General features: G+C 37.1%; 3 protein-coding genes and 2 non-coding genes across 5 annotated transcripts in view; 1 reads left to right on the forward strand and 4 right to left on the reverse strand.

The window, feature by feature from the left end:
* Positions 1-10,147: 10,147 nt before the first annotated feature.
* On the reverse strand, positions 10,148-29,180 carry RpS16 (ribosomal protein S16). The gene is made up of 5 exons (XM_083126241.1): positions 29,075-29,180; positions 28,932-28,979; positions 18,595-18,726; positions 15,436-15,550; positions 10,148-10,348 (listed from the first exon to the last, which is right to left on the reverse strand). The coding sequence occupies exons 1-5, from the start codon at positions 29,093-29,095 to the stop codon at positions 10,203-10,205; spliced, it is 462 nt and encodes a 153-aa protein (XP_082982367.1). The 5' UTR covers positions 29,096-29,180; the 3' UTR covers positions 10,148-10,202.
* Positions 11,345-11,431, reverse strand: LOC145979751 (small nucleolar RNA SNORD70). The gene has a single exon (XR_014440816.1). It is a non-coding gene; the product is annotated as a small nucleolar RNA SNORD70 (small nucleolar RNA).
* LOC145979759 (small nucleolar RNA SNORD70) lies at positions 14,280-14,367 on the reverse strand. The gene has a single exon (XR_014440817.1). It is a non-coding gene; the product is annotated as a small nucleolar RNA SNORD70 (small nucleolar RNA).
* A 1,294-nt stretch (positions 29,181-30,474) lies between the features above and the next one.
* Ts (Thymidylate synthase) lies at positions 30,475-44,261 on the forward strand. Its single transcript, XM_083126250.1, has 5 exons — positions 30,475-30,590; positions 35,886-36,331; positions 36,862-37,041; positions 40,975-41,321; positions 43,881-44,261. The coding sequence occupies exons 2-5, from the start codon at positions 35,926-35,928 to the stop codon at positions 44,088-44,090; spliced, it is 1,143 nt and encodes a 380-aa protein (XP_082982376.1). The 5' UTR covers positions 30,475-30,590; positions 35,886-35,925; the 3' UTR covers positions 44,091-44,261.
* Positions 44,262-50,951: 6,690 nt separating this feature from the next.
* The window catches only part of LOC146004967 (protein ILRUN), a 54,145-nt gene continuing 33,007 nt past the window's right edge, over positions 50,952-72,089 (reverse strand). Inside the window, exons 4-5 of the mRNA XM_083144047.1 lie at positions 63,390-63,559; positions 50,952-54,972 (exon numbers count right to left, since the gene is read on the reverse strand). Of these exons, the coding sequence (XP_083000173.1) occupies positions 54,928-54,972; positions 63,390-63,559 (215 nt within the window). The 3' untranslated portion in view covers positions 50,952-54,927. The remainder of the gene's footprint in view (positions 54,973-63,389; positions 63,560-72,089) is intronic.

Below are 72,089 nucleotides of genomic sequence, written 5' to 3' on the forward strand. Positions count from 1 at the left end.
TATTTTTTAATTAGGGGCCATTTTTGGCAACACTGCATGCTTGGCATCTTGCGCATGTGCGTTAGTTACCGACATGCCTTGCACATAAACAGACGTCATTTGCATGTTGTGAAATGCTTGATGTGGTTGTGGTGGACAATGGAAGTGTGCAGGTGATTGAAAATCCCGGCAAGTGTGAGATACGATCAGTGATCAGGTTTTTGACCGCGAAAAATTTGTAAGTGGCAAACATTTATTGCCAGTTCCTCTACAACCCCGCAAAAAAAAAAAAAAAAAAAAAAAAAACAATCCAAGGAATGGCACCACACATCATCCCCCCCACACAGGTGAGGTTCAGGCAAGAGACCTCCACCAAGAAACTCATGCTCACAGTCTTCTGGGACAGGTTCGGGGTGCTTCTGATTGAGTTTCTGCCGAATGGACAAGTTAATGCAGCAGTGTATTGCAACACACTCAAGAAACGTCGCCGAGCAATACAGAATGAACGACGAGGAATGTTGTCTTCCGGTATCAGGGGCGGCGCCAGAAATTTTCGACCGGTTGGGCAGAAGCTCCATAGTGATAGATTAGGGTGGGCAGTATAAATGTAAGACCATGTATGTGTACGTAAGACGTATGTATCCTGTATCCCCCTCTCTCTTACACTCCCGATTTTCCTCTTACTTCTTTTCCCTTTCCTTGTTTTCCTCTTTATTCTTTTCTAATCTATTCTCACATCTTGTTCCATTTCCTTTCGCTTTGTCTCTGATGGACATAATTATTTCAAGGACGTGTTTACACATGCGCAGCCATACCCCAGCCATACATTCTAATCACATTCTTTCATGCATGTTAATACAGTGAAATAAATGTGAATTAGGTTTAAGCTTGTGTTGCAAATACAAGGCACATACTTGATTTTATGTATTCGGCGACAATGATAGAAAGTGCGATGGTAGACAATCCTGAAGTTTCTCGTAATTTAAATGCATGTTCCTGATCATAGTATTTTCATCGAATAAGTTTTTGACTGAAAGAGTTTTCTTACTCCTTGGGGGTTACTTTTCTTAGCTTACAAGGTTTGTACAACTGACAAATCTATCTGAATGTTTGTAGTAGCAGCGATTGGGTGCCAACATTTGAGGGGCAAGGACAATATACGCAGGGGTGCCCATCCCCCCCAAGGCCAATGGCGCATCCCCACAAAAATCATGTCCATGTCATCCGCCCCCCTCCCACCAAATCATATCATTTGCACCCTGAAACTATATCGTAATCTCTACACCGAAAGTAACTTTTTCCTTAGCTTTTTGTTACAAATGATGCATCTGCTTTAAAATAAGCAGTATACCAACACTAAGCACTATATTTTAAAAAGTGATGTTACTCATGAATATTGAGAATATCGCTCATGTCTTGTAATGCAGGTATAGCATAAAAATTCACATCCGCCTCAGTAAAGCACCAAACACGCATTGTTGTAACAAACACATTATTGCGAGCGAAGCAAGCAGAACATTTTTACATCCATTTCTTTGCAGGCTTTCAAGAATAGTAATTTAACAGGGTGTCAATACTTTCTTAGGATCCCGGGATATTTAGTCTTTTCCAACTTCTGTTTTGGCACGTTTGGGGTCAAAAACATGTGGATACCATATCGCTGGCTAAATACAGTCTCCAAAATTTAATGTTCAAACTCTCTCTTCACTACAGAAATCCCTTGGAAATCTAAGATTTAACACATTATCAAGAGCTTCCTATCTCCCCCTTTAAATGTAATACTCAATCCTACCACAAAAATGTACATGCCAATTTTAGACTTACTGTTGATATTGAAGACTGGATATTGCCTCCTCCAAAAAAATAATTCTCAGTCTCCACACCAGAATTTCTGCAACATTCTAAGACAATATTAATACGCAATAATTGGATACCTTAATGCTCAATGCCCCTCTAACTAAAATACCCGCCATAATCTAAGACTTGGAGTTGAATACTGTCCCCGCCAACGTTTAATTCAGAATTCCCCCCAGAACCCACGTATCAATTAAGGCCTAAGATATAAGAGTTGGATGTTTTTCTCCCCCCTTGCACCTTCAATAATGACCTAAACGCTTTCTTTTCTTCATCTAATGGATTAAATATGGTGAATTTAAGGTGTAAAATTTTTAACTGTATTTTGGAAAAATATAAAATTGTAATATAAATGTTCAATTTTACATTATTTGAAGGGAAAAAATCCCCCAAAGAATCTCAATGGCGCAGCCTGCACCTTATTCCCCCCCTGTGGGCATCCCTGAATATACGTTTTCTTGGTAGAAAAGGCTTAGCATAAAGAGGCCATAGTGCAGGGGCAAAAAGTGGCGGGGGAACTGCATTCCCCACTTCTTGCTCCTCCTAATCGCCGCCACTGAATATTTGGATTAAAATGAACGTCTTATTAGGAATGATTTAAACACACACGGAAAACAAATTATTTGTTCATTGTCCATTAAATATCCCTAGGCTTATGAAAGGCTATTTTGACAAAATATCACTCGTCATAAGTAATAAACAAGTAAGATTGAGAAATCTGTTCAGAATTTAAGAGATTACTAAGTTGCTATTTGTTTTCGGAACTGCCATGTTACTAATGCGGGAGAAGCAATACACTATGGTTACATGAACATATTTTTTGAGCTAACAAAATGATTTAGGATACAAGGAATTCATCGAAGTTGATCATCTTAACAGTAATACGTCATCTATTTTTCATTGGGTTGTATGGTGTGACCATTTCGAACACACTAGAATGTCAACCTCTATCCTGTGCAGCATACCCTGGAAATTTTATTAGGGCAACGAGTCCCTGCCGCCTTTAACCACTGTCAAAGTAATCATTTATGAGGGTTTGTATTTTGAGTGTCAGCGTGTGTTTGTTTTCGCCCCTTCGTTACTTTCTTCTAATCACCATTGAACCTTATAACGTCGTCATTATTAAAATTAGCAGACAAATGACTTACAATAAAACAAATCAACCAGAACTTACTCTTCCAAAAATGGAGTTTCATTAGTTTATACCTCTTAGAAAGTTGAGGTGGTAATTTCAATCACACAGCGTTTCATTAGTGGATCAAGGCAGCTAATTCCGTGAACAATGACATTGTTTTCCGAAAGTCTCAAATATATTTCTCAGGCAATCACCCTCTTAAAATAGACGCATCTTCTGTGGTGATAAAATGCCACGTTTGGTGCGAGTTTTTTCTGTACATTTTTCCCTCATGGCAATGCTGTCGCATTATAATGCAGAGGTCCTGTGTTTGAATCCCCCCTCCTCTGGTGGAAACACAATGCACACTGGTTCGAACTACACGTTAAACTGTAGGTTTAGTCCCGATTACCTATCTGAGCATGAAAGTGGGCTTAGAAACAATCTAACAAAATCGTCTTCTATATACCTCGTGACATAACTTTTTTTCTTTACTTCCGCTGCATCTACAGATTCTGTTGACATTTTCGGTTGATTCATGAGACAAAATTTATGTGTGGAATGAGGATTTCTAAATAGGATAAGCCACTCATTATCAATTAAATAATTCTGTAGCTTTTTCAATATATAACTGATTTATTAAAATTAATTCACTTCGGTATTGTAGTGATTGTTGTTATTCCTTCTTATTAGTATAACGAATATAAAGTTGATATTTCGTATACCATATTGATATTTGAAGATGACAGGTATATAAAAATTGTAATGAAAAAAGGGACACTTCTGGAATTTCAATGCAGAGCTAATTAAAATTATATTATACTCTATAGTAGGCATGTCCAACTTCAATCAAGCAGTGATCTACTTTTTATTGTCACAACAGGCAGTGAGCTACTATTAATCGTTAATCTTTGCAAAAATTTGTACCTACTCAGCCATTATACTCTATGTGATCAAAAGTATCCGGACACCCCAAAATGTGTGTTTATCATAGAGGGCAACACAGTACTGCCATCTCCGCGTGGAACACATAGTCAGTGAACTCAGTAGTCTGCAGACAGTGTGAGACAGCGGTATGGGATGGTCTGAGGAACTCACTGACTTTCAAAGTGGTCAGTTGGTTGGGTGCCACTTGTGTAGGAAGTCTGTGTGTGAGATTTCCACCCTCCTAAACATCCCTCTGTCCATTGTTTCCAATGTTATAGTGAAGGGATGTGTACAACCCCAAAGCATGCAGGCCAACATCCCATGTTGACCTCCAGAGACCATCGAGTGTTGAACAGGGTCGTACAGCATTATCATCAATCATCCATCGCCACCATCACACAGGAATTCCGAACTGCATCAGGATCTACTCCAAGCACCATTACTGTTTGGCGCAAGGTGCGGCAACTTGGTTTCCATGGCTGAGCAGCTGCCCATAAGTAAAACATCACACAGACAAATGCCAAACGCCGCCTCTGGTGGTGCAAGGAGCGTCGAAACTGGACCATAGAACAGTAGAAAACCTTTGTGTGGAGGGATGAATCACAGTACACAATGTGGCTATCCGATGGTAGGGTGTGGGTGTGGTGAATGACATCTAACAGCCTGTATAGTGCCAACAGTGAAATTCGGAGGTGGCGGGGTTACAGTGTGGTCATGTTTCTACTGGAGGGGGCTTGGCCTCCTTGTTGCTTTACATGGCAATGTCACGGCACAAGCTTATGTTGATATTTTAACAGCTTTCATGCTGCCTACCATCGAAGACCAGTTCAGGAATGACCATTGTGTCTTTCAACACGACCGAGCACCCGTCCAAACTGCAGGGCTTGTGGGGGAGTGGTTTGACGACAACAACGTCCCACTAATGGACTGGCTTGCACAGAGTCCTGATTTGAATCCCATAGAACATCTCTGGGATGTTTTGGACTGCCGACTTCGTGCTAGAACACACCGATCCACATCAATACCTCTTCTCATTTTGGCACTCTGCGAGGAATGGGCTGCCATTCCTCAGGAAACCTTCCGGCACCTGATTGAAAGTATGCCTGTGAGAGTGAATGCTGTTATCAAGCTAAGGGTGGGCCAACACTGTATTGACTGCCAGTGTTCCCAATGGAGGGTTGCCCAAACTTGTACTTTATTTTCAGGTGGGTGTCCGGATACTTCTGATCACATAAGTACATTATAGAAGTTGAATTCAAATAACGTGTATTCGTATAATTACAATAGATAACTGCGATCGACCAACAAACACCACGCGATCGACACGTTGGACATGCCTGCTCTATAGCATACTTAAACCCGAAGGTTTATGGCTGCTGCAACAAAAGCCTACCATCTGTCTCTATCCTGGGTAAGATCAATCCAATCTTTCCCATCATTACAGATTTATTTTAGGTTGATCTCAACGTTATCCCTCCATCCTCGTCTTAGCCTTCCTACTGGTCCCTTACCATCAGGTTTCCCAACAAGAATCCTGTAAAATATTATTTCCTCTGTCATTCATGTCACATGGCCTGCCCATCTAAGTAAGTCTTCTTGATTGAATTATTCTAATATTAATTAAAATGTCGAAATAATTTATTGTGTTGCTGGAGGAAGTAACGCCAAGATGATGTTTAGATTTGTTTATTTGGAGATTATTTTAACCATAGCCAGGCCGGAATATATATACGTATGTGGAGGCCCGGAGCTGCAGTCCTCAAGTTCAACCTAAATTCTGATCTAATCTTGATCATACCTTGCATAATTTTGAGCCTCCTAAGCCTACTAGCTGCTTTTAATCATGGAAGTATTTATTTGATCACAGTTTTTGTTTCAATAGCTCTAGTAATTACTTTCACTTTCTGACAAAATAGGCTTTTTATGGGTTCATAATATGTGAACATTTCTAGCATAGATAATATTCACAAGTAAAATGTACGTGTTATGAACACCAGGTTACACTTAAATATTTAATCATTCATATATCCCCGAGTATATGTACTTATTGAATTTGATTGGGTGGGCAATCTGGTGGGCACAGGAATTTTGGGGTGGGCGCTTGCCCACCCCTGTCCGGTATCATGTTGCTGCACAACAATGCATGGTCACACACTGCAGTTGCCACAGTCACTCATTGACTCATTTGACTGGGAGTGGATGGACCACCCTCCGTACAGTCTGGATCTCACCCCTAGCCATTATCACCTATTCCCCACTTGAAGACTTTCCTCGCTGGGAAGTGATTCAACAGTGCCCATGAAGCCAAGCGATTAAACAGCGCCAATGAAGACAAACGGACCGGGACAGATTGGCTGGCTGACTTGGCAGCAGATTTCTTTGATGAGGGTCTACAAAAGCTCATCTGCCACTACGATAAGTGTCTTGACAACTATGGGAACTACGTTGAGAAGTAGCTGAATGTACGTATGAACAGCCACAGAGGTAATTAAATTTCTTCCTTTGCATGTTTTAGTTTTATTTAAAAATGGCCCCCAATTAAAAAATAAACTTCTTATATTTTTTTTATTTTTAATACAATAAATAAAACTGGTCAGAGTTGTCAAAAGTTTAATACACTTTTTAAAGAAAATGTTTTGTTCTCTATTTTTGTTAGAAAATAATAGGCAAAAGAAATACAATTATACAAAAGTTTACTAGGTAATTGTTCCTGTTCATTTTTATTATTGTAAGAATACAATATAATTATGAAACAAACAATTTTACATAACTTTGATGCAAAGGTTTTAGAGAGAACAAAATTATGATACTAAAAGGTATTTACAATTGTAGTATAATTTCTATGTTTACTACTCCAGTTGTTTTTTTTTAAAAAAATCATCTCTATACCCAACATCCACTTCATTGCCATCAAGATTTCCATTTGCACATTCCACGTATTAAAAAACACTGTGCTCACGGCAGACATAGAGAGAACAGTGGATGCGTTATATTTCTTTTCGAAGCTCTTTATCACGTTATCCTCCTTCTTGAAGCCTATGAATTCGATCTTTTTCATCAGAGTTCATTATTATAGGGGAAAATGTAATAAAGATGTATTGTTAAATCTTTAACATGAGAAAGCACGCGTGGTCAAAAGTACCACACATGAAACTGAACTGTGCCCTTTAAATGGTAGAAGGCCACTGTTAAAATTGTTAGCTGGCCAGCAAATGTCCCGTATGTCCAGCATGGATAATGTGGAGGGAAGGAGCCAAACCAACACGCATGTGCAAAAAAACAAAAATACGTTAGAGTATTCAAATTGGTCTACTTACGCAAGTGAGTATGTATTCTTACGTGGACGACGTTTCGGAAGCTTTACTGCTTCCTTCCTCAGGTTGTCGTTTTCAGCTCGGAATATCAAGCCATGTCAGAGAAGTGTCATGTAAGGATACTGGGTGAAAGGTTCGGGTTAAAAACACTTCATAGTGCTTGACGTATACAGAATTAAAACCACTTTGCTAAAAACCCCTTAAAACTCACAATAAAACATGTAAAAACCACCGCTACGGTAAACTGGAGTGGCCGTTGAGAGCCTAAACTCCCTGTCAAGGTGAAGCGAGCGGACAGATGGCGCCGCGCAGCGGAGTGGTACTTCCCCTCCCACGAGATATCCCTCCCCTCTCTTTTTCTTCCCCTCGTCACCAATCCAAGGAAAATTCCCGTTCCACCTCGGCTGCTTTCCTTACTTCCGATGTGACATGGAAGCCCATCGGGGCCCTTTTATTATTCAAATTGTCCCACTTTTTAAAAAAGCTAATCCATACGTCATCTAAATTGCCCTCGTCCCGGTTCAGTTTATTTCTGTGTCCCGCGCATATCAATGCAGTTTCGTATACGTTCCTATCCAATTTACTATTACTTTTTTTGATAACCTCTCTTTTTATTATTCTATGCCCACTGTTTATTATATGCTCTGCAAGCCCCGTTTTCGGATCCCTTTCTTTGATGTTCTTATCATGTTCGCCCCATCTAATACGCATGCTCCGGCCGGTTTGTCCAATATATTCCATCCCGCAATTGCATTCAATCCTATACACCCCTTTTTGTTCATCAGGGTTATCTCGAATTTTTACCCCCCTCTTATAATCCGTGAAATGCTTTTCAATATTTCTAGGTGCTCTCGTCCCGCATTTCACACCATACTTTTTTACTGTTTTTTCAATTTTCTCAGTGAGCCCTTTACAGTACGGTATCCCAACATAGTTAACTTTACTATTCAACCCTCCCTCCTCTTTTTCCTCCTTTTCTAATCTGCTATCAGAATCGGGGTTCCCCTTTGAAATATTCTTCCTTGCTCTCCTAGCTAACACGTTCATTTCATATTCGGAAAATCCATTCTTCATTCCTACCTCTATTATCCACGATATTTCCTTTTTTTTCTACGGCATTATTGCATAACCTCTCAGCCCTTATGAAAAAGTTTAAATAAACATTCGATTTGACCCTACTTGAATGTTCCGATGCCTTATTAATATAAAGACTGCCTGCCAGGGGTTTGTGAAACACCCCTGTCTTTATCCCCTTAGGCTCTCAACGGCCACTCCAGTTTACCGTAGCGGTGGTTTTTACATGTTTTATTGTGAGTTTTAAGGGGTTTTTAGCAAAGTGGTTTTAATTCTGTATAGGTCAAGCACTATGAAGTGTTTTTAACCCGAACCTTTCACCCAGTATCCTTACATGACACTTCTCTGACATGGCTTGATATTCCGAGCTGAAAACGACAACCTGAGGAAGGAAGCAGTAAAGCTTCCGAAACGTCGTCCACGTAAGAATACATACTCACTTGCGTAAGTAGACCAATTTCAATACTCTAACGTATTTTTGTTTATAGATAGTGAGTAACACGCACGTAACCAATATGTTATGTGCAAAAAGGGAAGCAAAGAAAAATTTGTGGTCAAATCCCTGCCAGGAAGGTTCTCCCGGGTTAAGAAATGCTTTCACCACTGATAGGCAGTAACATGCTATTTTAATGGTACCCACAGACCACAGAAATGTATAGAGGACATCAAAAGAAAATTTTGTCAGTAACATGTTTATAGTTGGTGCATCGCTTCAGTGCTACAGTCGTTCTAAAAGCCCATTTTGACACCTGTATGCTGGTAACCTAACACATCACCTGTGATGTCATTTCCTGTATTGAAACAGTGCATGGCAGTGTTGCAAGGAACACACAAATTTTGTGAAAAATGACAAACTAACAATTACATTGTGTTTTGTAAAACTACGCGAGGAACGCGTCCAGTAACCCAATCAGAAGTGAACCAAGGGGGAAAAAATGGTAGAAAAACAACACATTCAACAGGAAGTCGTCACATCATATTTGGCTCTTAGCCTACATGACAAATATTTGCAAATTTATTTGCAAGGTTGATATCTATAGGGTAGTTTAACCTTTTGTCCTGCTATTGTGGTGCTGATAACGAAAGCATCCGATGTTCACGTTGTTACACTATGGCTAAAACATGTACAGCCACAGTAACAACCTAATGATGAATCAGCAGCGAACATACTGCCATGTTCACGGATGGCATTACATATGTACCCTGTCCATAGATAAACACAGGAATGTTAGTCCTCAAGACAGCTAGTTTTACTGGGTCCCACTTATCACACCCATATTCCACCACTGCAAACAACGTTGGTTTGTCCCATTTTACTTTCTGTGCCATGCTTGGCAGAGGCATTGTTGCTACGTGAAGGGAAATTTTATGAAAAATATAGAAATTGCCAGAAAATGTGAAGTTGTCTGACTTTTTTTGTTTTACTTGATAGGTTGTCTAATTAATCTAGACGGCAGTAGGATAAATATTTTCAATAAATAAAAATTGTTAGATAAATCAGGTCAAATTTTCAGAATATGCCATTGCTGAAAGAATAAATGGTGCAAAATATGCCTTACCCTTAGTTGAATTGTAATAATAATAATAATAATAATAAATAAATGAAAACCTCAGTGGGAAGTTGCATAGCAGTTACAAATTTTTTTAAAAATATCACAAATTGCAGCAGAGCAAACAAAAAAATACCAACTTTACTTAAACATTTTCTTTTTTGCTGACTTTTACTGACCTTACTGACAATTTTCCAGCCCTGTATATGTTTACTGGTTTTAAAATGCAAAGTCTTCTCTATTTTGTATATCAAATACTCAGATGCTAATTATGTAGTATGGAATAAATAATCTATCGTACAAAGCACATAAAGGCATCAAAAAGAAACACTTACTGGTCATAAAAGTTTTATTTATTGATTATAGTACATCCAAAAGACAATTGTAACCTTATCGGTATGACTTTTGGTATCTTGCACGAGGACCTGGACCTCCAAACTTCTTGGGTTCAGAACGTCTGTGATCAGCTACCAGCAAGGTGCGGTCATACTGGATCAAGATGTCCTTAATCTCCTTCTTGGATGCTTCGTCAACATCTAAGAAGAAACATAATTGTTGCTCTTGAATATGCATTACTGCAAAATCTTCACAAAGATCGAAGTTAAAAGATGACTACTAATCTTTGTATCTATGCATAAAAAGATTTCAAAATTGCTTTCGCAAGATTAAAATCTCGAATAAAAATCACGAAAGGAGTGAAAGGAGCATTTCCTAAAATGTCTACATTATCAACTGGTTTTACTCACACTTTTGTCTTTATGCAAGTGATACCCAAAGGTATAGTGTGAAACCTCGATTTTACATTTTTCAGGGGACCAAGTTGAAACAACTTGGTAGAATGTAAATTCGAGGAAGCTACTATAAAATTTGGTATGGTGGGACCAACAAAATTGAATGCATAATGCGGGAAATGTAAAATTTGAATTATTATGAGGACATAGTGAATAATACCCTAATAACAAATCACTTCCACACATATATGGTACAACATGAATTTGGATTATTGGTGGGGTAATATCCCAGCAGGGCTAGTGCTAGTAGTAGTAGTCCATTTGAAAATCTATGTTACACATTGAGGCTGTCAGTTATGGAGGGAGGGTTGCAGGATAGTAAGAACAGTGACAATGATAGATACTCCCTCCACCCTCAATTTCAGCATTGTGTGTTATAAGATAGAAACTGCTTTCACATAACATTTGTGTTCTTGTGATGTGGACATATTCTAATCACTTAATCTCATTAGTTTTGTCATTTCTAATCTGATGAAGACAGTGTGTTTGATTATTAAGACTTAGTTTTCATGTTTCTTTGTCAATTTCATGGAGAAAGAGTCTGATTACTTTGTCGGACTACCTCTTCCAAATGTAACTAACACAAAAAGAAAACTTTGATGATTACATATCCTTTATAAAGACTGGTAACTTAGCATTTTATGCTTTTATTGTCATACGTGAAAAAACAAAAAAACAAGCAGATCCTGACAAACAGCAATAATAAAAGAAATTGGATAAATATTTTTCAGCTTGTACACGTTGAGAATTGCTTCAGTGGTAGTGACGAAATTAAAAGTACAATCACATATTATCTTTTACTCTGTATACATCATTAGCAATTCTACATTCAATCCTCTACAAGTAAGTTATTTCATTTAATTAAATTTAAATCAAGACTATATCACTTCACATGTAAAAATTAAATGTTTCTGTCCAGGAGTAAGTGATTCACAATTTGGTCATTCCTGCTTGATATAGTGGTTTTCCTTAGCCCTCATGTCATCTTTGAACAAGAAGCAACAGCACTGACTACAGCTAAGCTTCAAACCATAATACAGTGGAACCTCAATTTTACATCCTTCAGGGGATGAGTAAAATCTAGGAAAATTTCTTAACATTTTGCTATTTTGGGACCATCAAGGTTGAATGTACACAGTATATTAGGCAATAACTGATAGGCACGGTGGCATATGTCGACGAAAAGATGAGAACAACCAGACAGATACCACGTGTTGTTGCATTTGGAGGCCGTGTCTGTCACCTATTGTCTAACGTAACAATATTCCAAACTTTTTGTGAGGAGTGTATAATGCGGGAAAATGTAAAATCTAGGAACGTAAAATTGGGGTTCCACTGTATATGGTTCAATTGTACTTGGCTAACTCATTATCTACCAACAGGATTTTCATGTAATTTCTTCATCCTAGTTGCATAAGCTAAGGACACAGAAATAAATTTGTTCCCATTATGAATAATCACAGTCTTCAAATTAGTTTTTGGCAGAAGTGTTAACGAACAGTCACCACTCTATTGTTTATGTTCATGAGCAATTTCATTCATCTCAGTGCAAGTATTGTTACAATAATGCAAATCAGAAGAAAATTCTTGAAAGTCTTTCTGGCTGAAGTAGCCTTTCAGTTTGGAACGTCCTGTCTTAGGTGAGAAGTCCTTTATAAATCTCCAGTTGGCTTGTCACCAAAAGATTGTCCTATTTTTTTACACACATTCAAATCCTTAACCTTTGGTGGTCAGACTTTTGAACGGAGCCGGCGTCATTTCAAGCATGCACTTTTCAAACTTGGCAAAAAGAAAAGAAAAGAAAGGAAAATAAAATCTTAACTTTGGAACTAATTGTCATAGACAGACAAAATTGGTTTCGTTTTCTTTCTTAAAGACAGGGCTTTTAGCGGAGGTAAAATTTATACATTCTGCCTCCCAGTGTTAAAGGAAGAAGAAAGGTGAATTAAAAAAAAGAACAAATGACATACACCTGTGGCCTCCTCAATAGACCAAAGTGAATGAAAAAAAATGTAGTACACAGTGGAGGTAAATTCCTACAACCCTGCAAAGTGTCGTTGAAATCAGACTGATACTTCTTGAGTTAAAAATAATAATATATAAAGCTGCAATGTTGCCAGCTTCGGGACAATGTCCGGAATTTACAGCAAAAAAAACGAAATTACGGGATTCGGAAATTTTACGTAACTACAGAAAATTTAAAACTTTGAGTCTTTACACCTGCTTCCCCCATGGACCTTTAACCTTTAGCATTGTTATCTACTCATTCTTACATCTAGAATTTAAATTGCTCAAAAATATGCAGTGGTTGAGATGTTATGGCCATTTATCCCATAGAAACAAAAAGGGAAGCAAGGGCTTTTTTAAACTGTGCTTCTTAATAATAGTAACAATGGATGTATTGTTTTGAAAAACTAGTATATAATATGTTAAGATGAAAGTCAAAAAAGTCAGAACTGAAATATAGTGTATGGTTTTCAAGAAACAGCACGTTAATTGCTGCCGTGTGCTAACACGTGGTCAGGGCAAATTTCGACAATCGGACTTTTGCTCCTGCTTTCCCCCTGAATCCTTAATTATCTCATGTTGCTTTATACTCATTCTTGCTTGTAGCCACTTTTAGAAATTACCTCATTATAACATGGCTGTAACAAAGGGAAAATAAGGACTTTTTCAAACTTCCGCATGGTAATACTGTAGTAGTAAACATGGATACAGTATAGCGTTTTTAAATTCGAGTATGTCATACCTTCACATGTATACTAAAGATAAAAAAATACAGAAATGAAATAACATAGTTTTCAAGAAATGGTGCATTATTTGCTGCTGCAAGCTGCAAGTCAAAATATCGACTCATATACATGTGGCGGTTGAAAATTCAAACATCAGGCTGCTAGAGGTTAATCAGCTTGAGCTAATAGATGTTTACAGAAATTTATATTTTGCCAAAAATGGTAAAGTAATAAATCACATGATTTTGTGTTGGTAAAGCCATTAGACAAAATCTGATTAGGGGCAACAGAATACCCACCTGTCATACAGCATGTTGCAACATACAAAATTAATAAAGCTTCATCACAGGACAACTGCGGGTGACCGAAAAATTCAGACTACATATTTGAATTCATTCAGAAACAGCCTCTCTCTTTGTGTCAAAAAATCATGTCCAGTGTAATTTAAATAAAATATGGTGTAAAAATTTAAACATTCCCGAAAATAAATAGTGAATATTTTAACAATAGAATCAGGACATGTACGAAAATTTTTATTGGCTAGCATGCTTTTAAGAGCAACTCAAGAAAATACAGATCACTTTTTCCATGTCCAAAAATATGAAAATGACAAGCATCGACATAAGACTTAACGAAACCAAACATTCCTTTTCCAACCTTAATTTCTGGTCTTCTTCTAGACTCAATAGATTGCATGTTTGTGAACTCCAGGAGATACACAGATGCCAGAAAAGCATCTGCTGGTGTGTGCAAATGATTTTCAGATCAAAGCAATTTGTTCTATTGCTCAAATTACAAGTGTCATGGAACTGCTGCAGTACCTCTTACTACTTTCTTTCAAAATACGCAAGCATGAATTTCATCCAACTTGTGTTATGATGGTTAATACTTTCAAAAATTCAATGGGTAAAAATGCAGCCCATTCCAAAAGACTAAATAAGAAATCAGGAATTGCTTCAGTGGTAGTGACGAAAATTACAACAATAATCATTTAGATTCATTAACTATGTATGCATCATTAGCAATTCCAACTGTTAACTTCTGAAACATTTTCACAATCGATTGTAATTTTATATTACCAAACTAAGTTTTGGAAAACCACACTTTTAATACACAACTATTAATCAATTTTATTTTCAATGCTGCAAGAAATTTATCCTTACCACAGATGTATACTTCTGTTCAGATGAGAGGGGACTGGTTCCAGCATGGTAGCAACGTTAAGACTTACTGTTATATGATACTGTAATAATCTCATAATTAGAGTATCACTTAATTCTTCAGACCTTGAAGATTATCCTGTTAGTAAATGTATTTAGATTGATGGGATTTGACAGAAAAAGAAACTAATCATTAACAAACAAATTAAGAATCAAGCCAGTACATATTTATTAAATTTATTTATAAAATAATTGGCAAGTTTACCAATAACTGGCGATCCTCCCATCCATAATTATAATTACTGTGTACCTTACCTATACCGCGTTTGTTAGAACCTGTCCAGTTTCCCACGCTAGCGATGGCACGACAGTTTCGGTGCCAATGAGAAAAAGTTGTCTGCTGGACAGCGATGAGCGAATGGAAGATGGAAGATAAGCACTTACATAGACACTGTTGCCACGTTGCGGTCTAACTCACATGTTTTGCAAGTGTGGTGCTGATTAGTGTGTGTATCCAGGATGTAATTTTATTCTGGTAATATTTGCTTGTGTCCTTTTTGTGTTTAGTGTCATCTTAGCTTGAACATTCAGGAAGGCGAATTGTGTACATTTGTGCATTACCATGTATTTTAATCACAGCCTCGCTTTGGCTTTCCCCAGCACAGAGTTCACATGGTCTGCAGCGACAGTGCCACGTGGTTTCTGCATGGGAAGCAGGACAGGTTGTAACAAACGTGGTATAGGCACTTGGTTAAATTTATGCATGGACATGAAATAAAAAGGTACAAATGAAATGCTAACTAAGAGCACCCTATAAATTGATGTACAATAAAGATTAAAGGAACTGTAGTGTGTTCAATATTTAGAAGTATCAGAACTACAATTTTGTTAAACAAGACAATGATTTTTATTCCAAGAAATAAATAAAGCAAACACTTACACTTTTGGTAATATGCCACAAGAGCTTTAGAAATCGCCTGACGGACTGCATAGATCTGTGCAACATGTCCTCCTCCACTGACTCTTATCCTGATGTCTACATCAGCAAATCTTTCCTGTAAAGACAAAATAATAAAATCAACAAAAAACTTAAAATGCACATTAGAAAATAATCAAATATCTACACGAACATCTAAATTTCATAGGATTTGAATTACTAGGTGTAGCAATTTTTTCAAATGTATTTGACCTTCAGACACCTGGTGGCTGATGAGGAAGCCTCATGATTTATGCCCTAAATGTTTGACCTTCACTTAAGTGGCCAACACTGTGAGACTCCTATTAACATGCAATTTCTCCAAAACAAAAGATGATACTTCAGCTCTGTCTTTTTGGTTACTTTATATACATCCCAGGGCCAAACACATTCAAATTGTAGAACAAAACTTGACTTGCGAGTATTTTGCACTTTCATGCAGCAATTATTCAGAGTGCTTGCTTTTGTTCATAGACGATCGAGAAGTGCTGCGGTGAGGTTACATGCTGGACAGTATTCCTATCTTAGGAGTGAATGGGCCGAGGTTCCATGCCAGAACCTCACAAGGGGGAGACAACCTGGAGGAGTACACCCTTGACTTAGGTGTCAAACAGCCTACACCTGGAAAGGGACTTGACGACAAATTAATCAGGATAAGTCACCTGTTCCAGATATCACTGGGTGCCGCTAGGAACAGACAGAGGAGGGACTTGTTCCAAAAAGTGCCAAGTGAGTGAAGTTAAGTGTTTTTCTTGTTGAGGTCAACCTCAGCAGGCTATTGAACTTGTGGGCATACCACAAGTTAGCCCCCCCTTTCTTTCCATAGTTAGACAATATAATACTGTACGGAATGTAATACAGTATTTGTTTCTATGTATAAAATAATGTATTGCATTGGTATTTCATATTTGTGTGTGTAATCTGTCCAGATCATAAATTAGTGTTAGTTTAATTACAATTGTAAATATATTCTGAAATTTTTCGTTCTTACATGAGTTCTTAAGAGTGTAGTTTTTAAATTAGCCAATGGAATTTGAACTTCCAGCCCTCCACCATGAGCTGATGAGGGAGTATAAATAAGGCCCCTATGTCGGAGGGCAGGAGTATGGTGAAACTGAGATTTAGAGAAGCAGTGTGTGGAGAGGTTATCCTATGTACTTCAGCGATCAGTTTACAAAGCATCAGGGGGTCCCATTGATGCTGGCATCCATGTGTGGTTTTATCGTGGAGTCACATTAGAGAGACTATGTGTACGAGGTAAATTACAGAATGCAATTGGAAGAGGCAGAGCTGTTTACAGAGTAAATAAATGAATAACGCCCATTTCTGTGACTTTTCAGCAACACCCTGAAACATTTATTCTGTAAGTGCTTGCCTATGTCACTTTAGTCTTTGGTTCTGAGCACTTTGGCAAGGAACAGGATGGAAACCCAGGACTAGAGAGCCAAATTAGTTGTTTATTTGGTTTTTTCCTACCAAAGTTAGGTTAGGGTGGATGGTGTGTTAACAGAACAATTTCACATCTCTATAACTGTGTATGTACATAGACAAAAAAATGTACTAACAAGATATTCAACTCTGTTTGTCTCAACATTGATATACTGGATTTCTACATGGAAAGTGATGCATTGTCAATATCTTGTGATGGTGAACACACAAAAAGGACAAATTTCACCAAAATGTGACTAGAAAAATACCCTTGAGATAAATAAATTAATCTGTGGACAGGTTAGTAAACATATATAATTAGGTTTTGTGAAAAAACCTGAAATACATACACACATATTTTTACACAAATTTCCTATTTGTAGAGCTGTTGGGGCTCCTGGAATGAACAAAAAAATTCTAAACTGTAGTCCTGTTAGGTCCTAGGTAACACTATGAACTAGTCAAAATGGATTTCTTTATTTTTACAGAAGAAACTACTTAACGCAAATCACTTTCTGTAGCATTGTTGAAGTTCCCGTATGTATTTCCTGTCATAGTTTCATCTTTTTTAGCGATAATTCATGTTTATATGTATAAAAATATCACAATTGCAGTTGCTTACATGTACTTCCTCTACGAGAACCGGATGTTCAGTGCGTTTGATGACGTAACCCCTCTCACTGTTTCCAACCACCCCGTGTTTTTTCAAGATGATGACGTGACCCCAAATTTTAGCTATGCATGCCTAACCTAACCTTACCGAGAATGGTTCGTAGGGCTATTCGTCAATGGTTATATGACCCCAAATTTTAGGTATTAGCACAATTTCAAACCCGGGGAAAAAATAGAAAATTAATAACACAGAAGTAGGTATTTTTTTTTGGTTTAGAAGGTTGGAAATACTGCATACCCACTCCAAATCGACAAAACACAAGCACGACGATCCAGAACGCTCACACCATATTGTGTCACGGAAGCGAAAAAAAAGGAACAATAATTACTCGTAATATGAAAAATTGAAATTATTTTCGTGAGAAATTCATAATTACACCTTATAGAATGTTCCGCAATGCAGAATAAGTAAGTAGCAATGTTAAAAAGGACAAAATAAATGAGTTATAGGTGTTTTGACTAGATCAAAGTAATAATAAAATATGAATTATCATCTTATGTTGCTTTGGGAAGGTGACACCAAAGAGCACAATTCTTTGACAGATGGAGGAGGAAAAAAAATAACCTATCCCAAATGCCTATCAAATAGTTTTCCGTCTATGGTTTAGTTGTGTGAAACTGCACATTTGAAAAGCACACTGTTAAAAACCTCCCATCCTGAAAGAGAATGATGTACAGACAGAGGTTAAGGCCAAGACTCAAATGTTTGTGAATATTTATCATTTGCATAAGTTACCAACAAAAAAAAAAAAAAGTTAATATGCTTCACAGATGAATCGTCAGACTATGCTACATTCTTCAAAGCAAATGCTTTTCACGTTTTGCAAGCAATGCTGGAATGCCCTAATACGTAGAAGTATATACCTTGCTTCAGACTCCTGGCTTCATCAGAGAGACTTTCATATTATTTACTGTCACACTACTAGAGATGATCATCAAAATAATCTTTTAACATAACTTAATATTGCAATATGCTTAAACAATTGTCAATAATGCATGATTTAAATGTACTCAAATACTGACCTTCCCTAACATCAGAATAGGCTCCTGGAGTTTGTACTGAAGAATACGAGGCTCGATCATTTCAAGAGGACGTCCATTGACCTTTAATACACCAGTTCCACGTTTGCAGTATGCAACAGCTGTTGCAGTTTTCTGAAAGACAATCAAAATTACATACTATATACGCTAATGTATAACATTCAATAGTTTAAATTTAGAAGACTCTTGTGTACACATTACTTTTAAAATTAAAGGACAAACAATATAATCAGAGGCATCATAAAATGTTTATATTCTACTGACAAATATTGTGTTTTATTTTCAAAGTTGAAACTTTATTGCATTTTTCCTATTTTGTAGGAACATAAATATCAACAACATACAATACGCACACTTGAAAGCGATTGTTTATAAACATATCACAATTTTGAGTAGTTCTTGTGATGAGCACAATAACAAACCAATACAGTAACATAACAAATGAAATTGAATAGCATTAGAACCTTTCTTCCCAGAAAAAAAGCACAGGTTATAAAATAACATCTTCAAAGTGAGACTTTCAATTCATTTTATCATCAATCATTAGAGGCACATATTTTTGGTAAATAAAATTAAATTTTGCTGTTATAGCGATGAAAAAGCAGTACATAAAATGACATTTTGGTTTTAAAAATGTGAATATAATCCTAAATTTTATTTAAAAACTGCACTATTACACAAAATAAACATATCCCTTGTAATAGCACATTAAATCAATTCCAGAGTTTATTCCTGTATAAAGGAGTCCATTTTTGCTTCTCAAATGTTTCTAGAAAAATTAATCAATTTTCCGTGAATTGCATAACCCACAGGATAATTCAGACTTCAGAAAGTGTCGCGTCGGTATATAAACAGTAAATTTCGTGTTTAAGAGCCTATTTCGCATTTTGCAGTTCATTTCGTGACAAAACAGGGTAGGAAAATGAACCTCACACCTTTCAGAAACATGAAAAATTAACATTAAAATTTGTTATTCCACATTTCGTGTTTTCATCAAAAATGAAATATGCATGCCTCTATCAATCATGTTTGCAACACTTTTCTCCCTGCAACAATACTCAAATTTAAGCATGTTCTTGGATCCCACTTTAAACTGTAGGTCCAGTCCTGATTAGCTTTACTGTGCATAAAGTGGACTTAAAACACAAACTCAATCAATTAAGCAAGTTCTCTAGTGATCAGTTGGTTCTTCTTGGAAATATGCCATTTGTGGAAGTATAGACCCTACATGTGATCAAAGAAAGCTTCATTTTTCCAGATGAAGCACGTTTATATTGAATATTTCAGTGTGTACTTTAATTTATGAAACAAATTTTGTGAATGCAGTGTTGTGCCTATGTTGGCATGAATTATGCTACAGCTATAAACACATTTTTGTTTAGTTTATTCTATTACCTTGTAAGCCACCAAAGATTACAAAATGACACAAAAATACTACACAACACAAGATAGCAGACTTTTACATCTGCTTCAATACACTGTGTTCACAGTATATCACAGTTGTGTTTTCACATTATTTTTCTGGATGTTTCAAGCTTAAATATATCCTCCGTGTATTAACCATGCCAAAATTATAAGTGTCATATTTAATTGTCTTGACTGATTTCGTCCAAATGGAATACCGTATCTGTCCTCCAAAATATCTGGCTATGATGATAATGGCAGTTTCCATCTTCAAAACATTAGTGACCCCAATTTGTCACCCAACGCTCCCCAAACAAGCACTATATTTTTTTAAAAAAATATTGTCAAAATATAACTCAATTCATGCTCTAAAATATTTGTCTTTCTGATGGCCGAGTGCACCAACGAAGATCAAAATCTAAACTCTGATCGGGAAAGGATCATTGGAAAATTCCATTCACGAAGACTGTTCAACACTTGATCGCGATCTAGGAACATCAAAACGAGTTTATCTACTGATCGGCCATTTGCCACCATTTTGGTGGCTATCCTGGTTCACAGATACTGACGCTTTGACTGCAGGCAGTTGTTTTTGAAAAGAAAAAAGAATGGAAAGTCATATCTAGTGCATGCAAACGCTAGAGATTTTGGAGGTACAATGCTGATAATTCGAGAACTGTGTAAAAACTGCCAAAATAATAATAATAAAAAATTGTGGTTCTGTGGTGCAAAGTTGTAATGTTTCTAAGTATTTTCTACCCCCCAGAACATAAAACATATATAAATGTCATATATTGCTACATGGTGTTGGAAAATATTTTTGTATAAATTTACGAAAATACATGTTATTTACATGACAAGACATCAGTAGCATCAAAATCGAAGACATTAAAGCATTACGAGCTCAGGTTCTGTCCCGTAGAAGAAGGCTCCATGCTTTCTCCTTCTCCTCGCGTGTTGTGCTGTCAGTTTTTTGTTTTTTTATTATTATTATTTTTCTACACTCTACTACATCCTTGTACTTGTCAACAAGTGATTAGTACATAATCTCAAAATCAGAGAAGTTTGCAGCCCGAATTACTTTCTTCTCCCACATGTTGATACTTTAACACATGACACTACTTTATGTGGTTCTTGATTGTAATTTGTTTTAGCCAACCTATCAGGTATAGCCTTACAAATTAATCTTGGATCAGTTGAACAGAATCTCGTGAACGTCATTTTTCATTGGTGCAATGCAAATCTTTAAACAAAGTTCATTTAGAGTGGATTAAAATTTATCTCATTCATCTGAACTTTGAAATAATAGGTGTTTGTGCACGCGACCATCAATCTCCAAAAATGTACTTCAGACAGAGATTTGAAAGTTCCTCAGAATTTGGAGTTACCTCAGCACATGCAAAATCCATTTTAGATCTACTATCTTGCAATGCTTTAAACAAATGGAAATGGAAAATAAATTATTTCCTGGATGTGTGTAGTTCTGACATGAATTTCAGCTTAAAAACTCTTAAATTCACTACAGTTGTTGGGGTCTCCCTTCCTAAACCACACACTATATTACACAGTTTTCATTAAGAAGTTAAAGCCCAAGTGATGCCCTGATATAGCTGAGTTTCTTAAGCTACAAAAACCTAGCCTCAAATATTAGCATAATTTAAATGCATCTAAAGGTATGTTAAACCGGTCTGTCATCTACCATCTTCAAACATTATGACATTTTTCTCAAATACAATATGACACCAATCCTTAAAGTTACCTTGCATCTGTAAAAATTGTAACATTGCATTTGAAAATGTCAAAAATGATCAAAATATGGATACATATTTACTTACAACAAATTCAAAAAATTGAGAGCACAAGCAGATGTTTTCACTATTTCGACCTTACGCATTACTCTCTCTCACCATCCACACACATGTATATTAGCAATGTAAAGGGTCTGCGAGATTAAAATTTTAGTATCTGTGGAACGTCTGAAATTCCTTTATTTTCTTCTTTTTCACATTAGTACTTACGTATTCTGCATTCCTAAGGATTCTTGAAGGTGGTGGCATTTAGTTTTTTCACGAAAATAATTTCAATTTTCCACATATCGCGTAATTATTGTTCGTTCGTTTTTTGGTTGACTTACACACAATATGGCTGACAAATCTTGACTAGCGTTGTCTATGATCAGTGGGTGTGCAGTGTTTCCAACCTTCTTCAGTGAAAAATACCTACTTTCGTGTTACTAATTTTGTATTTTTTTCCAGGTTCGAAAACCCACACGAACCGTGACGGATAGCGCGACAAACCATTCATGGATAGCCCCATGAACGGCAAGATTAGGTTAGGTTCGGCAAACATAGTTAAAATTGTCACCTTCAAAACTGTCATGTTCTTGGAAAACAACGTTTGGAAACACTGACTGGGAGGTTACATCACCGAACGCACGCAACATTTGGTTCACACAGTGAAAGGACATAGAGGCAACAGCTCTCGTGCATTGGAGAGACATTAATATTCAAAAGTACATAATTTACCCGAAAAATAAATTAAGCGATGGGGAAAAAACACTTCCACGACCTTCCACAAGTGTTGGAAAAGTCAGTTCGGTAAGAACTTTCTCCTGTAAAATTGAAGAAATAAGTTTTGCGGATAGTAAAATTTTACCTCTGCGAGATTCCAGTGTATCCAAAATTTCTCAATTCAATAAACTCTACGTACATTTCAATTATTTCATTTAAGGTTCGGAGTTCACATTTGCCACTTCACATACTCAAAACTCTAAATACATTAACAAACACAACCACAGTTATATATTAATCTACGAAAAAATGCGAGTTTTACAAGAATTTAAAACTCAAACTTAACTAATCAACTTCAAGATATCTTATCTTGCAATAATCTTCCGTCTGTCAGATAGATTGTTCTGCAAAGAACGCTAACATAGTAAACGGATTGAGAGAAATCTGTTTTATTTTCCATGCAGTTGTATTTTCCTTTCTTGATAAAAATAAAAGCTAAACTGTGAAAAACTTGCCTCAGCACGTTTACAAATATGTATAAATTCAAATGTGTTTTCTTAATACTTATTCAATGGCTTCAATATATCTTCAGTTTCTGTTTGGATCTTTCTGGCTACTCACCGGGAATTATACTAGAGTTATTGGCTCCGGTAAGAAGATGCAATAGAGAGTGCACATGTAGAAGAGGATGAAAGAAATTAAATAAAAATGCAAGAAGTCGAGGATGCAATAAAGAGAGTGAAATTAGGAAAAGCATGGGGAGCAGACAGGGTATACCCAGAACAAATAAAGCTGGAAGGAAAGAAAGTTGTACAATGGTTGTGGAAGATTTGTAATGAAGCATGGAAGAGAATTAAAATACCCGAAGATTGGGAAAGAAACATGATCATACCATTCCAAAAAAGGGTAGCACTGTAAAATGTGAAAATTATAGAGAAATCTGTCTATCTTCAGTAGCTCTAAAAATATACACAAGGATCTTAGAAAGAAGGCTAAGAGATGAAGAAGAGGAGGAGTTAGAAGAACAAACAGCCTTCAGAAGAGGAAGACAAACGCAAGATCATATTTTCTCTCTACGACAAGTTATAGATAAATTCCTTAGCAGAGAAAAGAACTATCTGTAGCCTTTTTGGATTTAAAGTCTGCTTTTGATACAGTATCACAACAACAACTATGGTCGGCATTACAGAAAATAGGAGCCTCAGAAAAACTAGTAAGAAGAATACAGTGTGTATACAAGACAGTTAAAGGAATAGTGAGAATAGGAGGCGAGAAATGAAAAGAATTTAATATGAACAAAGCAGTTAAACAAGCAGATAGCCTCAGCCCCTTACTATTTATAATACTAATGGATCAAATACATAAACAATGTAGAAGAACAACTCGAAAATGTAAGGTTGCGAATAGGAAACTAAAACCAGTTTATGTACAATCACTTCTTTATGCTGATGACATAGCATTAATAACATCAACTAAACAGGAACTACAACATAGAGTAATAGAATGGGCCAGCTCAATTCAAGATATAGAGATAGTGAACCCAAAGAAGAGTAAAGTAATGCATATATCAAAGCATGGAAATTAAGAGATTGGAAATAAAATGGCAAGAACAGCTAGAACAAGTGAATAGATATAAATATATGGGAACAATTATAACAGGCAATGGAAAAGTAGAAGAAATAAATAGCAAGGTTCTAAAAACAAATAAAATATATTACCAAATAAGTAATACAATAGTAGAAAAAAAGGAGTTACAAGAAAATATTAAATTAAGGATTTATAAAGTTATAATTACACCAACAATGCTCTATGGCATACAAAGGTTAACGCTCCAAAATATAGATTAACAGCAACAGAGATGAATCTACCTTAGATGAGTCGTAGGAAAAACCAGACGAGATAGAATCAGGAACACTAAAATCAGGGAAGTGGCATGTGGTGCTAAATCAGGTAGGGGAACAGGTGACCTGCATTTGCCCCCTCCCCTCCCATAGCTAAATGAACCAAATAAACATAACGATAAATATGTTACAAATTGTCCGTGACATACATGAAGCAAGTAAAAATTATGACAATACCAATGTTCAAGCAAATATGATATAATGTAAAGAAAACATTAAAAACAAAATTGTTGATGCGCCAACAAAGAAAAAATTAATAAAAGCAATTTATGAGTGATCATAGAAAAAAAAATTGTTTTGTCGACACCTGTTTGATCTCTCTATTTGTAGATTAAGTTGACATTTTTTTGGTAGAGTTGAGCGTTCTTGTAATTCAAATGCCCTCAATGCAATAATGGCAATCAGATGGCCGAGTTTTTACTTGTCTGCTAGTTTTGTAGAAATTGTGTCAAAACCCAAACTGTTCCAAATCCCCTTCTTGGGAACAAACAAGGACAACAACAATTTGTCACTGGAAGAGTAACCAGTTAATAATTTTACAGAGTTGTAGTAACTTGTTTGAAAATGCCTTGCATACAATTTAGTTTCAATTTTTAATTCAGTTAGGATAGGTGTTGGTTTTTCTGTCTTTTCTGTAAAGTTCAATGAACTAAAAGCTTTTGTCTTCAGCCGGTCGATCATACAACATTTGCAACCCCTACGCTCGAAACATTCGCTGTCTTGTCCTGCCGCTGCATGCATCTTGGGGCTGGTGGAACAGGTGGACGCGAGCTGTTCCCTCGGAAGCTATTTCGCAGCATTTAGCCAAGGCAATTAGCAGACGCTTAGACTGTAGAAGATTTTTCAAGTTCGCTATGACTAGCAGACGCAATTTTGCAATGACATTAGGAAACTATAGACTTACTACTCTCAAAACTACCACTACAATGCAATTAAACTTTAGCACATAGCAAAGACTCGAAGGAAAACTAATTCGCTATGTCTATCGTAGGGAACAGCTAGTGTGTTCAGCTTCCGTGATGGGAGGTGGCACCATGAGGATCATTTACCTTCGTGCGTGGTCGGAAATACTCGGAATTAGACAGCAGAGGGCGGGATGACAAGGGTAGGTGAAGTAAACAAACGTCCAGTTACGGTGAAACTTTTAATTTGGCGTGTTGATATTGGGAGAAGTGTTCTTATTATGTTATTATAGATAATTTAAATAGCTAAAACGGGTGATAAGTAGAAGGGAACAGCCTGTTCCCTCTGTTCAATGGACGAACTGCCACTGGGTACAAGTAGAATCAATTGAAGAGATAATAGAGAGAAGAACCTGGGCTGGTATGGCCATGTCATGAGAATGGGAGAAGAAAAGTAATGGAAGCGAGACCAGAAGGAAGGAGGGGAAGACCTCGGATAGAATGGGAACAATACCTGTAAGAGATGGTTACTATAAGAGGGAAGACACTAATGGAAGTTAAGAGAATGGCACAAGATAGGAAGAAGAAGTAAGCAAGCAAACACTTCCCATAGCCCATATAATTTCTGTCTTCAGCACTTTCTGTTATTCTCACTACCTGGTGACAGAAGCAGTTGCACACATTTGTAAAACAATTTCTTAGCAGTACGTTCAGCAACACTACAAATGAAGGTAACAGTTAGTTATATCGGAGACACATTTCTTTATTTGTACAGAAGAAACTACTTACGGAAACGAGTTTGTCTAAGGTTTACAATGTTCGTTGCGGTATTTTCTTTCATCGTGGAATATATTTGACTGGGAAATCATGTATTTTTCAAGACATATAACTCACCGACGCACAATTGTCATTGTTTTCATTTGCCTCCCGTACCTAAACTGGATGCAGCGTACGTATTATGACAACCCCCTTTTTTTCACTATGCTTGCCTAACCTAATCAAACCTAATCCTATCGGAAATGGTTCGTGTGGCTATTCATCAGCTACCTGGGTAATAATTGACAATTTTTGTTAATTTTCGGTATACTACCTAATTTTGGCCTCCTATTCACGAATCTGTTGTAAAAAAACGGGGGTCACGTGTGGAAATTGTACATTTTGATGAAACATTGTTCGTTAGCCGCAAAAACCATCCACCGGTAGCCCCACATACCATTGACGTCAGCCTCACAAACCATCGACGTTAGCCCCAAAAACCATTAACGGGTAGCCCACGAACCATTCACACGACGTTAGGTTAGGTTCCATTAGCACTATTTTCACCCCTAAATTCATTTAAAAAAAATAGGGTCCGTACTAGAATTAAACATCATAAATCATTTTCTTGTAAAACAATGGTGTGGTTGGAAACAATGACAGGAGATTACATTTTCATTCGTAAAACTACGCATATACACCTATATATATAAAAAATTCAATCGGCTTTTTTCAAATTTCCAGACGTGACCCCCGGTTTTTTGAAACAGATTGTGATTAGGTGCCAAAAATAGTTAGTATACCGAAAATTCTCTATATTGTCAATTCGCTCCGCTACCCGTGCATAATGTACAATTTCCACCAGTGACGAACACATACTAGGGAATTTGGTAACACTTCCGTATAGTGGAGACGGATTTCTTACTTTTTACAGAAGAAAGTACTTACGGAAATCATTTTCTGTAGCGTTGTTGAGGTTTGGGAATGTAGTTTTTATCCTTTTCAACGCCAATTCAGGTTTTCTTGTGGAAAAATATATCTCAGACACGGAATTGCTGTTGCTGCCATTTGCTTTCTGGGTAAATGTTTACTATCCTTCGGACACCTGTGGTGCTATGCAACAATGGTTCGTGGGGCTATGCGAGAATGGTGTGTGGGGCTACGAATATTTTTTTCGAAACCAATTTTTAACTATTGTAACCTATGCATGGCCCTACCTAACCTAACCTTACCGGAAATGGTTCGTGGGGCTAAGTACGAAATCTGTCCGAAGGATAGTAAACAAGTACCGCATTCTGCACTTGAACACGATGTTCGCGTGTTTTACATGACATAACCCCCAATAAGTGTTGCAGACCACGCCGTTTTTTCACAAGATGATGTGTCTAGGATAAGTTTTATTGGTAAATTTCTCGTATCGGACAAACGGATTTCTTCAAATTTACAGGAGAAATTACTTACCGAATGCAGTTTCTCTAGACTTGTGGAAGTTCGGGGAAGTGTTTTCTTGCATCGTTCATTGAGTTTTGCCGGTAAATCATCTATTTTTCGATATAAATGTGTGACCGATGCACGAAAGCTCTTGCATCCATTTACTTCCAGGTGGATGTAGCCTGTGTCTGATGACGTAATCCCACTCAGTGTTTCCAAACACGTGTTTTTGTAACTGAAGAAGGTACGTTTCCGCAAATGGTTTGTGGGGCTATGTGTCAATGGTTCGTGGGGCTATGTGTCAATGGTTCATGGGGCTATGCATCAATGGTTCGTGGGGCTATGCGAGAATGGTGTGTGGGGCTACGCATATTTTTTTCGAAACCAATATTTCACTATTGTAACCTATAGTGACCCTACCTAACCTAACCTTACCGGAAATGGTTCGTGGGGCTATGCGTCAATGGTTTGTGGGGCGACGTAGGTATTTTTGGGTGCAGTGGGGTGTAAACACTGCATGCCGAGTACGGTAGTGAAACTGTGACCGCCATTTTGCGTGTTACCGAAGGCAAAAAGAAACGAAGAAAACTTACTCGATATGTCGCAAATAAAGCTTATTTCCGTGAAATAAGCGAAATGCCACCTTCAGCAATGTTTCTCAATGCAGAATACGTAAGTACGAATATTCAAATTAAATGAACTAGCAAATTTCAGCCGTTTGTCCGATACGAGAAATTTACCGTTTTATTTAACTGTTTGCCTAACCTAAACTTACCGGAAATGGTTTGTGGGGTAACGCCAATAGTTTGTGGGGCTAATGTCAATGGTTTGTGGGGCTAACGAGGTATTAGCATAATTTCCAATCCGGTCACGAAATTTGGTATTTTTCGGTGAGTAAGGTTGACACACTGCCACATTGCGCGATGAACCAGTACGCTATCGCCATATTGCGTGTTAGAGAACCGAGAAAAGGATGAACAGTAAATACTCGTAAATGTAAGAGACATTATTTCAGTTAGAAATTCATTATTACACCTAAAGAAATGTTCCGCGATGCAGAATTGTACGTTAGCAATGTAAAAAAGTGCGAAATAAATAATTTCTAGGTGTCTCCACTATACGGAAGTGTTACCGATGCATGTGTACTATGATTAATTCGGAATTAGGCAATCGGAACTTTGGCTCATTATTTTCGCAATCGTAATCCGAGCCCATTAATCATGTAAAGTAACAAAAATCTCGATTTTTGTCCAACCCAGATTTGTATAACATTACTATAGTAGTGAAAACATATTGAAAGCCAGATGTCGAAGTCCATATTATAAAAACTTGCAACAACTAATTCTAATTTTAATCAATAACTACAATTAATATTCGCACATGTTACAGATTAATCGAAAAACGTGCAAACTTACCTTCCTGCCAAAGACTTGCACCGACTGTATCGGTTCTTTTCCCCCCGTCTGCAAAAGAAAGAAAATCAAATTAATAATGAACCACAGTAAGACCACCTATGAACTGCACTACAAGTTACGAAAATAGTTTACATATAACTTACCTTTCCCATCGTTGCAGCCATCGTGTTCGCCTGGGTATCCACTTTACAGCCTTGCTTTACCACAGAGAAGATAATTTACCTCAAAACGTGTTTGAGCAAAAATGGCCGATGAAACAGTTGCCAGTTCATACAACAAAAAAGTATAGTGCCGCACATATAAAATATTTTAACACACACAACACAATACCACCACACACAGAAGCACAGCACGGCACATTTTAACAATTAAAGCAGACATATTTCCAGTTTTAAATGATTTGGATTCAATTACTCAAATATCATTTATTTAATTTAATAAAGGTCAAGTCTGCTGCCATGCACGTGTCAGCAGTAAGAATGAGCAAATTTGCTCCTGCCACGTAATTCGTCTGCTAACTCAGATGAAGACGAAAAAAATGCAAGTTTATGATTAGTGGGAACGAATGTACAGGTAATTTAGAACATTTTTCTTTAGAAAGCATTTAGCGATATTATTTTAATGCTAACGGAACCTAACCTAACCTAACTACGAAGGTTCATTATTAGAAGAATGCTAAGGGACCTAATCTTAAACAATTTATGTGAAAGTAATCGCTACAACTTCACAGTATGTGTTACAGTCGTATGAAATCACGATAAAACAAAGACCGAGTTTGCTGCCACGTGCATCTCTTTTGATGTTCCAGCAGAAAATCAACGTGGCAGCAGACACTGCCATTGATGATTGGCCGAGTCTGCTGCCACGCACGTGTCAGCAGCAAGAATAAGCGTCAAATTTGCTCCTGCCACGTAATTCGTCTGCTAAGATGATGTTACAAATCTTAAGAACAGATTAAGACGAGAGAAATGCAAGTTTATGATTAGTGGGAATGAATGTACAGGTAATTTAGAACATTTTTCTTTAGAAAGCATTTAGCGAACCTAACTTAACTACGAGAGCATTTAGGTTTATTATTAGAAGAATGCTGAGGGACCTAATCTTAAAACATTTTTGTGAAAGTAATCGCTACAACTTCACAGTATGTGTTCCAGACGTAATTGCATACATAGCATGATGAAATCACGATAAAACAAAGACCGAGTCTACTTCCACGCGCATCTCTTTTGAGGTTCCAGCAGAAAAAGAACGTGGCAGCAGACACTGCCTTGATTTTTGCACTATTGCTAAAGTGAGGATCAAATTGTCCCATAGCGGTAAGTCCTGCGGCTCGCAGTTGTAAGATATGCCAAAGCTTGAAAATCAGGAAGAAAAATTTAAAGTATATATATATATATATATATATATATATATATATATATATATATATTACTTCATGCCGGAAAATTAATTTACTTCTTGCGTTAGACGTAATTATATATTCATTGCTTGATACTATGCGGTCCTGGATGAATGTGAATCATGTAGGTGTAATGTAGGAGGATAGCTGGCTGGCGCTAAAAGTTGAAAACCTAAAAAACGGAGAAAAAGGCGCGGAGAACTTGTGGAGACTAAAGGAAAGTTTTTTGATTACTCGTGCAATTCATATAATTTTTGAATGTAAGTTAATCTCCAAGTTAACCAGAGACCAAGCACGAATATGCTTTCGTAAGAGTATTTTAAGTATAGTACTGAATTTATATGCTTTGAGGGATCTAATAAACACTCAGTTCATATAAGAAGTAATGACGAGTGTAGTCTAAAACGAAGTAGGCTTAGGAAAATGAAATATGCACCTCTAAATGCAGGAACATGGTATAATATGATAATCGTTGAAAAGCCATGAAATTACTTAGCACAAAAATAAACGCATTATAGCTATAAAAAAGTTATGTATGGAATAAGACTGCATAGTTTGTCTGAATTCTTGGAGAAAGACAGATACATAGGTTCGGTAAAAGTGGCAATTTTTTAGAGAAATGAATGGAGTAAATCAGTGATTATTGCCCTCATCTGCTTATATTTTCAATGGTGAAAATAAAACAGTATATTAACTTCACTCGTAATCTTGGATGATTCTATCCCAGCCTTTTTTGTATTTTACGTTATGCAATTATTTAATATTATATGAATAAAACTGAAATTTTATCTTTGATATGTTTTTGTTATTAACCATCACTTGTCTGCCACTTTTGGCTAATTGCGACTATGAGGATGAGTAATGATATGATGAAAGATGAAGGAACACTCGCAAAGAGCTCAGGCTGGGATTTGAAATTGGAACCTTGTCTTTATGCAGTGTGTGGTATATATTTTGGTAATTAGCCAAGAATATATTTCAGCATATATAATGGTGTAATTCTGAATAACATGGCATAAATATAACTGTGGAAAGAAATATCATCCTCCTGTAAATCATTTTACCTTTAAAATAGATTAGAATACTACAGATCAAGGGTCAGGCTTAGGCTGCTTTGCCACTTAATTTGTTTACATGTTAGTTAAGACATTGGAATGTCTTTTATGTTTAAATATTAAAATTATCCTTTTTAAAGTAAAGACTAGGTTGATTAAACCATATAACTTGGATGAACAATCATGTGGAAATGCATGCATTATGTTGATAAACAAGCAATGTTTTTAATGGACTGTATTTTTGTGTGTGTGTGTGTATGAGAGAGAGAGAGAGAGAGATCAGAATTTGAAAGATGTACGCAAAATTATAGTAAAGAGTTTCATACTTTTCAAATGCATTGATTTCCTTTTAGTATTTTTTTTTTTTTTTTTTTTTTTTTGTATGTACGCATTGCTTGCATGATAGAATTATTTTCCTGTAGTTTACGGTTATTACAAGCATAAGAAAACAGTTTTTTCTTTGTGACGTTTCAGGAGAACACACGCTCCTTTCATCAGACATTTATTTTCATTTTGACTAAAGATACAGTTATAACAATGGTTAGTAATTTTTAAACAAAAAGAATCCGTTATATAATGGATGTTGTCAATGTTACATTGTTGTAATATAGCAACTTAACTGTGAAAAAAGCAGTCTATTTTATTTTTATTTTAGAATTTTTTAAATTATGAATCCCAAATATCATCAGGTAATTCAAATTCATCATTGTTTTCACAAAGTCTCTTGATGTTTTCTGTTACATTAAATTTTAAAGATGGTGGCTTACTCCATTTGTGAAAAAGAAAACTCCACACTGGATCTATGTTACCATTTTCATTATTTAATTTATTCCAGTGTTCTTCTGCAATGAACGAGGCTTCCCAGACATTCAACTCTGTGTTTCCCGTTAATCTTTTTAAAACCCTTCTCTTTTTAATCAAATGCTTCTCTTCGATGATATGAGTTGACAAACCTGTTCTTGGGTTTAGATTTATAATGTCCAAATCATGTTCGTGCCATCTTATTGCCATTTTCCTTGCTGTTTGTCCCACATAATCTTTTGAACATGAACAACTTATATTATATATTCCTGTGGTTTCCACATCTGGTAGCGAGTTTCTCATTTTGAATTCATTAAATGTACATTCCAAACTTCTTGGTGCTTTAAAAACAATTTTGAAATTAAAACTTTTAAAAATTTTTGCAATTTTATGTGAGAATCCCTTGTGGAATGGAATGCACACAAATTTCTTTTCAACAGATTTTTCATCTTTGTCTGTATTTCTCTTTTCCTTTAGTTTTCTTGCAACTTGTTTTTTGATTTGGTTTATTCTGTTAGTGTGAAAGCCATTTTCTTTTGCTATATTAAAGAGCCTTTCTTCTTCATTTTTGATATCCTCATTATTAGAACATAGTCTTTGTGCTCTCAGGAAAAAATTTAAAAATATGTTATCCATTGTTATACGCGAATGTTCTGATTTGGCATGGATGTATTTTTCCCCCGCTAATTTTTTTCTATGGACTGATGTTTGAATTGTTGAGTCAGTTGTCTTAATTTGCAGATCAAGGAAAGAAATTACATTGTTATTCATGGGTTCGCAAGTGAATTTTATGCGACGATGTGATTCATTTAACGATTTAAATACGTCCATGATGGTGTTCTCATTTTTAGCAATAATTAGCACATCATCCACATATCTGATGTAGAGTTTGATATCCGCACCTATCGCATTAACAATTGGAGATTCTATGTAATGAAGGAAAATGCTGGAGATGATTCCGGATACTGGGTTTCCCATTGATAGACCATTATTTTGCTGATAGATTTTGCCATCAAATATAAAGTAATTGTAATTTGCACATACAGTAAACCATCGAACCATTTCCCATGATTCTACTGGGTTAACCTTCATCTCAATAAGCCATCTGTGTAATGCATCTGTGGCACCTTCTATTGGGACACTAGGATATAAATTTTCAACATCAAAACTTGCAATACGATACTCACTATTCCAAACAATATTTTTTAGTTTCTGTTTGACTTCATATGCATTTTTAACACTGAATGGTGTTTGTTGTTTAATTATAGCAAGTCTTTCAACTAAATATTTGGATAGTTTGTATGCAGGATGTGTGAAAGTTGCAATGATGGGTCGTATTGGAGTTCCCGGTTTGTGAGTTTTTGGTAGTCCAAAGGCAATCGGCAGGGTTGAATTTTTGACAATGAGTTTTTTCTTCATTTCTCTTGGTATCGTGATACTGCTTTCAATTACTTTCTTTACCTCATTTATTATTTTAGTTATAGGGTTTCGAGAGGTTTCTGTGAAATTGTTTAATTTGAAACATTCTTCCATTTCTTCAAATTAAACAATTTCACAGAAACCTCTCGAAACCCTATAACTAAAATAATAAATGAGGTAAAGAAAGTAATTGAAAGCAGTATCACGATACCAAGAGAAATGAAGAAAAAACTCATTGTCAAAAATTCAACCCTGCCGATTGCCTTTGGACTACCAAAAACTCACAAACCGGGAACTCCAATACGACCCATCATTGCAACTTTCACACATCCTGCATACAAACTATCCAAATATTTAGTTGAAAGACTTGCTATAATTAAACAACAAACACCATTCAGTGTTAAAAATGCATATGAAGTCAAACAGAAACTAAAAAATATTGTTTGGAATAGTGAGTATCGTATTGCAAGTTTTGATGTTGAAAATTTATATCCTAGTGTCCCAATAGAAGGTGCCACAGATGCATTACACAGATGGCTTATTGAGATGAAGGTTAACCCAGTAGAATCATGGGAAATGGTTCGATGGTTTACTGTATGTGCAAATTACAATTACTTTATATTTGATGGCAAAATCTATCAGCAAAATAATGGTCTATCAATGGGAAACCCAGTATCCGGAATCATCTCCAGCATTTTCCTTCATTACATAGAATCTCCAATTGTTAATGCGATAGGTGCGGATATCAAACTCTACATCAGATATGTGGATGATGTGCTAATTATTGCTAAAAATGAGAACACCATCATGGACGTATTTAAATCGTTAAATGAATCACATCGTCGCATAAAATTCACTTGCGAACCCATGAATAACAATGTAATTTCTTTCCTTGATCTGCAAATTAAGACAACTGACTCAACAATTCAAACATCAGTCCATAGAAAAAAATTAGCGGGGGAAAAATACATCCATGCCAAATCAGAACATTCGCGTATAACAATGGATAACATATTTTTAAATTTTTTCCTGAGAGCACAAAGACTATGTTCTAATAATGAGGATATCAAAAATGAAGAAGAAAGGCTCTTTAATATAGCAAAAGAAAATGGCTTTCACACTAACAGAATAAACCAAATCAAAAAACAAGTTGCAAGAAAACTAAAGGAAAAGAGAAATACAGACAAAGATGAAAAATCTGTTGAAAAGAAATTTGTGTGCATTCCATTCCACAAGGGATTCTCACATAAAATTGCAAAAATTTTTAAAAGTTTTAATTTCAAAATTGTTTTTAAAGCACCAAGAAGTTTGGAATGTACATTTAATGAATTCAAAATGAGAAACTCGCTACCAGATGTGGAAACCACAGGAATATATAATATAAGTTGTTCATGTTCAAAAGATTATGTGGGACAAACAGCAAGGAAAATGGCAATAAGATGGCACGAACATGATTTGGACATTATAAATCTAAACCCAAGAACAGGTTTGTCAACTCATATCATCGAAGAGAAGCATTTGATTAAAAAGAGAAGGGTTTTAAAAAGATTAACGGGAAACACAGAGTTGAATGTCTGGGAAGCCTCGTTCATTGCAGAAGAACACTGGAATAAATTAAATAATGAAAATGGTAACATAGATCCAGTGTGGAGTTTTCTTTTTCACAAATGGAGTAAGCCACCATCTTTAAAATTTAATGTAACAGAAAACATCAAGAGACTTTGTGAAAACAATGATGAATTTGAATTACCTGATGATATTTGGGATTCATAATTTAAAAAATTCTAAAATAAAAATAAAATAGACTGCTTTTTTCACAGTTAAGTTGCTATATTACAACAATGTAACATTGACAACATCCATTATATAACGGATTCTTTTTGTTTAAAAATTACTAACCATTGTTATAACTGTATCTTTAGTCAAAATGAAAATAAATGTCTGATGAAAGGAGCGTGTGTTCTCCTGAAACGTCACAAAGAAAAAACTGTTTTCTTATGCTTGTAATAACCGTAAACTACAGGAAAATAATTCCTTTTAGTAATTCTTATTTATTTAAGTGTTCTCCTCCCAGATATTCAAACCATACTGTACTGTTCTTCTTTCTTTCTTTTTGAGGTTTGAAGCTTATCAAGAAATGGAGTTTATATAATTGATATGATCAACTTTAATTATCGTCAGTATTTTTCACAGCCTTTTAAATGTTATTGATATAGATCCAGTCCTCTCTAAAATTTTCTTCATTAATAACTATTCATTATTCATTTGCTTTACTTGCAGCCTGACTTCCTTTATTCTTTAATTTATTCCTGGTTTAAAAATGGAACCTTCTGTTGAAGAACAAATAATAGCAAAGCATGTCCCGAATAAAGATGATGTAAATGGTTTTGATGAAGTAAAGCTAACTAATGGGGACAAACAGAAGCAGGATACCAAAGAAGAAGGGCTTAAGAAGGTTAAATCTGCGGAGGGAAAACCAGATGTAGGAGGTGATGCTGAGAGTTGTGTCAGCACCAAAAGTTATGAAACTGAATCTTGTGAGACTTTGGAGAGTGACCAACAAAGCTCAGATTACAAAAGTGATGACTATGAGCCTCCACATGAGGAGTCACAGTATTTAGAATTAGTAGCAAAAGTAATGAACGAAGGTGCCCGGAGGGGTGACCGCACTGGGACAGGAACTTTCTCCATCTTCGGAGCACAGATGCGCTTCAGTCTCAGAGATGGTAAGTTGAAATGAATACTCTTCCTACGTCATAAACCATCAAGTTGGTCTACAGACTGACTGCAAATTCTAAAATTTGTTTCAAGTTACGTTACATATAATCCTAACTTCCAAAATAAATTAAGTTTAATTTCTTTCCTTCCTTGCATTGATTTCATTCTTATATCTTTGCTAGTAAACATATTGAAGTGAGCTTCCTCTGTGCAGATTAGATAATTTTCAATTCTCTTGAGTGGTGTTAACAGGTGAAGAATACATACACTGTGCACACTTGTCTTTTACTCTTAGTGTAAAACCAATGAAGCTTTTTTTTTTTGTTTCATAGAGATTGTGATATTCCCCACCCCTTTACTATTTTACCATTCAGTACATGGTATTAATCAATATTTGCAGAAAATTATTTCATAATACCATAAGAAATTTGCATATATATATAAAAAACTTTAGTGGTTATGAAAGTTCAGAATAAATGCATTAGACTTTCCTTGCTATCAAAAACTAGGAATATCAGTTACACATTTATTTTTCTAGGGAATTTCCCCTTGCTTACCACAAAACGAGTATTTTGGAGAGGTGTAGTAGAGGAACTTTTGTGGTTTATCAGAGGCTCGACAAATGCCAAAGAACTTCAGGAGAAGAAAATTCACATATGGGATGGAAACAGCACCAAAGAATTCCTGATATCAGTAGGTCTAGGTCACAGAGAAGAAGGTAAGAACTTTGTTTTCACAAGATATACAACTAGACCTGTTTGCGCTTCATACCAGCACATCTCTATAACCCAGGGATTTATCCAGAACAGGGTGGCTACTCACCGGGAATTCCTTGAATTCTGGGAATTATGCGTAAATTATTGGCTCCGGGAATTATGTGTGAATTCTACTTGAATTTTTTTCCGTAGATGAGAAAAATTACAACTTTTTAAATCCAAATCCTATTCACATTTTATGCAAATAAGATTTTTTTTCGTAAAATTTTCTTTATCGCTTTGCTCGCAATTCCTGCTTTTCTTAGTCTTATCAAGTTTATAACCTAAGCTAGGCGGTGGCGGGAGTCGGCCCTGGGTGCCGAAGTATCTAAATGAAAAAAAAGTTGTAAAATTGATTGATTGATTTGTGGTTTAAAGTCAACTTTATGGACAGAAAGGCTAATCGGGACTGGACCTACAGTTTAAAGTGGGATCGGAACTACTGTGCCATGTGTTGAAAAAGTAATTGAAATCGTTTTTTCAAACACAGATGCTTTAGCAACAACTTCTACCCCCTTTTTGCATGATTTATGAGGATAATAACGTCTTTGATACTACTACTACTAATGATAATAATAACAATAATTTTGGTCCCGGCGGGCATGGATGTTTGTGACTGTCCATTCATCAATTTCGTCATATCACTCATCCCCATGTTTGCAAATTAGCCAAACGTGGCACAAGAAGCGAAGTAAAATAAAACAAATCCATAATAATAATAATAATGTTATAATATTATTAACACTATTATTATTAGTACGTTTATCCTGGCACTTGCACCCACCAGACAAAAATTCATGGTTGCGCCTCTGATTGTAAATAGAAACTCGGCATCTTAAATTAAATATTTTAATCATATTATGTATACCGTTTATTTGAATTATTTGAATCACATAGACCCTTTATACTATTAAGATATTTGTGTGTGGATGTTGAGAGGTGGTAATACAAAAGGTTCAAATAGAGAAAACATCTACTTGAATTTTTGGAAAGTTCTACTTGAAAACCGGGAATTATACTTTAATTTTATCATGGTCCTAGAGTAGCCACCCTGTAGAAATGTCCATTTTGGGGAGGTGCAAGCTCAAAATTTCAGCGGTGGGACCTGATGCGCTGGCCACGGTTACCCAATGATAAAGTTGCTCTGGCAGGCAATGGCCCTTCGAGGGCTGTTGCACCACAGAGTTTTAGTTTTAGTAAGCCCAAATTTAGGGGGTGTAAGGGTAAATTTCGAGCCAAACTGACTATAAATTGGACCTTTGTGAAATTTAGTGGTGTTGAAATTGTCAATCATGTTGGGGTGTGTGGATAAATAACTGCTATAACCTAAATATGCCTTGTAGTTGCGCATAATTACTGTGACATCCAAGTGGGGGCTGGGTTTTGCAAGATGTGTATGAGGATGATGAAAGTGTTTCAAAGTGTATGTACATTTATTGTGTGAAGTTTGTAGTTTTTTTTTTTTTTTTTTGTAACGGCAATTGAGCAATTTTTGCCTCCTGGAAAAGCAGAAACTGGAAGTTGAATAATTATGTGTTTAAACAGTGTTCAAAATTATTTGTCGCAAGACTGAAAATGGCCTGGAATCATCTTTCTGTTGGGTGAAGCACAATGATGAAGATGAAATGGATAATGAGGCAGATTGAAGCTATCTATGCCTTAAGCAAGATCCTTATCTTGTATCTGAGTTCGCAGCATGTTACATTGAGCACTCCACCTGCCTTGTAATAAAGGAGTTCTGTGTTCAATCCTCGGTACTACCCAATGACACATCACGTTTTAAACAATGGCCAGTCACCAGTAACCTATCTGAGAATAAAGTAGACTTAACCAAACTTGGATCACTTCAGCATAGAAGACAGCTGGATGAATTTTAAAAAAGGTAAAAAAAAAAAAAAAAAGTAAAGTGTTCCCCTGTGCATAGCACCACGCCATGAAGGCGTATAGGGGGTGTGGGGGTAACGCCCCACACTTTCTTGATCCGGTCGTGAGTGGGGGTGATGTGATCAGCATCACGCCCCTGACCGCCTTTACCCCCCAGGGTTTCCCCCAGGTACCCATGTTATTCGACGCTGGGTAGGCGCCGGGGCCGCTTCCACCGTTAGAAAAGTTCCCGGATTTGAACCGGCCGGGGATCGAACCCGGGACCTTGAGCATGGTAGTCAGACACGTTACCGACTGAGCCACCGCGGCCACGGTGAATTTTACATAAAACGATTCAAAAGAAAAATGTTATGTGTAATAATGTAGATTTATCATATAGTACACTAATACTAACATCTGAATTTTTGCTATTGAGATTGAGTTTTTGTTTTAAGTCCACTTTATGCACATATAGGCTAATCGGGACTGGACCTACAGTTTAAAGTGAAATTGGTACCACTATGTGTTTCCACCAGGTATCAAACAAATTTTTGCACCTAAAAAGCAAAGTCTACATTTTGAATTATTTTAATTGTACATACCCAGAAAAAAAATCTGGAGAACATTTTCATGGAACTATTCAGATAATAATATACCTCTCTTTTTAATTATAATTATTCCAAGAGAAGAGCATACGGCAAACCAGTGACTCAACTTTGATGTAACAATATGGTGGAGTGTGTTTTGAGTGAACCATTAACTTCACAGCTTTGGAAGTCTTGTTTTTGCTTTAAAATAATTCCCACGGAACATGAGAATGTATTTTTTCTGTGGTGCAGATTAAAAAATAATAATAATAGTGAAAATATCCATTAATGATCATCACTGGGAACACAGTTTTTGGCACGTGAAATGTATATTGTGTTTCTACTGTAAATTTTTACACTAAATTCAAATATGTCTTCAGAAATTTTTATCACCCATCAGTTTTTGTGCAATGACATTTTTTTAAGTATTGCTTTTTTGGAATTTTAGATATTTCGGTAAAACTTCAATAGCGTTCCAACGGATTTCTTCATTTTTACACAAGAAACTACTTACCGAAGTGAGTTTCTGTAGCTTTTAGAAGTTCTTGTTGGTATTTTCTTCCATTGAGAAAAAACGATGGAGTCCGTATATATGCTAAATTGAACGAAATGAGTGCTAATGGAACCTAACCTAACAGGCCTAACCTAACCTCGTAGGCATACCTCGTCCCTGTGATGGTTCGTGGGGTTATTCTGAATTTTTGGGGCTACCCGTGGATGGTTTTTGGGGCTAACGTCAATGGTTTGTGGGGCTAGCTGTGGATGGTTTCTGGGGCTAACGTCAATGGTTTAATAATTACTCTTTATGCCAAATATTGAACTTTTTTTCATGAAAAAAGCAAAATAGCACCTTGAAGAATCTTTCGCAATGCAGAATAGGTAAGTACGAATGTTAAAAATGACTAAATAAATGAGTGAGAGGTGTTGGGACGCTATCGAAGTTTTACCGATATTTCTTCTGTGGTAAGTAATGTATGCAAAACAATATTTTAAATGATTTCAAACAGAAGGTGGGCACAAACAATTTAACCTTTATGAACACAAAATGACACATGCAAATTTTATTTCTGGTGAAGGCTGAATTACATTGAAAGGGGAGGGGGGAGGGGTAAGGGAGCGAACCTCGTATTTGATTCGACTTCAATTGAAATAAAATGGTGTGGCTTGAACCATGAGATCATTCATCGGACTGTTACTTCTATATTACAAGGATAAAAGGAATAATTAGTAAATGCAAATTAAAGTACCCAAATTTGCCATCTGCTGTGAAGCCAGTACCTGTACCACATCCCCGTAAACATCTAACTGTATAAGATGGACCAGTCCCTGTGGCGGAGTGGTTAGTACAACCCTATATCTTGTCTTTGGTATGTCAGCAACATGCTTTCTATACTACTTTTGGGATATTTATGAGCAACATTTTATTTATTATAATTTTTTTTTAAGGTGACTTGGGCCCAATATATGGCTTTCAGTGGAGGCATTTTGGAGCAGAGTATCGCACCATGCACGATGACTACAAAGGCGAAGGTGTTGATCAACTGAAGGAAGTAATTGAAAACATAAAGAGGAAGCCGAATGACCGAAGGCACATCATCTGTTCCTGGAATGCAAAGGATGTGCCACAAATGGCCCTGCCACCATGCCACTGCTTGGTGCAGTTCTACGTTGCCAATGAGGAATTGTCGTGCCAACTTTACCAGAGATCTGCAGACCTTGGATTAGGTGTACCTTTCAACATAGCTAGCTATGCGCTGCTTACATACATGATTGCTCATGTGACAGGACTCAAGGTAAGAGCAATGTGTGATGTTTTCCTCATATTATGCACATTGTTGGCAAGAAGACATTCTGCAAAAGTCCCTGCCATGAAAACTGTCCAGTCAAGGTCACGCCACCCACCTACAGTGTTGCCAATAAAAGTTCAACTTTCAATATAATAATTCCGAAAAAAAAATAGAGAAAATAGTACATAACGTAAAGATAATTACAATGTATTTTTTACTGAAATACTTTCTTGGCCATTCAGAAAAAAATGAAAACATGTTTCTATGAAATTCACGAAGGAATTATTATTTTTTACTTCAAACTAAAAAATAATGAAAGCAGTGACACAAGACTGGTTGGAAAAAAATAGTGAAACATTCTTAAGGTTCATGGATGCCTACATTATATATTTCATGCACAAAATGTATAACCATGTGAAGTAAAACTGTAAAATGTTCCAAGATTTATAAAAATTTTTGGGTTATGTGTTGTAAAATATCGTCACTGGCTCGTGTTCTATTTAATCATGTAAAAACTTTCAGCGAGAAAGTTTGTAATAAAACATTGAAATTTATTTTAAGAACATATATAGCATCTTTAGAGTGACATGTCAACTGTCTTTTATGTTTTATTTGAACAGATTTTGCTGCGCATCTATCTTGCACTCATCTGAGTGCTGCCTGTAACGTAGCGCACCGGCTTACTGGGGGAACAAAATAATTCCCGTAATTCCATGTATTTGTACTTTGTCCACAGTAAGAATCATTACAATCTCTCTCTCTAACAGTGGGGCACCAGGATTATTCATCTAGGGGTGCTGAGGAAAATGCGGAATCAAATTGAGGGACATACTATATTATGTTTACACTTCAAGAAAGTGGTTATAAAATGTAAACCGAAAATGACAAACGGGCCGGCTGAATAAACAAAAGGGCGAAACAATTCTTAACAACAATGCTGGTAAAAGAGACACAACAGCTGCTGATGTTTCTAGAGACCGCCACTACAACATCAAAGCAAATGTTAAAAACATCCAGTTCACTGTTTTTGCGTTTCCGTTTGAAACTCTTTCTTGGTAACTCAAAGACAACGTTCACACCTCGAGCCTCTGCCGAAGTTAAAGTACTGCTGATGCGTTGTACAGACTTTTCAAAAATCCCACAAGCTTCCGCTGTCATTTTTTGTACTTGTCAAAGTTGATGTTCTTCCTTGCTTCTTCGTTATATGCAAGATTTCTGAAAAACTTGTAAACGTTTCCAATGATTACCTTACTTTGTTTTTTAATGGCCGTTCGTCAGGCACGTACACCACAAATAATCCATACATAATACACCAGCGAAGCCGCAATTGACCGCATACGTGCAAAGCACGAAGTGTCATCTGGGCAACTTAGAAGTAGTGTGGCAACCCTGGAGGGCCAGGGGTGTGAAGGAGGCAAGGGGAAGCTCCGACCTTGACTGGACAGTTTTCGTGATGGGAACTCGAATAAAATGTTAGGACAGTTGGATAATCTAATGCTTTGTCTCTAATGTGGTCACTAGACCTCAGGTTTTGGGTTTTTAACCTATTTTTTCCTTTACAGGTATGTAAGAAATAATAAGTTATGTCAGCATTTCATTAAAAAATGCAACAAATAAGTTCTAACAAGCAAAATTGGTTTTTAGAACTTATTTTAGGTTTATGTGCCTAAATCAAGCCTTTTTTAGGTTTTCATATTGTTTTTAAAGGTTTTACAGGATTTTTATGTCACATAGAGGCATTTGCTTCGTTTGGTCACGAAAAAATTCAATTACGAACGTGGTTGAAACGTACTGTCTGTTGATTTCCCTTCCTCCAAGTCCATGGTGATTTTTCAAAGCTCTTAAACAAAGCAAAATATCTGGTGCCAGTTACCATTACAATCCAAAGTGGTCTGATCTGTTTTTCTTGCTCACTTTCGAGTCACCTCGGCTTTGTGGCATTTTCGCCTTGCAATTTGCATACTAACATTGCATTGAAGTTTGCACCACTGACTATGTTTTTGTTGAAAGATTATTTTCAGCATATAAGATGATCCTCACAGACAGACAAAATTGCGGAGTGTGACTGTGGATAACACGAAAAAAGATTTTTGCCTAACTATGCGGCAAATAGATTTTAATAGCAAATAAATATTTGGGAACAATAATAATAGGCAATGGAAAAGTACAAGAAGAATTAAATAGCAAGGTTCTAAAAACAAATAAAGTATATTACCAAATAAGTAATACAATAGTAGGATAAAAGGAGTTACAAGAAAATACTAAATTAAGGATTTATAAAATCATAATTACACCAACAATGCTCTATGGCATACAAAGGTTAATGCTCCAAAATATAGATTAACAGCAACAGAGATGACTATGTTTTTGTTGAAAGATTATTTTCATCATATAAGATGATCCTCACAGACAGACAAAATTGCGGACAAAACATACCTGCACATAAAAAACTCCTCTAAATCAGTACTTTGTGCAACCTGATAAAGATTGTTTTGATTGATGAAATAGTGGAGGGGGAGGGATATTCATAACAACACATCCCTATGTAGTACCATCTTTTTTCAGCCAGGAGAATTTATACACACACTAGGAGACAGTCATGTGTACACGAATCACACCGAGCCTCTAAAGCAGCAGCTAACTCGAGAGCCTCGACCATTTCCCACTTTAACCATTGTGAGGAAGGTTGAAGACATAGAAGACTTCCAGTTTACTGACTTCAAACTGGAGAATTACAATCCCCATCCCAAAATAACCATGGGGATGGCAGTGTGAATTATAACGTATCAATATTAAATTACTTTTATTCAAATAATTTTTTATAAAGTATAGTCATCCTATGTCTCCCTGCTACTTGCAGGAAATATGTAATAGTATTACACTCAATGTTTGTATAAGGACATCATCTGTGATATTTTATGCTGTATGTTTTGTACTTTTGAAAATAAATAGAAAATAAATAATCAGCTTTATTTTCTTTTCTTCACATACTACAGCCTGAAATAGATTAATAACACAGGTCTGCGAAAATTTTGCAGCATGGGACACTTAATGTGATAGAAGTCAAATCAAGTGCCCTGATGTCAGATATATTATTAGTTTTGGCATATTACATACAGATTTTGTACAATTCTACATTTTATTAATCGTGATGACATAGCAGTATTAGAAGCACTTGTAACATTAGTAGAATGATATCTGAAATGTGTGAACATTGAAAAAATGTGGTGTCTTATAATGTATTAAGTGAGTATTGACTAAATGACACCAGCAATGGAGATATGCTCCTGAAGCCTCCACCAGGGATCAAACTGGCGAGCTTCACTCCAACTCAACAAAAAGGAGTAGTTGGTTCTGCTTTCATTATGAACGAAATAGTGGTTCTGTTATTGTGCTACAATGAGGTTTGGTTTCGCCCCATGACCATATCATTTGCTCAAATGAGTTTGCATTTAGCATATTTTAAAATAACATTAGGAGATCAGGACAAACGTAGGCTTCACATATCTTGTGTAAAACGTGTGTAGAAAATATGACAAGTCTTACATTGATGTTCGTTCATCCTTCCAATGGTTTTGCGTAGGCAACAACATCATTATAATATTTTTGTTTGTAATGCATCTGGATTCAATACGAAAAACATTGAATACCCAAATCTACCATCAGCAATACGACCTGTCCCACGTGGACCAGATGTTCCAATTCCAACACCACCCACAACATTACCAGAGAGTGAAACTTCATCCACCTCAAGTACTGATGAAGATAACGATCTAAGTTTTCCACCAGATGCAGATGATGGTAATCCATAACCTTTCTCTCAATCAGAATTGAATAATTTGCAATGTGACTTAGGCCTAACTAAAGGGGTCAAGACTGAAATAATGTCTTTTAATTCCTGGAACAACCTTTTATTGGTACATAAATTGTGAAGAAGAATTTTAAAAAAATTGTTAAGGAAAGGAAACTTGTTTACTATTGTGATATCTCTGGCTAGATTGGCTCCCTAGGGACAGTTTATGAACCACAAGACTGGCACCTATTTATTGACTCTAGCAAAAGAAGCCTACAGGTTGTTGTTCGCAATGGCAATCAATTGACATCAGTGTCAATTGTTCATTCAACACCACTTACAGAAACCTATGAAACTATCCATTGTTTTAAAAAGATAAATATAATGAACAAGTGGCATGTATGTTGTGTTCTGAAGATGTGTGGATTTTATTGGGGCAGCAAGGAGGGTATACTAAATTCCCATGCTTTTTGTGCGAATGGGACAGTAGAGCCAAAGACAAACACTGGGCAGTTTTCAATTGGTCCAAAAGGAAAAAAAATGTAGCCAAGTTCACATTGATTGACCAACAGAACGTTTTGTTACCACTTTTACAATTAATTCATAATTGGGAAAAGAGAGACGTGGCAGTACATAAATATGGAGAAACTAGTACTCACTCTATCCGCAAAACTGTTTTTTCTTCTTCGTTCTATTAATTTCAGTTGCCACTGCCACCATTTTTCTCAAAAAGTGATATCCAGCAGTGAAACCAGGAAACCCAACCCAGTGCACCAAGAAATCACTTCAGTCCTCTCTAAATTTAGCAAATGGCTCAACATGAATGACTTCTGGTGCCTAAAATCAAACAAAACGAACCAGTTTGTATTTATGCATAAGGGTGATTATGCAAAGAAAGTAAAAGACAAACTAAATAGTGACTCATACGGTGTCATCACAAAGATACCCCACAGACAGGTACAATAGAATTGTGAAAAGCCAATACCTTGTTCAAAAATTTCCGTTGTCCCAGGCAAAGATAAGGAAGACATTTTGCACTGTCTGAAGATTTGCCAGCTCATTAACCTTTTAACATAAAAGCCCGAGTATACTCGGGTTTTTAATTTCCACGAAAATATAATATCCCGAGTATATTCGGGGTAACTTCTTTTTATCCGTACACATTTTAAAAGGACGATTATATTCGTTTTTCTATGTTTCTGCATGTTTCCGCTAGATAGTGCTGTTGAAGTTGTTGTTTACTTGTCTTTCCGGTAGATGTCACTAATAGTGCTGTTGAAGTTTTTTCTTTCTTTCTTTCCGGTAGATGTCACTAATCTCCTTCTTTTGATGTTTATTTTCGTCTACTGCATAGGTGTGAGAAAATCAGTTAGGGTGCCTTTGTTTTCTTCCGTGTTTCTTGGTGGTATTCTTCTTCTTTTGTGAAAATGGAGAGTGAAGAAGAGCTTGATATTCAGTTTAACGGTTCAGATAGCTCCGAAGAAAGTCATGAAGAAAGTTCAGAAGAAAGTGATGTGTCATATTCATCGGAAACTGACTTTGCAAGTGCCAGACGGTGTGCGTGATGCTAGAGGGAAGAAGGCTAGAAGAGAATCCAGATACATGTGTGAGGAGTGCAGTGTAGCTTTGTGCATTGATCCATGTTTCAGGGTTTATCACACAGTCAGTAACATATAAACAATGTATTTCACATTTAGTGGGTACACTTATACACGTTTTAGGACTAATGACAAAGTCCCTATAATATAAACAATTGTTTTCAAGTTCACTAATTAGTGTTTCAGTGCTATTTTGTGTTTATTTTGATTATTAAAATAACTTACCTTGATATTTTAACAAGTTCTATTGGTAATATTTAACTCATTGAAAGCACGAGTATACTCGGGATTTTATCTTAGGGGCTTTTCAGAGGCATGTATCTCATTGTTGAGTTGTCAACAATCAACATTATTATAACCATACATAATCTTCTTACCTGATTATTTCAACAGAGTAATAAAAAAATTACATTAAAATCGAAACAATTTTTTTAATGAAATCTGTATGTTAAGAGGTTAAAGATTCTGCATTCAGAAAAGACTTGGAGCTTTGGTATGGGACTCGTTTATAGATATAATCAACAGGTTTTTGTTCAATGTCAAAGATGGCCGACATGAAGAGATTGTGAAACAAGCTACAGACACTTGGCTGTAACATGAGTTTGAAGTTACATTTTCTGCACTCTCACCTCAACTACTTCCCCGAAAACTAAGGGGCACTAAGTGAAGAAAAGAGATAGAGATTTCATCAGTCAATAAATATTTCATGTCACCATTGTAAAATATCCTTACATGATAGGGGAAAACTGTGTGCAGATTTGAATTCAGCACATCAAAATTAGGTAAGAACACCTATTTACCCTTATGCTGCAAAACAATTTTATTTTGCAGGCCTGTGTAATTAATTTACAAGTGAAATAACAATATGTGAACAAGTATGTTTACATTTTTTTTAAGGACAGTTCAGCACATCAGATAGTGCTTTTTTAAGCTAAACAGTCACAAATTGCCCACTACTGTATCTGTTCAGTTCTCTTCTCAAAGGCATATACAATATGGCTTTGTATTTGAAATAATGATGTTCAGATGAAGACTTGGTAGCAGTTATTGAAGTACACCCAGCTGTATGAATGTTGTAATGGCAAATTTGTAATTGATGGCATATGAGTTAGCATCATACTCGGAAAACACCAACATGAGCTGAAGTTACAACTGCATATGATAAAAAAATAACAAAATAAGTAAGGGTGTTACCATGATAGAACTTTAAAAAGATACGAAGAATCCGACATCACTCCTTTTACCATTTGCAATGAGGATGCACACATTGAATATGGCCTACTGTCATATTTAAAACGAAATGACAAAATCTTGCACTGTTACAGGTTATTTATTTGCATACTGAACTTGTATAAAGTTCTGCCAGGTTTACTGACAAACCAATATGCTTACAGTGAAAGTATTGTGTAGGGAAATTTCTGTATTGCAGATACACAGATGCAGGTTTCACATGAAGTACATGGCAATTGAAAATGATTTGTCCACTTTGAAATGGGCACATATTTTGTGTTTACACTGCTAGATGCCACTACTGATGCTATATCTTACAGCAAGCTATTCAAGAAATGTTGAATGAAAAGCAAGCATTTCTGTATGATCTAGTTGGACACACATGCTAGCAGATGTTACTTCATGTGACTTTGTTTATGGGCCTATATCAAATATGCTGTATACATTCCACCATTATTCACATCTATACTGATGAACGGAGTGGAGGAGGAACTTAACTACAACTTGAGGTTCCTCATCACTAAGGAAAGTCTCATATAGCAAATAAGCAGAGATATGAAATTTTACAAGTTTTCTTTTACATTGATGTGCCACTCATCACTGTTGATGTTGCAGACTAAAAGCATGGCTATTTGAAAATTGGATTAATCTTTTTGATTTACCCTGTATGTTAACATTTATAAATATTCTGGACAAATTTGAATTGTGTGTATTGGCTCAATGTGGCATCAGCTCTGCCCTAGATTTCAGTAGGGATGTGCAGTGACCTTGACATTTGGGGCACCAGTTAGCGAAGAGCATAATCAAAGAGAGATTCAGTGGTTTCTTAATAAACACTTGATTATTCCAAAAACCTTAGTCCATGAGGAGACAATATAGGATGTAAAGGAATGATTACTGGCATTACTATAAAATCATTGTGAAGACTTTTCCAAGGGACAAACCTCCCATATTCTACATGTCCAGACAGGGTTGGCAATTTTTTTTCTTTTCAAAAAAACAAAAGTCTTTTGTTTTAAACATGTCTTTAATGTTTTAAACAAGAACCGGAAAAAACATGACTTATTTTCTAAGAATAATGATTAATAAGGAATCTCTTAATAATCCAAGGAAAGACTATGTTCCTAGTTATAAAGTAAATGCTTGACTAACATCTTAATAATCTTAATCTTAATACTTAAATCTTTAAGTTAAATCTCGCATGTAGGCTGTTCAAGAAGCTTCATCCAATGCACAGTTGCCAGACCCCACTATCCACGTGGTAGCTACTCTGTTTTTCGGAATACGACTTTTTTTCGTGAAAGCAACAAAATATTGACATTAACAACTGTGTGCAGTGTATTAAGTAAGGAACAAAACTGTTTCATCCATATAGTATTCAATTCTTTTTAAACATTTGTGAAAAAAACATATCCAGGCATTTTAAAGAGGCCCGCGAGTACTCATCATGATATATTTTTAAACACTTTTGTTTTAAACATGCCAACCCTGGTCCGAGAGCTGCAAAGAAATACAATTACTGTGTGCCATGTGTTAAACAACTACACTTGGACCATGAAAAAGATGTGCAGTTTTACCTAATGATTTGACAGCCAGCCAGTTGGCCAGACAATTCCACAGGGAAAACTGAAAAAAAAAAAAAAATCGGACAAAGCCAGGGCTCGCTCAGTTAGTACATCAGTGGCACGGTGTGCTAGAGACCTGGGTTCGAGTCCTGGTCAGCCCTAATTTTATGCTGAAATTTCTATATAGTACATCCACTGTGTGTCAAATTGTAAGGTAAATTACAACCCTACACTGTGAGAACTAGGCACCTTTTACATCAATGTTACAAAGGTAATAGATCCTGTTGCATAGCACTGATGGAGACAATTCCACAGGTAGAACAGCATTAGTGATCCTTGTTCATTACATGCAATACCTTTGTATTCTCATAAAATCAGTATGTGGTGTGGTGTCAGATGAATCATGAACTTTTTTTTTTAACAGAAGTCCAACAGGTAATACTCAACGAGTTTGTCAATCAACAGTTGAACTAATGTATATTTCCAACAAGACTGTGCAACATATCACATGTGGAATGTCAGCATGAGAGTAACTTAAAAGTCCAAGATCTCCTGATCTAACGCCACCAGACTTCATTCTGGATTTTATTGAAGTACAAAGTGTACAAAAATAAACCTTACACAATCAAAGTCTTGAAAGAAGTTGCACATAAATTAAGAGATTGAAGTCATTACCAATGCCACTTTAGGAGAAGTATTCCAGAATTTGGAAGGACATGTACAAGCCTGTTTGGATGTGGAAGACCATTTTCCAGCATCGACTATGAGCAGGTCCTGTTTTGCAGTGTTGGAGGTGCGAGCATATAAAAAAACAACTTACATAAACTCTAGGTTCTAGCAATTTTGTAGACAAAAGTTTCGGACCAACAGAGAGCAAATCACCCAGTACTTCAACAGTTTAAAATGTGTTTGTGTTTCTCTGTAGTTTAACACTTTGTGCTGAAAGATAGATAAATTTTCACTTACCTTTCCCTGTCTTCCTACTGTAAATATAGGCTAACAAATGGGCACACTGCATGCATACATGCAACCCCTCCTCCCCTTCAAGGTGTAGCAAATTTATAACAAATCCTATTTCCATCCTTGTTTATCAATTTCAAGCATCTTTCCTTTTTTGATCAAACAGATCCATCTTCTTATTCTTTCACTACTGTCACTTGTGTTTGTTGGCAACACTTTCTCATGTCTGCAACTTTACAATTTCCACTATTACATTTTATCTTGAAGTATCTGTCCGACACTACTTTCCCTTCAGCCGCATTAAAAATTTGTTGAAAATAAAAATGAACCTTCAAAAAGGTGATATTTTTGCCATGGTTTATATCCTCCGCTATATGCTCAGTTAACATTTTTGACACATCATGGTCACAACAGCAGATCTTTTAGCATGCAGAATCCTGAACAATTGTAATGAGCACAAGAATATGTAAACACTTCAGTTAACTTTTTCAACAGAAGATTTTTAATATATATTTTTAGAAGTTCATTACACTGAATAAACAAGAAATTTACCTTCTTTACATAGTTTGCATTTTTTTCAAGTTATATTTCGAATTCTCATCAGTAACTTTACAATGGTTGGTGCATGTGATACCTGAGGGTTAATGGGCTGTCCATTTCACACTATCACAACAGCAATGATTCAAAATAGAGCCTTCACCAAATTTCTTGCACGATGAGTTACGCTCTCATACCTGCTGTGTAATTCTAAGTACACATATTAAAAAGCTTTCATACACAAAACTTACATCAACCATCTTCACATACTCCATGAAGAAAATGTTTTCAAAAGTAGGAGTTAAAACAACCAAAACACCTACAACTTTTTAAAAAGAAGTTATTGTAATGATTTAAAATAACACATGAACAAATCTCACCAAAGTGCTATACAACTTTGTGTTCTGGAAACATTTCACATAGATATAATGTATTCCAACACATATATAATATATTTTTAAAATAAATTAATTAACAACAGTTTAAATTTTGAGCTGATTACTAGATGGAAAGTTCACCAACTTTATTGTACTGATTGATAATATTTTGGCCCAATTATGTGCAAGTAAAAAAAAAAAAAAGAAAGCCATTTTCAAACTGTCATTCATGAAATCAAGGACATTAAGTTAGAGGCACACTAAATATGTAGCCCAAAGTAATATAGTTTGAATATCAGGACTTACAACATGCACAGGATACATATAATGATAGCTGATTGAAGAAACATGCCATTTTTTGTCATACTCCCTCCCCCTTCCCCACTTAAAAATGCCCCGAAATGATTGGCCCTTCATTCTGCAAAGCAGCTGACAAGTTTGGAATATTAATGCAGTATTAGGAAAAACTGTGGTTCCTTACAGCACACACTGTAAGAAATCATGATGCAAGTAAGTATGAATTTACCAAAAGTGTAAAAGGAGTACCGAGTTACACATGAAAGGACATAACATATATGCACATCCTTTACATCTTGGTTGGTAATTAGTAGCAGAAATAATCGTAGGAAGAAAGTGCTGTCCACAATACTTGAAACAACAAAATCAAATGCTAGTTTTGGGACTAATTGAACAGACTATAAGTGAATGACAGGTTTCTTCGGCAAGAAGAAATAGTTTTCTATGTGTTATTTCTGTAATATGTTGTACATTCTTGTTCAAATCAATGTTTATACACCTGAAATAATGTTAAGAAAACCAATAAAATGTGTCTGCCATGAGTGTCACTCCTTTTGATGTATAATACAAAATTTAAAATATTATTTGTCTGAATATGCATACATATTTATAATTATGCAATTGGGGTATTTTTCCTTACACAATTCCCTTTACAAAAATAGGTACAACATGTTTTTAATAGTATCACTACTTGTCTCAAGAATCTGAAAATATCAGTTGTTAAACAAGGATTAAAAGTCACACCATTATACAAGTGTGTCACATGCAATGGAAATTTACAGAATTTGATTATACCAGTCTATTTAAATATTGGTCACTTTATGTCTATTTCAGGCAAATTTCATTTATCATATTCCTAATTAATACTTTATATGTTCTGTATTTTTCACATGACAAGTAACGTTACTGTCATGTCCTTTCTGATTAGAGCACTAGTTACATCAAACTAAAAGCACATACAATGGATTTCACATTATCTTTGAAGATTGCCCTTGGAATCATTTTAATATTAACTAAGCCGATAACACATTCAACAATTCCTGATGATACTGATAATGAAAAATGTATCCCTTCAAGACTATTTGGAATAGTTATGCCTGTAGGAAAATGCATGCATTTTCTTACATACAACTGTCATATCAATCACAGCAACAGCATCCCCCGCAAAAGGTTTACTTTTGAGATAATCAGAACATTAAAATAGCCCCACAATGTGTGCTCAGAAGTAATGGCAAAATCATTATTTTTTCATACTTTTCAGGGTATTTGAATTCTGGGAAAGTGGCAGATGGTGTTTCTCAAAACTCACAAGATGCCCATTCTGGAAAATCATTACTGGTCACTATTGCTGACTACATTTAAACTGATAACACTGATATCAGCTAATACCAATGTATCAATATTGTTTCACCCAGAATAACTTTAGTAAATCACACACAAACTTCAAGTGTTGCAATCAACTTCATTTTTCACACACTTTATATATATATATCCGATCTTTCAGTACTCAGCACAAATTTGGGAAACTCAATTTTCTAGACACACAGAAAAATAAAAGATTTTGTCATGTAACTATTCTAGTATCTAAGAAAGAACTAAAGTGGGGTAAACTTAATTGAAACAATAATTCTGTAAAGGCACTGATCGAAAATTAACAATTGCGTTAAAGGGACCCGCAATTCTAGTTAAATTTTGTATCTTTCTTTCAGTATTTGTTTATACATGCCTTTCAATTGACACTTGTACAAGTACACACCTTGTAGCTAAAAACATATTTTGAAACTTATATCTACTGTGGGAATCTTGCATCATGTGATATCAATACATAGCCAGATCAATGGAAAATTCCGCAACTTGTGCAGCATAAACAAAAAGTTAAGCAACTTATAGATTTGTCAAATTTTACTTTTGTACCCGAAAAGTAATACAACTCATTTTACATGTATAGCAAAACTTTATCTGCTAGGCATTTCAGCAATAGTCGGCAAAATTAAGCACATTCTAACTTCCACCAAATTGTATGAATAATCCAGTGGAGTGAAGCTTGTACCATGAAGCTTTGTGAAATAGCAACAAACCACACATATGTCATTACTAATCTTCCTCTTGTTCACTGTAAAATAAAATAATCAACAGAAAATGCCTTAAGTACTAAATAAATACAAGAAAAGTTGGTTAATTTGTCACATCAAAAAACACACAACCAACCAGTGTAAATACAGCAAACCAACCAAATACACTGTAATCTGCATATTATCATCAGTTCCATTAATTTTAGAAATTGCAACTTTACACTCTCCCTTGCATCATTACAAAACTTAAAGCAAACTAAAGCATTGCAAATTCCTATTAGTAAACAGGACAACCATTGCAGAGAGCATAAAAAAATCATACCAAAATCCTGATAACCACATACATTTGCTATTTCAGTCTTCATGTTCTATTGTGCCTCTCATGCACCTAGACTAAAACAGAGATTTTACTATTTACACTTAGTATAGATTTATTTTATAAACTTGCGTAAAAATTAAAAAATAATACAATCACTCTTTGTCTGGTGTAGAGATTTTTCATCAGACTGAATTACAAAGTTGAAGTATATTAAAGTTAGTAGTAATATAACAAGTATGACATAAACTTCAATAACTAGTACCACCAACACTTTTTTTCTTGCAATCATGATTTAACGTAAAAAACAAAACACACCTAGTATACCAGCAGGTATGAGATTATGTACCTAGGCATATCTATCTACCTATATATATATATATACGTGTGTGTGAATATATATTAAATTTACAGTAATGAAGTATTTGCTGTAACTGCAAATAATGTACAAAATCCCCCATATGCAAAATTACGATTGATGGAGATTCAGTTAATAATTCTGTCACAATGAGCCTTATCTGTATGTTTTTTTTACAAACATATTCTATCCCTTTTTTCACATATAGTTGCATACAAGATTAACATAAAATGAAATTATGTACTTCTTACAATGAAAGTGGATGAAAAACACATTTTCTGTTCCCCCCCATCTTCTCTGATTTCATAATGATTTCAAATGTTACTCAATGCTAACTTCTTTCATGTTTAGGAAATGGAAGAGAGGTTTTTGCATACTGTCATTACACTCACTCACTTCACAGGTGTCCGACTGATCACAGGTAAGCACCAAGCATACTCTTTTCAAGCACTCAGTTTGTTCCACCACTTACACCAGAGAACAGTCTCTTTGTACAGCAAAATGCACCGTTAACACATCATATTACTGTCGCCATCCTGCTGCTGCACTGAATCCTGTTTGCAAAGAGAACATGTGTTAATTTGTGAATGTACAAAATCTAAGTACTCCAATTTACTTTGCATAATACAGTGTGATTCAAAAGTCTCATTTTAAAAATGCATTGCTGTAAAACTAGAAAATATTTCTGAGTATTGTTGCTTGTGGTGATGGAAATGCTTGGAAATGTGCTGCACCACGGGATAGCTGCACGTGACTGCACGTGCACGAGAGTTTTCAAGAAGTAAAATCCCGTGTACCACGAGTCTCACGCAAGGACAGAGAGTTGCTAAGTTGGAAGCTTATTTTCTGATGTTATGGAGATTGGTTTAATTTGAATTGGTCTGTTAACAGAACTCTCACATATGGGCTTCAGAAAATTCACACGCATTACATGAAGTCCCACTTCATTCTCAAAAAGTTGGAACGCGGTGTGCAATTTCTAGGTGGCAAATTGTGTGACCATTAAAAAGAAACTTAATTCAGCTGTGTACGGAGACATTATCCATAATTTCGTGGCGATGCTTGAAGAAGAGGAACACTATTGTTCGTTCCTGTCACACTTAGAACAAGAAAATGGAGATGCTCCATGAATTCTTCCAAGATCCACTGATCTCGAAAAAATTGTGGCCCTCTCGCTCTCTCGATTTCAGTCCTTCAGATTTTTATTTATGGGTATATCTAAAAAATACAGTGTACCACAACAACCCTAGTTAGAATGCTGCTAGATCTGCAAAACAACATAATCGGAGCCATGAGGGACATATTGAACATATTGAAAAAAAGTAGGGTCCCTCATGTGTCGTAGCGTGAATTTGTGTATTCGAGAACATGTATGGCATTTCCAGCATCTTCTGCAAATATTGTGTGGTTATTATGTAAGAACGAATTTAAATTAAGTTATGGGCCACAGTATAAAAGTATTTGAATTAAATTGTCATTCACTATTTTCATGAAAAAAAATTAAATCAGAGTTCGGGTACTTTTCAATCGCACTGTATATAAAGGTTGAGTACTATGAAAAACTTTACTACTGGCTATGTACCAGTACCTGGCCTGTCGTTATAAGGAGACAATCCAAATCATGAAGCCCTTTTTTGGTCAAATGCTAACTGCAGTCATATCCTGTTTAGCAAATTAGTTCTCCTGATGTTGAGTAATTTTGGTTCATGAAAATGAAAATAAACATTGCAAAGACTCTGAACACAAGTTTAAATTATGTTTACAGGCTGTAACTGATAAAATTCTGCAACTTCAGAAGTTCATCTTAAGCAACAATTACTTTTTTGAAGAGGCTCAGGTATTACACTACTGAAATAATGTATTTGATTAATAATGACTCTAAATTACAAACTAAGAATTTTGATGACTTCTATGTATTTTTTCTTTGTGTATTGTAAAAATAATCAAAAGTCAACATAATTAATTTACTGATTTGCCAAAATGCCATTAACAGATGGTGATAATCATTATGAAACACAACTGCAAAGAGAATAGATTGATTCATCAATAGGTATTGCTGGTAGTTTCTTGGATAAAACTGATAGTAAGTTTCTTATATGAAACTGAGTAGCGCTCATATTGTGAGCAATTACATGTTGTGGGGTAGCATTTGCTGTTGCTAGTTTCAGAGGTATTTTGTGAAGCACCATGGTAAAGACTAAAATTTATTTATTACACAGTGTAATTAGAATTACTCACTTATTTGTGATAATCATCACATTTATTTTAAATGGTTGTATTTCAATTTCAAGCTTCCATGTAACCAAATGGTGAGTACTTTTGCCAGTTGATGCGAGTGGTCCCAGATAGGGATGGCCAAACGGATCCGGATCCAAAAGTTACGGATCCGGATCTGAAAGTTTCGGATCTGGATCCAGATACGAAAAACCGGATCCGGATCCGAGACTTTCGTATCTCAATCCCATTATAATATTACCACACGTTAAAAGGTATGATCTTCGATTACAAAGAAATTTCTCATTAGTTAGTCCTACAATAATTTTTTTCAAGTGTTGTTACTAAAATACTTGCTATGCATCGGCTAACACACTCTTGCACAAAAATAGTCTTACTTGTTTAACATAAAATGTCAGAGGTGATTTTGTAAATGCCATTGAAAGGAATATGTATTCATTCGAATGTATTGGAAATGGAAACACACCTAAATGTGAGACATTCCATTCCAATATGAAACCTTTAACACATAGAACAAGATAGAAATGTTATACAAAAATTATACAATTTTTCTACAGTTACAGTTTTCCAAATTAAAATAAAACATTATAATATATGCAGTGTTATATAATTACAAAGTGTAAGACTAACAAGAGAGGTTATCTAAGTGCCCCCCTCCGATTTCCATGAAACTTGTCAGGTGTATAGTGGGGCCCAATGGAAGAAATAACTGTTTTTTTGTTTCAGCTAAAAAACTGTTTTAGGAGGCAAAACCCCCTCAAATGTCAAGATGAGGACAAATTTAAATGGGCATTTCACCCCTGTGTTCCCCTCCGATTTCCATGAAACTTGGCAGGTGTGTGTATAAACGGGCCCAAAAGAAGAAATACGTGTTTTTCTGTTTCGGCTAAGAAACTGTTTTAAGGGGCAAAACCCCTCTCAAATGTCAAGATGAGGACAAATTTAAATGGGCATTTCACCCCTGTGTTCCCCTCCGATTTCCATGAAACTTGACAGGTGTGTGTATAAACGGGCCCAAAAGAAGAAATACGTGTTTTTCTGTTTCGGCTAAGAAACTGTTTTAGGGGGCAACCCCCCTCAAATGTCAAGATGAGGACAAATTTAAGTGGGCATTTCACCCCTGTGTTCTCCTCCGATTTCCATGAAACTTGGCAGATTTATAGAGGGGCCTAAAGGAAGAAATACGTGTTTTTTTGTTTCGGCTAAAAATCTGTTCTAGTGGGCAACCTCGCCTCAAATGTCAAGATGAGGACAAATTGAAGTAAGGATCCCCCTCCGATTTTCATGAAACTTCGCAGGTATATAGAGGGCCCCAAAGGAAGAAATACATGTTTTTTTTGTTTCGGCTAAAAACCGGCAAAACCCGTCTCAAATGTCAATATGAGGACAAATTGAAGTGGGGATCATCTGACCCCTGTGTCCCCCTCCGATTTCCATGAAATTTGGCAGGTGTATAGAGAGGCCCTATGCCCCCTGTTTCTTCCTATGCCATATTTACGTGGTTTCGGGGTCGGATCCCCACTTCAATTTCTCCTCATCTTGACATTTGAGGGGGGGGGGTTCCCCCTAAAACGGTTTTTTAGCTGAAACACAAAAACACGTACTTCTTCCTTTGGGCCTCTCCATACACCTGCCAAATTTCATGGGAATCGGAGTGGCACACAGGGGTCAGATCCCGCGTCAATTTGTCTTCATTTTGACTTTTGAGGGGGGTTTTGCCCCCTAAAACAGTTTTTTTTTAGCTGAAACACAAAAACACGTATTTCTTCCTTTGGGCCCCTCCATACACCTGCCAAGTTTCATGGAAATCGGAGGGGGAGACTTAGACCTCCCTTGTAAGTGTATTAATTAATTACAAATCGCGCACGCGCGCACACACTATATATATGTGTGTATGTATGTATATATGTATATTAGCAGGTAACAATGTGTTATAAACACATTCTTACTTTCCAAAGAAGCGCATGTGGGATGGCAAAACAGATCCGGATCCAAAAATTCCGGATCCGGATCTGAAAGTTCTGGATCTGGATCCGAAAGTTCCGGATCCGAAAAATTTTAGGATCCGGAACCAAACGGATCCGCTAGGATCCGGATCTGGCCATCCCTAGTCCCAGATGGGGGCTCCAAAATTTCAGTATTGACCCGGCATTGTGAGGGCAGTAGGGTTGCTAATGTGAGGTCTCTAAAGACAAGAGAATGGTGTCGATGGGATTCAATGCACCGACTACATGTCACCCAATAAAATCCACTTGGTAGACATTGGTTCTCAAAGGGCTGTTGCATCAAGTTCTCTTTCGTTTTAGCATTTATTTTATGCCACTACCTCTTAGGTTCATAATGACGATAAGGATAAATGATAAATTGTTGAAATGGATGATGGGACAAATACAATGATATATGAATGTTTACGCAGAATTTGAACCTGGGACCTTTGTGACCTATTAAAGCTGACCACTCCTCAACAGAGGAAGGCTTGAATGATTACTAGCTTGTACGTGGGAGAGAGGAAGGGACAAGTAGATGGCATTTTAAGATAGCTGGAAAGAGTGAAGAAAAATATTAACCATTTCAAATGGGGTTCTTGTTCTGATGCAAATATAGCAATTTTTAACGATATTTTATTTCACACAGCTTATGTTCAATAAGTGACCACAAATATGAGAATTTCAATGCACTGCTAATAATAAGTGATAATGACCTCTCAAACCAAAATGCATATATTGATTACTGTAGTAAATAATACATCAAAATACTCAGTTGTTTCATTAAATAAACCAGGCAGGTATTTACTATTTCCATTTAATGTTGAGTGGTCCATGTGAGTGTACACATGAGTATTACATTTCAAGAACAACAATTTCACTAGAATTGTTACACAGTGAGCATTAACAAGGTTACTACTCTTTTTGCCAACACAACCTTTCCATGTATTTTCAAATAAATTTACAGACCATTTCAACTTACTCAAACCTAGTTTTAAATAGTTTTAGGGTTAAAATAAGAAAGAACTGGTTTGAGTTAAAAGAGAAAATAATTTTTAAAAAGTAAAGTAAAGTGTTCCCCTGTGCATAGCACCATGCCATGAAGGCGTATAGGGGGTGTGGGGGTAACGCCCCACACTTTCTTGATCCGGTCGTGAGTGGGGTGATGTGATCAGCATCACGCCCCTGACCGCCTTTACCCCCCAGGGTTTCCCCCAGGTACCCATATTATTCGACGCTGGGTGGACGCCGGGGCCGCTTCCATCGTTAGAAAAGTTCCCGGATTTGAACCGGCCGGGGATCGAACCTGGGACCTTTAGCATGGTAGTCAGACGCGTTACCGACTGAGCCACCGCGGCCACTAATAATTTTTAACTATTTCTTTTTATATATTAACAGCTAGTTGTTTACAAACATTAAAATATCCAAGTTCAGCACATCTACAACAATCACATTTCATATTCCCAGATTTTTCTAGGTTTCTAAAATTTGTTTTACAATACCCTGAATTTCATTTATTTCATAGGTCAAATTCTATGTCTTTTCCAGGGCAGTATAAACCATGATGGATGGTTGATTATCAAACTAAATCACACATCACTTCGCAAACACAAGTTCTTATATTAATATTGTATTTGAAAATTATTTTTTCCTTGCAAGTTGAATCAGTAAACCTAGACAATGTGTAGCAGAGGTGTGACATCATTCCAGTTCCGGCAGAGCTGGGTGTCAAGGACAACTTCCAAGCAACAACGCAGATGTATTCATATCTGGCTGAAAAACTTTACTGGGCAAGATGATGTGCCACGCATATTTTACATTTTTTATTCAACTGGGGCGATGGGGATTGCACTACATGTCTTCGAAGTGTGATCTTTTGTCGTTCTTACCTGCAAAATTGGTCCATCTACCAGGTGTGCCAGTTAATAATTCTTAATTTCGTCGCTGGATGGTGCTGGAAGCAAGGGTTGGTGAACAGTCTCAACTGTTACGTCAGTGTGTTGCCAGGACAGTACCTGTCAAAACGCCGTGGATGTGCAACCGAGTGCAAGTGATCGTGATATTGGGTTTGTGTGGGAAACATGTTGACCTTCAAACCAAATAAGGAGCATGTGTGGCACGTCCTGCTTTTCTTGTTCAATCAAAAGAAGAACGTGAGTGAAAACCATCGTATCCTTGTGGAAACGTATGGTGACAATGTCCTAACGCAAGACAAGTGTGTGCGTTGGTTTCGACGATTCAAAAGTGGTGATTTCAACTTGAAAGACAAAGATCGCCCGGGCCAGCCGAAAAAATTCCAAGATGCCAAATTGCAAGCACTGTTGGACGAAGATGATACGCAAATGCAACAAAAACTGGCAGAGAAGTTAAATGTTGGTTGCCAAACCATATCTGATCGTCTTCATGCCATGGAAAAGATCCAGAAGGCAGGAAAATGGGTCTCACATGATCTGAACGACAGAAAAATGGAAAAGCGAAAAACGGTGTGTGAAGTGTTGCTTTCTCGGCATGAAAGAAAGTTTTTCTTGCATTGGATAGTGACTGGGGATGAAAAATGGATCTACTTCGAGAACCCAAAATGCAAAAAGTCATGGGTTGACCCAACCGCAAAACCGAATCACTTCGGAAGGAAGACAATGCTGTGCATTTGGTGGGATCAGAAGGGTGTGGTGTACCATGAGCTTCTGAAACCAGGTGAAACAGTGAATATCGTTCGCTACCGTCAACAACTCATCAATTTGAACCATGCATTGATCAAAAAGCACCCAGATTGGGCGACAAGACACGGAAAAGTGATTCTGCAGCACAACAACACCTCATCACACACAGCGAAAGGTGTCAGACACAGCATTTCTGCGCTTGGCTGGGAATTTTTGCCCCACCCGCCATACTCACCAGACTTAGCCCCTTCGGACTACCACTTGTTTTCATCGATGTCTCACTCACTTTCCCAGCAACACTTCAACAATTACGAAGCTGTCGAACAATGGCTTGCTGACTGGATCACCTCAAAATGTGAACGATTTTTCTGGAAGGGCATCCACAATTTGACAGACAGATGGGCACAATGTATAGCTAGCGATGGTGCATACTTTGAATAAAGCATTTGTTACCTTTCTCCCCAGATACACTTGTTTTCTTTCGGATCAATTAAGAATTATTAACCGGCACACATGGTAGCATCAATAAGGGTCAATGCCAGAAGCAAATCTTGGGGATATCTTTCTTCTTTACATGAAAATGGTGTATTTTTTTCCTGTAAATCCAATAATAGTTTTTTGCTTTTACTGTGTGTTCTTTATTATTCATGGGTTCCTGACAAAACTTTGCTCAACTGTATATACACACATATCTGTACTACAAGAACTATTTTTTTTCTGGGGTGCAACAATTAGGGGTCCAGTGGAACACCTCCAATTTTCAAAATTACCCCAACATTTTAAAATTACGTGCATGTATTTATTTATTTTTTTCTACAAAGTTGGAGACGGTTACATGTCCTCAAAGAGTGGTATTTTGTTATGTTTCACTGCATGTCTTTCAGAAATATTATTCCATAAAATGACTACACTGCTTTTCTTATACATTTTTACTATTTCCCCCCCAAGGAAATACGAGGGTAAATAAAAAAACTAAAGGCAATTTTGTGTTTTTGCAGGAATAAACTAAGACTAGGTGGGTCTGATGTCACCACGTGTATACTTGGAGTGTCGCGGAGCAAAAGGTCACACGAATGGACGCACCACTCCACGAATGCACCTTCGAGGAACAGCACGCCGTAGTGCACTTTCTGTGGTCGGAGAGAGTCAAACTGGCAGACATCCACCGTCGGCTGTTAGCACAGTATGGAGCAAACACAATGACTCCATGAAAGGTGTATGAGTGGGTGGCCATCAGATTACCACATCTTCGGCCCTTTGAAGGAGGTGCTGCATGGTCGTCGGTTCAGGTCAGATGACGAGGTCCAGCAAGCGGTGCAAACGTGGCTTCGTGAGCAACCAAAAACATTCCTTGCGGACGGGGTACAGAAGCTGACTGAAGGACAAAAATTGCATTGCCGTGCAGGGGGCATATGTGGAAAAGTGATATGTATAGTTCTTCTTGTGTGGAAATAAAGATGTTATGTGAAAATTGCCTTTACATTTTAATTTACCCTCGTATCTATCTATTTTCAATGCACCTTGGCATGGTTGTTGAAATATATCACTGCTACATACTACATTTTTCATTTACTTTGGTATATTGTGATGGTCTTACAGAGGTGCTGAATACAAATTTTTGCATAAAATTTTGATTTTCTTTATCATTTTGAAGTTTCCTAATGGAAAGTGAAATTTACAAATTTCACCTGCACTAAATATTTCTGTCATTTAGCAAATATATAACTAAAATAAAATAAAAAATTAACTAGTTCTCTTTACTATGATTTTTTAAAAATTATAATGCGGTAAGTTTCAAAAGCGTGCACCTTAGAAGTTATTCCAAGAGGCTAACACTAAAGGTTAATGGCAATATTTTCTACTCAAACTTGGGGATGATGTGAAGGAAGATTCATTCAATGGTGTTACATTCTCACTGTAGTAACCTTCAGGAAAAGTTTGCCTAAAAATTCACCACTGTGCACATCCTCAAAGTGGCTTTGAGGCTAGCCTGGCACCTTATAATAAAAGGGTATATTCATTCAAGAATATATAACAAAGGTTAATTCTCTTTCATAACACCAACATAAGTCATAGATATGGTAAACTCACCTGAAACAAGGCTTGACTAGTACTCGATAGGGAATGATTTGTACATGCAAATGGGTTATTCGAAGAATCATTTCTTCTAGGAGGAGATCCTAATTCACTTAGATGAGATAACTGTTGAGTCACAGCCAGCGTTCCTCCTTCTGCTACTGTCACAATTACCCAAATAATCTCTGAAAGAGAGACAACAGAAAACATGTGAAATAAAAACAATAACAAAAAAAATCTGAGTTATACACAAGTGGTACAATGAGATCCAAAATTGTAAATTTGTACTTCCTTTTTTAGTACAAATTGATAGAGATTTGCTTGGACAGCTATTGGGTAATCAGGATATAAGCGATAAATCTCAGGAGGAAATTATTAGGGAATTAAATAATCTTGCTTTATCTCGCACTGAACAGCAGAGTGCTAAGGAAGAGGAGAAAAAAGTTCAGAAAATTCTCGATAAGTCAAATTTACCGATTCCAGTCTTCACAGGGAGCGATGACAAGATTTCGCCGCATGATTATTTGCAGGAGTTGCGGAATTATAAAGATGTCATGAGCATTTCGGAGAAGTCATTGTTTGACAAGATTCTTCCGTTTTCGCTAAGGAGGGCTGCAGGGGATTGGTTTAGATTTTCACGCCCGTTTGAAGATTTCAAGAGCTTTGAAAATGCTTTTTTAGAAGAATATTATTCTGTAGATTATAAGAATGAGATCGACCGTTTGATTCTGAATCGCTTCCAAATGAGCGAAGAATCTCTGGTTTTGTTTATTCGTCGAATGAGAAAACTGTTTTCTATGAGGCAAAAAGAGACAGAGGAATGTGAAGTAATAGAACATATTCTATCTCATGCACACCCTAGTTTCCGTAGGCATTTGTATGGAATGCAATTTCAGACTTTGAAGGAATTGGAATCTGAAGCAGCCATTGTTCAGAGGAGGTTGTATTCAGAAAGGCTTTATTATTCACCGCTCGCCGGTGAGACGGAATTATCTTTTTCTGAAGTTTGCAACACTGAAGAGGACACCTCGCGAAGAACAGGAGTAAAACATTTGGCTTTGTCCGCGAGGACAAGCGAGGGGGGAACCGAGAGTGACCAGCTACCCTTATGCTCTCTCAATCCAGGTTTAGGAAAAAGGATCAAGGGCTGTGAAACAACCGCGTTTCTAAGAAGGGACATTGGCGGTGATGCGACCGTAGGGCACAAGAGACCCTCTTTTGATGCAACTTTTGGGCAAGCGGGGGCCAATAAAAATTCTGCAAAGATAATTTGTTGGGGCTGCAGTAGTGAGGGCCATAAACTCCAGGAATGTCAACAGGGCAATAAAAGGAACCAACCCGCTGGAAAGGGAGGTCAGCAGCGTCCCCAAATAAACATTTTGTCACCCGCCGGGAGAAAACGCAGAAACAAAGGCCGTTTTTTGAATGGAGAAGGCTGTTTTCAGCAAGACCTCGAACCTCTCATTCAATGTAAGATTAACAACAAACGCTTTGTATTATTTGCAGATACGGGAGCTTCAGCTTCTACGCTTAGTTTGGAAACAGCCAAGTTGTTAGAGAGGGATGGAAATAAATTCATGAAGACGAGAAAATGGAACATTTCATTAGCTGTGGGCAGTGTTACATCAGTTGGCGAGATGTATGCTACTGTTTGTATTAATAACATGAAATTTAGGCATAAATTTATCATCCTTGAGAATTGTTTCCGTGACATAATCGTTGGAAGGGACTTTTTAAGGCAGGGTGGGATAATTTTGCACATTGAGGACAACGGTTGGTCGTTCAAAGATAGCGACGTGATTTACACGTTCTCGAAGCGTGCATGTAAACGAGAATTCGCTGTTACAGTTATGCAGAGAAATAACGTGGTACATGAAAGGAATAACTCGTCAGATCACTCGCGCCTGGATGGATGCAACACACATGCACAAGAAAATAGCGGGAAGTCTACGAATGAGGATACGGGCCAATTAGTGGATTCCCAAGGACTCGAAGTTCAGAAGACTGCAAACGCTGGTGCATTATGCTCTCTGAAAATCTCGAAAGAGGTAAAGAGAAAACGGAGGAAGGGAATAAAAAGGGAATACAAATTTCCTCGAAAAAATTCCATTTCTACGGACAAGAAGAACCATGCATTATTATTTTTGCCTTTTGCTTTAGAGGACAATGAAAATGATGAATTACTGGTTTCTGAGAGGCTACAAGAAACTTCATCGATTGTTTCAGAGCAAATGAGAGACAGTTTGTTATCTCAAATAATGAAACAACTGAAAGGAAAGCATTTCTCTGGGAGTAGGAAGTATAAGGAGAAAGTTGCTAAGTTGGCCAATCAGTCGTTTTTGGATGAGGAGGGAGTTTTGTGCAGGAGGATAGACTGCAAGCAAGATCCTAAGGGAACAGCCAAGATATGGGTCCCGTTGAGTTTGAAATCTCAAATATTGACGTCACATCACGATTCTGAATTTGCAGGACACAATGGGAAGCAGAAAACTTTGTCGAAAATCAAGGAGAAATATTCGTGGCTTGGAATGACACGAGATATCGCTCGCTACGTCAGAAGTTGCGTTCCCTGTACTGTTTCCAGCAAAAGGAAGACAGAAGAAGTGAGACTGAAATACAAGAAAACGAGCCCAGCCGTACTTCAGATGTTCCCGGATGAAGAGAACGAGATCAAACGTAAGCCATGTAAATTTCGCATTGGAGACAAGGTGTGGCTGAAAGAGCACACTACATCTGGTAGATTGCGTGGCGTTAATGGTGAACTTGAAACGGAACACTCAGGTCCACGTTTAATGTCTGGAAGGATTAAAGAAGATACTTTCAGGGCAAAGAATGGGAAGGATTGTCCGATTGTGTAAGCTGAACCAGGCCAGTTGTCCAGCCATAAACCACCAGCTTTTGCTGTGAGGTGGAGGGACAGAAAACAGCCAAGGGGAGCCACGCGACAACTCCTAATGAGGGTTTGGAAGACTACCGTCGGGCCGCCTAGCCAGCAATCCCAGCTGTCATAATAGCCGACCGCCGATCTTCTTTTATTTGTTAATTTTTTTTTTTTATTTAGTTTCCATTTGTATATAACTTACCCCTATTTTCTTCATTTTCACAACACTGTTTATTTATTTGCGTGTCTCCAAGTTGTAAACAGAAAGACACATTGCAGATTTAGGTTCGAGAGTCGAACCAGGACTCAGTTGGGAGTCGAACCAGGACTCGGTTGAGAGTCGAACCAGGACTCGGTTGAGAGTCGAACCAGGACTCGGTTGAGAGTCGAACCAGGACTCGGTTGAGAGTCGAACCAGGACTCAGTTGGGAGTCGAACCAAGGACTCGGTGAAGAGTCGAACCAAGGACTCGGTGAAGAGTCGAACCAAGGACTCGGTGAAGAGTCGAACCAAGGACTCGGTGAAGAGTCGAACCAAGGACTCGGTCAGGAGTCGAAGCCAGGGACTCGGTGGAGAGTCGCACCAGGAACCAGAGAAAACCAACTTCAAGGAAGATGCTGCCAGGCAGACAGCGAGAGAGGATACTTCAGTGGCGGACTTCACAAGGAAGAGGAAGCTTGGTGAATCTGTGAACATTGTGGACAATGTGATAAAGTGAATGAACTAGTGACTATTTCATTTTTCAGATACTCTGAGAACAGCTGAATACTTTAGTGGGTATTGTGTAATTGTGTTGGATGATTTTGTAAATATGGTAATCTTGTTTTGAGTGTATTGTTTTTTCTTGTTCCTCTTGAAGGGGGGAACTATGTAACGGTCGGATTGACCATTACTGGTTTTGGTATATTGTAATAATTAATTGCTGGCCAGCTACAAGGTGTAGGGTTAAGTAATATGCTTCCATGAGTGTACTTTTATGTTATTATTGCTTGTAAGTGTATATTATTGGATTGTGCTTTGCTGGATGTTAGATTCCCCTGTTTTTACCTCCCCGGTTGGGGGAGCTAGCTGTCTTACAAAGGACCGTTGGCAGTGGAATTTTCCAACGCTACGGGGTCCACGTCCACGGACGTTTACCCCGACTATAAAAAGAGCCAGTGGGCTTTAGCAAAAAAACAGTGTTTCCCCATTGATCGACGAAAGAGGAACGTCTCCTCAAGTTTAGTCCACTTATGGTGGCTAAACTGGATATCATAATGTAGCATCTGGTTATGCCAGCCCCTGTTGCTGTCCCAAGTCCCCTTTTAGAAAAAGCTTTGATTATGTGGATATTTCCATATTGGATTAATTGATGCCCAAAAGAAAGAGAGAAGGCGTAAGAAAACGCATTTTTAACGGAATATCATTTAAGCTGAGGATAGGCCCACCGAGATAGTTTTGCTAACTCGGTGGTAAGGGAAGTGCCGATGGTTATGCCATAGGTGCGCAACTATATATTATTAGAGATTTGGTAATTTGGTCTATGCAAGACACTCATGGAAACGATCTGTAAAATATGTATATATATATAACTACGTATAATAAACCAATATATCCTACGAAAATGTTATGATTTCAAGAACAACGTACTGTCCATTTAACAACTTGTATATTCACTTGCTGTACATGTGTAAACGAACCAGGGACATAAAAATATAAATTGTTATGTGAAAACCCCCCTTTTGTAATTCCGGCGCAAATATAATCTGCTCGCTTGGCACCCAGGGTGAGGTGAAAGGAGAGATTGAGGGATTAAGTAGGAAGTAATCCAGAGGGCCGGAAAGAAACGAGGGATAGGGGGGCGACGTGTGAAAGTCGTCGTCCCCCCTGTCCCTCGTTTCTTTCCGGCCCTATGGATTACTTCCTTACTTTCATCCCTCAATCTCTCCTTTCACCTCACCCTGGGTGCCAAGCGAGCAGATTATATTTGCGCCGGAATTACAAAAGGGGGGTTTCACATAACAATTTATATTTTTATGTCCCTGGTTCGTTTACACATATACAGCAAGTGAATATACAACTGGTTAAATGGACAGTACCGTAGTTCTTGAAATCATAACATTTTCGTAGGATATATTGGTTTATTATACGTAGTTAGATATATACATATTTTACAGAGCGTTTCCATGAGTGTCTTGCATAGACCAAATTACCAAATCTCTAAATGAATATATTTTGCGTACCTATGGCATAACCATCGGCACTTCCCTTACCACCGAGTTAGCAAAACTATCTCGGTGGGCCTATCCTCAGCTTAAATGATATTCCGTTACAATTTGCGTTTCCTTACGCCTTCACTCTTTCTTTTGGGCATCAATTAATCAAATTCGGAAATATCCATATAATCAAAGCTTTTTCTAAAGGGGGACTTGGGACAGCAACAGGGGCTGGCATAACCAGATGCTACAGTATTTTATCCAGTCTAGCCACCAAAAGTGGACTAAACTTGAGGAGACGTTCCTCTTTCGTCGATCAATGGGGAAACACTGTTTTTTTGCTAAAGCCCACTGGCTCTTTTTATAGTCGGGGTAAACGTCCGTGGACGTGGACCCCGTAGCGTTGGAAAATTCCACTGCCAACGGTCCTTTGTAAGACAGCTAGCTCCCCCAACCGGGGAGGTAAAAACAGGGGAATCTAACATCCAGCAAAGCACAATCCAATAATATACACTTACAAGCAATAATAACATAAAAGTACACTCATGGAAGCATATTACTTAACCCTACACCTTGTAGCTGGCCAGCAATTAATTATTACAATATACCAAAACCAGTAATGGTCAATCCGACCGTTACATAGTTCCCCCCTTCAAGAGGAACAAGAAAAAACAATACACTCAAAACAAGATTACCATATTTACAAAATCATCCAACACAATTACACAATACCCACTAAAGTATTCAGCTGTTCTCAGAGTATCTGAAAAATGAAATAGTCACTAGTTCATTCACTTTATCACATTGTCCACAATGTTCACAGATTCACCAAGCTTCCTCTTCCTTGTGAAGTCCGCCACTGAAGTATCCTCTCTCGCTGTCTGCCTGGCAGCATCTTCCTTGAAGTTGGTTTTCTCTGGTTCCTGGTGCGACTCTCCACCGAGTCCCTGGCTTCGACTCCTGACCGAGTCCTTGGTTCGACTCTTCACCGAGTCCTTGGTTCGACTCTTCACCGAGTCCTTGGTTCGACTCTTCACCGAGTCCTTGGTTCGACTCTTCACCGAGTCCTTGGTTCGACTCCCAACTGAGTCCTGGTTCGACTCTCAACCGAGTCCCGGTTCGACTCTCAACCGAGTCCTGGTTCGACTCTCAACCGAGTCCTGGTTCGACTCTCAACCGAGTCCTGGTTCGACTCTCAACCGAGTCCTGGTTCGACTCCCAACTGAGTCCTGGTTCGACTCTCGAACCTAAATCTGCAATGTGTCTTTCTGTTTACAACTTGGAGACACGCAAATAAATAAACAGTGTTGTGAAAATGAAGAAAATAGGGGTAAGTTATATACAAATGGAAACTAAATAAAAAAAAAAATTAACAAATAAAAGAAGATCGGCGGTCGGCTATTATGACAGCTGGGATTGCTGGCTAGGCGGCCCGACGGTAGTCTTCCAAACCCTCATTAGGAGTTGTCGCGTGGCTCCCCTTGGCTGTTTTCTGTCCCTCCACCTCACAGCAAAAGCTGGTGGTTTATGGCTGGACAACTGGCCTGGTTCAGCTTACACAATCGGACAATCCTCCCCATTCTTTGCCCTGAAAGTATCTTCTTTAATCCTTCCAGACATTAAACGTGGACCTGAGTGTTCCGTTTCAAGTTCACCATTAACGCCACGCAATCTACCAGATGTAGTGTGCTCTTTCAGCCACACCTTGTCTCCAATGCGAAATTTACATGGCTTACGTTTGATCTCGTTCTCTTCATCCGGGAACATCTGAAGTACGGCTGGGCTCGTTTTCTTGTATTTCAGTCTCACTTCTTCTGTCTTCCTTTTGCTGGAAACAGTACAGGGAACGCAACTTCTGACGTAGCGAGCGATATCTCGTGTCATACCAAGCCACGAATATTTCTCCTTGATTTTCGACAAAGTTTTCTGCTTCCCATTGTGCCCTGCAAATTCAGAATCGTGATGTGACGTCAATATTTGAGATTTCAAACTCAACGGGACCCATATCTTGGCTGTTCCCTTAGAATCTTGCTTGCAGTCTATCCTCCTGCACAAAACTCCCTCCTCATCCAAAAACGACAGATTGGCCAACTTAGCAACTTTCTCCTTATACTTCCTACTCCCAGAGAAATGCTTTCCCTTCAGTTGTTTCATTATATGAGATAACAAACTGTCTCTCATTTGCTCTGAAACAAGCGATGAAGTTTTTTGTAGCCTCTCAGAAACCAGTAATTCATCATTTTCATTGTCCTCTAAAGCAAAGGGCAAAAATGATAATACATGGTTCTTCTTGTCCGTAGAAATGGAATTTTTTCGAGGAAATTTGCATTCCCTTTTTATTCCCTTCCTCCGTTTTCTCTTTACCTCTTTCGAGATTTTCAGAGAGCATAATGCACCAGCGTTTGCAGTCTTCTGAACTTCGAGTCCTTGGGAATCCACTAATTGGCCCGTATCCTCATTCGTAGACTTCCCGCTATTCTCATGTGCATGTGTGTTGCATCCATCAAGGCTCGAGGGATCTGACGAGTTATTCCGTTCCTGTACCACGTTATTTCTCTGCATAACTGTAACAGCGAATTCTCGTTTACATGCACGCTTCGAGAACGTGTAAATCACGTCGCTATCCTTGAACGACCAACCGTTGTCCTCAATGTGCAAAATTATCCCACTCTGCCTCAAAAAATCCCTTCCAACGATTATGTCACGGAAACAATTCTCAAGGATGATAAATTTATGCCTAAATTTCATGTTATTAATACAAACAGTAGCATACATCTCGCCAACTGATGTAACACTGCCCACAGCTAATGAAATGTTCCATTTTCTCGTCTTCATGAATTTATTTCCATCCCTCTCTAACAACTTGGCTGTTTCCAAACTTAGCGTAGAAGCTGAAGCTCCCGTATCTGCAAATAACACAAAGCGTTTCTTGTTAATCTTACATTGAATGAGAGGTTCGAGGTCTTGCTGAAAACAGCCTTCTCCATTCAAAAAACGGCTTTTGTTTCTGCGTTTTCTCCCGGCGGGCGACAGAAGGTTTATTTGGGGACGCTGCTGACCTCCCTTTCCAGCGGGTTGGTTCCTTTTATTGGTCTGTTGACATTCCTGAAGTTTATGGCCCTCACAACGGCAGCCCCAACAAATTAACTTTGCAGAATTTTTATTGGCCCCCGCTTGCCCAAAAGTTGCATCAAAAGAGGGTCTCTTGTGCCCTACGGTCGCATCACCGCCAATGCCCCTTCTTAGAAACGCGGTTGTTTCACAGCCCTTGATCCTTTTTCCTAAACCTGGATTGAGAGAGCATAACGGTAGCTGGTCACTCTCGGTTCCCCCCTTGCTTGTCCTCGCGGACAAAGCCAAATGTTTTACTCCTGTTCTTCGCGAGGTGTCCTCTTCAGTGTTGCAAACTTCAGAAAAAGATAATTCCGTCTCACCGGCGAGCGGTGAATAATAAAGCCTTTCTGAATACAACCTCCTCTGAACAATGGCTGCTTCAGATTCCAATTCCTTCAAAGTCTGAAATTGCATTCCATACAAATGCCTACGGAAACTAGGGTGTGCATGAGATAGAATATGTTCTATTACTTCACATTCCTCTGTCTCTTTTTGCCTCATAGAAAACAGTTTTCTCATTCGACG

Source organism: Lepisma saccharinum, chromosome 1 (genome assembly GCF_977018435.1).
Source record: "Lepisma saccharinum chromosome 1, izLepSacc3.1, whole genome shotgun sequence".
NCBI lineage: Eukaryota > Metazoa > Arthropoda > Insecta > Zygentoma > Lepismatidae > Lepisma > Lepisma saccharinum.

Bases quoted from the DNA above. Each gene is read 5' to 3' on its own strand.
- RpS16 (XM_083126241.1), bottom strand. From the start codon at position 29,095: ATGGCTGCAACGATGGGAAAG. The intron at 28,980-29,074 runs GTAAGTTATATG...TTTCTTTTGCAG, and splicing joins TGGCTGCAACGATGGGAAAG to ACGGGGGGAAAAGAACCGAT. The intron at 15,551-18,594 runs GTCAGTATTTGA...TTGTCTTTACAG, and splicing joins CTATTCTGATGTTAGGGAAG to GAAAGATTTGCTGATGTAGA.
- Ts (XM_083126250.1), top strand. From the start codon at position 35,926: ATGGAACCTTCTGTTGAAGAACAAATAATAGCAAAGCATGTCCCGAAT. The intron at 36,332-36,861 runs GTAAGTTGAAAT...TTATTTTTCTAG, and splicing joins GCGCTTCAGTCTCAGAGATG to GGAATTTCCCCTTGCTTACC. The intron at 41,322-43,880 runs GTAAGAGCAATG...ATCTTTTTTCAG, and splicing joins CTCATGTGACAGGACTCAAG to CCAGGAGAATTTATACACAC.